This window comes from Durio zibethinus, chromosome 10, assembly GCF_047325235.1.
Source record: "Durio zibethinus cultivar Kanyao isolate XHJ-2024 chromosome 10, ASM4732523v1, whole genome shotgun sequence".
In the NCBI taxonomy this organism is placed as follows: Eukaryota; Viridiplantae; Streptophyta; class Magnoliopsida; order Malvales; family Malvaceae; genus Durio; species Durio zibethinus.
Genome location: NC_143171.1, coordinates 28,070,930 through 28,138,179, shown reverse-complemented (window position 1 = coordinate 28,138,179; position 67,250 = coordinate 28,070,930). Strand labels below are relative to the sequence as shown.

Here is a 67,250-nt window from a genome sequence, read left to right as displayed (position 1 = left end):
TTACTGTTCATGCTTTGTTTATTTAAGCCTGTGTTGTAATAGTTTGATGAGGCTTTTTCTTTCCACTAACTCCTTACTTCTTTTTTATTTCCTCTTTCTCTTACTTACCTTTTTTCTTACTTACCATCCTCCACTATTGTAAATTAAATATCTCTTCTATAAAAAACCTTTACACATAGATCCTTTTCGCACTCCCCTTGTAAATGGTATCAGAGCTCTAGGTTTGTAAAAAAGTTTGTAATATTTAACTTATAGATCTATTATAATCTTATCTTTATAAATAAAGTCTTTATATTTACTCTTATTTTTTATTATTTATTCCTTGTTTTAAAGTTTATATCGTGAATATGTGGTTATTTGCTGGTATTTGTTAGACTTTGTATACTTTTTGTTAATTGGCTTTGAGTAACCCATACAAAATCACATCGATTTTAAGCACCAAAAACATGGAATCAACTCCAAAAAATAATTGTATTTGTGAAGATCAAGTTTATAATCATAGTTTGCATATAGATCGTAAGTCTAAATCTAATAATATATCTATTAGTAGAGCTGTAAATGGTTTGTTTGACATTTCTTCTTCTTTCTTTTCTAAGTTATTTGTAAAAATGGATAATATTGAAGATAAAATAGACTTACTTACAGAAAAGATTGACTAAAGACATGTTCTTTCAGACACATTTACAGACTTTAGACCTCTTTATTATGATAATATTATGATGGCTGATGACAATCCTTCATCTTCCTCAGTAAAAGCGAAATAAAAAAAACTTGATTTTCATTCTTATAAATATTTAATTGAGAATTTTAAGTATAAAATGAAAAAATTTGAAAATCTAAAACAACGGGTTGATTATCTTAATGCTATTGAAACCTTTTATGAAAAATATAAAGAACTTTTTTAAAAATATAATTATCATTATATGCTAAATTATGACACAACCTGTGTCAATTATTTTGAAGCAGATGATGATATTGTAGATGATAATTTTAAAATTTTTGCTACTAATCTAATAGTTAATGATGAACAAGTTTCAACAGATGAAACCACATCAGATGATTCTTCTAGTTCTGATGATCAACCAGATCCAAAACCTAAAAATAATATTCCTCAACCAGATGATAGAGGAAAAAGAAAAGCATCTGAAATATCTAACCCATATATTGATGATACTTTAAAATTCTCAGATCTGTTAAACCCAGATATTATGGATCAACATCTACCCCATCTAAAAGAAAAATACTCACCTAAAAAAAGATGAGATAAAATAAATTTTAGAATATGGCCAAACTAGTCAGATCAAACCAGAAGTCCCTATAATCGATTCGTTAAATAAACGAATGGTTTCACAATGTGACACATATTTAGATCTAACACATGTTCCTATTAAAGAATATAGAAAAACCATTGATGATTGGACACAATCTATGTCTATTGTTGTCACAGGTTACAAAGAGTAATGGAATAAAGAAAGATTTCTCAACTATTTTTGTGGCACTTGACAAGGTGATGTTTTACAATTTCTTAAAAAATGAGAAAAAACCACTCTGGGACATACTCCAAAAAGTACACTTCCTGCAGAAGGTAACATAACTCAATTATTAAAAGATTTAACCCAAATTTAAAAAAATAAGTTTTGTGGGAGTATTGAATCTTTATATCCGAATCAATAAGCTCAATATTTTCTTTCAAAACTAAAATTATGTGATATTCGAAATCTTGACGATTTTTCTAAAAGATATATTTTTTAATATAAAAAATTGGATGAAGAACATTCAAAATTTTGGTTAAAACAATTTTTCTTAAAACTTTCCTCACCATGGGATGAACTTTGTTCTCAAAACTATAATACTTATTTAGAACTTAAAATCAAAATCACTAATGCTGTAAATCCTAGCATAGAACTCTATGATACTCTTGGATGTAGAATACACTACGTACAAAGTCAAATTACCAAGCATTGTCTCAAGCAGAAAGCTGCCAAATAGGTAAAATCTAAACTTAGTTACAAACAATGCACTAAAATTTTAGAAAATAATCTAGAATTTGGTTGTAATAATCAACCTATTCAAGGATGTTTTAAGAAAAAACGTAAATATTTTTGGAAAAAATGGAAACCAAAAAAAATTGGTAAATCTACCAAGCCTAAAAAAGGTAAAGTTGTTGTTAAAAAGAAGAAAAAATCTTCTAAACAAACTTATAAATGTTTTATTTGTGATCAAGAAGGTCATTATGTAGATAGTTACCTTAACAAAGGGAAAAATGCTAGAAAAATGATTAAACAACTTGAAGAAAAATATCTTCAAATTATTTTTACAGATGAAATATCAAATGAAGAAATATATTATGAAGTTCTTTCTGAAACTGATTATAGTTCTTCTGATGATGAATCTAATTAAATTTTTATGATGACTACTGAATCTAACCAAGATAATGTTTCAATTACTTCTTCTACAGATACGACTCAAAGATTTATTTTTGCAGGAGATAATCCATCTCAACAAAATATAGGTGATAATCAATCCTATTATCATTCTATTAATTATGTTCTTAATTCACAAACCTCTTCATCTAGAACTCCTAAACAAGAAGAAATAAAAATGCAACATTTTATAAATAATTTTCGTTTATCTGCGCTTAATACAATTATGTTTTCTAATAAATATAGATATTATACTTTTGTAAAATGTGATTTTAAATTTTCGGATCATAAACCATATAATCTACATATATTGCTTGACACTGGAGCAACAATCTCAAGTTGTCATAATAATGCTTTGCCTACAAACAAATGGCAACCAATGAAACATCATATCATCATAGTAGGTATCGATGGTAAGGAAACTATTGTTGGTTTTAAAGCAAAAAATATTTCTGTTTATCTTAATAGTGTTAGATTCATAATACCAAAAATATTATGTTTTCCTAACATACATTACGATATACTATTAAGTAATAATTTTTTATGTACTTATGTTTCATTCACTGTTTCTAATACTCATGTTACACTTATAATTGATAAAAAAATTAGTTGACATTCCTTTATTACAAAAGCATGAGCATATTTGTGATAAAAACTTTCAACCTAAAAGAATATCACATAACATTAATGCTATCAATGAAAAATATTGGCTTTATAAGATTTTACAAGAAAACTTCAGTGAAGATCCATTGAAGCTTTGGAAAAGAAGTCCAAGATACTAAGAACTTGCTTTTCATTCTCCAAAAGAGATTATTAAAGTAAAACTCATAATTTATACTAAACAAGATATAAATGAATTTAAATATTTTTGAACATCAAAAAGATGATAATACTAAGAGTATAACTAGTAATCAATTTTTTATACTCCTTACAGAAGTTCATTTTTAGGATTCTAAGTACAACTAGTGTAAAAAATCTTCAAAGAACAAACAACATAAGTCATACAGGTACGATTTAAATTTTTATTTTTGTTGGAGATAGTACATCTCAACAAAATAAGGTGATTATCAATCTTATTGTCATTCTGTTAATTCTGTTCGTAATTCATGAACCTCTTCATCTAGAACTCCTAGACAAGAAGAATAAAAATGCAACATTTAATAGATAATTTTTGGTTATCTGTGCCTGATACAATTATGTTTTCTAATAAAGATAGATATTATACTTTTGTAAAAGGTGATATTAAATTTTTGAATTATAAACCATATAGTCTACATATATTGTTTGACACTGGAGCAACAATCTTAAGTTATCGTAATAATGATTTACCCACAAACAAATGACAACCAATGAAGCATCTTATCATCATAGTAGGTATCGATGGTAAGGAAACTATTATTGATTTTAAAGCAAAAAATATTCATGTTTATCTTAATAATATTATACTCATAATACCAAAAATATTATGTTTTCCTAACATGCATGGCAATATACTATTATGTAATAATTTTTTACGTACTTATGTTCTATTCACTGTTTCTAATACTCATGTTACATTTACAATTGATAAAAAATCAGTTGACATTCCCTTACTACAAAAGCATGAGCATATTTGTGATAAAAACTTTCAACATGAAAGAATATCACATAACATTAATGCTATCAATGAAAAGCATTGGCTTTATATGATTTTGCAGGAAAACTTCAGTGAAGATCCATTGAAGCTTTGGAAAAGAAGTCCAAGATACTGTGAACTTACTCTTCATTCTCCAAAAGAGATTATTAGAGTAAAACCCATGATCTACACTAAACAAGATATAAATGAATTCAAAATTCAAATTACAGAATTATTGGATAAAGGTCTTATCGAACCAACGACTAGTCCATATTCAAGTCCAGCATTCATGGTAAGAAACCATTCAGAGATCAAATGAGGTAAACCTCGTATGGTTATCAATTATAAGAAATTAAATCAAAATATTATTTTTGATGGCTATTTTATTCCTCAAAAGGATGTACTAATAAATTTAGCAAAAAATGTTAAATATTTTTCTAAATTTGATTGTAAATCTGGTTTTTGACAAATCATGCTTAAACCTGAATCAAAATTATTAACTACTTTTAGTGCTCCAACAAGCCATTACCAATGAACTATTATGCCTTTTGGTTTATGCAATGCACCACAAATATTTCAATATTGGATGGATACTATTTTCAACAAACATAATCAATTTTGCTGTGTCTATATTGATAATATACTTATTTTTTCCAATAATCTTGATGAACACAGGAAACACCTGAATATTATTACTCGAGAATTTATTTTACATGAAATTATTTTGAGTCCTAAAATGGTTGAACTCAAAAAAACTAAAATTGAATTTCTTTGTCTAAACTTATCTGCTAATGGATTAATATTGCAGGATCACATCATCTCGAAGATCAAAGACTTTCCAGAACAACTAGATAATGTCAAACAGCTACAACAATTTTTAAGTCTACTCAATTATGTTAGGTAATTTTTTAAAAATCTTTCTAAAAAGGAAAGCAATCTTTTGCGTAAATTGTGTAAAGGAAATGATTTTGTTTGGATATCCACTGACTCTGATATTATCAAACAGATCAAATCAGAGCTAACCTATATTCCTAAAGTTTATTTACCTAAACAAGGAGATTTATTGATCTTAAAGATAGATGCTAGTGATGAACATTGGGGATGTATCCTAAAAGTAAAAAATATTCATCAAAATGATGAATTGATTTGTGGTTATAATTCTGATAAATTTAAACCAAATAAAATCAATTATATTATATACGAAAATGAACTGTTAGCCATAAAGAATGATGTACAGCGATTTCATATTTATCTTACCCCTAAAATATTTGTTATAAGAATAGATAACCAAGCAGTCTAAAATTTTCTCAATAACAGAAAACTTTCAGACAATCTCAGACGAATTATGTGGTATAGTTTTTTTTGTCAATATAACTTTCTTGTTGAATTTATCAATTCTGATAAAAATATTCTAGCAGATTTTCTTAGTAGGCTTCATGGATCGAGGAAAAACTCTTCACAAGAGTCCTGGAGAATGGAGAACAATCAAGACAAAACAACCTAAAAAGGGTTCGTCTTCTTTGTTTTCTTCTACCCTTGCTTCTCTTAGATCTTCTTCTTTATTTGTAAATCTTAATCATGGCTTTGGTTTTTATAATGATCCTAACCAATGATTATTTTACTATTAATCCTGTAATTTTAGACCGCCATACATGTCGTCTCCTTTGAGAACTCAATCAGATCTCTCTCTTTTTTTTTAGGATCCAAATAAATGGACTCCTATGAGCTATTCTAAAATAGTTTCTTCTACAGAACACCTGTTAAATGAAACCAAAGTTTTTAGCCTAGAAATAAAAGATTTTTATAATCCTTGACTTGAATCACAAGTCTATGATTTACTAAACAATGTTTGAAAATCCCATATTTCAGCAAACAAATCTAGCTTTCGTAAAGGGATGACCAAGTTAGCTGAATTCTTAGTTAAATAGACTTAAGAATTTCAGAGTTTTAAAGAAACAGCTTTCCAAAGCCTTCTTGACTCTAACCTGTTAAAACAACAGGATATTGATTTCTTTGCTTTGGAAGAAAATAAATACAGTGTTGAAGAAATAAATAATTTTTTAACGCTTTGTGAATATTTTGAATCTAAAAACTCTTCTAAGCTAAACAAGCTCAAGATGATTCTTTTTTTTGAAAAAGCTGCTCAGTTCTTAACTAGAAAACTTTTTCAACAAATAAATTTTTCCATTATCCAAATAACAGAAAAACTATTGATTGAAAAAAATTTTTATTATTATTATTCCCTTTATATTCATACAACTACTACTGGGGATCATATTCCAAAAATTAAACTTAGACTTAATAACAAACCTTTCAATATAACCAGTATTGAACATGGACTAGTTGGTCAAATCACTATCTAAAACCTCTTTTTCGATTTGATCAAAAACTTTCTAGCCTTTATCAAACACCATTTTCATAAAGCTGTAAAACCTAGTAACTATTTTTTCTATATTCATTTTTCCATCACCAGTCTCTTTAGCTACTATCAGCGAGAAAGATTTTTTCAATCATACCAAATTTGAGAAATGAAAAAGATCTTTTCTAGCCTTGATCTAAATCCTACCACTGAAGCCTTTGAAATACCTGAAACTTTAAATACTTTAGTTTCAAAATTTTTAAATCCAGCACAATACCAATTTCAAACATGAATTGATATGATGGAAAAAGCTTCATCTCTATTTTCGGTTAGCTAACAACAATGGCTTGCCAAAAGCTGTTCTTCAAACAGATAGATGTTGAATTTTTGTAATAATTTATTATACATCATTTCAAAAATCTTTTCAGACTCAACCAGAAGCCTTGGATCTTCTTCAAAAGCTTTTTCAAATGAAAGATATTGATAATCCTACAAAAATATTATACCAGTATCAAGAAGGATGGAAAATGTGAAACCACTCTAGATCCGATTCTCCTCAATCTCACCAAACACTAGATGAAGAAAAAGTGAAACTTCAAAACTCGGACAATGCAATGAAATGATAAATCTAAATCAGAATATCCTATTAAAATTTCAACCAGGAATAAGCCAAATTTAAGCCAATCTTAACTGTCGACATAAAAAGACAAAGATGTTTGGAGCCAAAGATCAGTGATACTGTAGTAATTACTATTCACGATAAAATCTCTTATAACAATCATTGTAGAGAAAAAGATAAATACCTACCATCAAAATCACTGTAACATGTCACTGTAATAGTACTGTAGATAAAATTCTACTGTACATAGTTATTGTTTATGCTTTGTTTGTTTAAGCTTGTGTTGTAATTAGCTTGATGAGGCTTTTTCTTTCCACTAACTCCTTACTTCTTTCTTATTTCCTCTCTCTCATACTTACCATTTTTTCTTACTTACCATCCTCCATTATTGTAAATTAAATATCTCTTCTATAAAAAACCTTTATACATAGATAAGTGGAAATTCCCTTTTTCACCAAACAAAAAATAAACCATTTTTTGAAAAAATAGGCTAAAGTTAAATATATTCATATTGGTATGATTTTGATTACTATTAAACCTTTATTCTTATCTACCAAAGATATTCCTATTATAGTTGTCTTAATGGATAATCGTTTTCAAAATCCTACTAATGCTATAATTGAAGGTATCCAATCCAATTTAACTGCTAGTGTTATTTTATTTAAAGTTAAACCAAACTATTTTATTTCTATTTTTGATGAAAATATTGAAAAATATTTATGTCTTCGTGTCAAAATAACAAATTCTAATATTGCATAAAAATCGCATGATCTTTCAATCAACTGGTCTGTAATTTATAAATTTACAAATACTACAAATACTTCTATCAAACTGATAGATTCTAATATTATTAAACTATTTGAACCAAATAGTTTTAATTTTGAAATTAAATCAAAATTAATCAAACTCGAAGATTTATCTGTCCCATAAGGATGGTGTTTCAAAGATATTTCAGATCCTTCTGAAAAACAAAAAGTACCAAGTTTAAAATTTTTCTTGTCAGGAAAAAATCTTTACTTCAAAAATCATCATGCCTTAATCACTTTTAATCCTAACCTGGTTTTGCCTCCAACAAATATTTTTGAACATAAAAAAGATGATGATATTGACAGTATAACTAGTAATCAATCATTTTATACTCCTTGTAAAAGTTCTTTTTCAGGATTTTCAAGTATAACTAGTGCAGAAAATCTTCAAAAAACAAACAGCATAAGCCATATAGGTATGGCTCAAATTCTTATTTTTACAAGAGATAATCCATCTCAACAAAATACAGGTGATAATCAATCTTATTATCATTCTGTTAATTTTGTTATAAATTCACGAATCTTTTCATCTAGAACTCATAGATAAGAAGAAATAAAAATGCAACATTTTATAAATAATTTTCGTTTATCTGATACAATTATGTTTTTTAATAAAGATAGATATTATACTTTTGTAAGATGTGATTTTAAATTTTCGGATCATAGGATTTCTCCATTGTCTCATCTGTGGTAGACAAATGGAATGATCTCTCCACTAAAGTATAATGGGCCAAGGGAGTCAATTAATAAAAATGGCCATCCGAGAATTAATTAAGAATATTACTATACATAATTTTAATACTATCATTTTGGCCGAATTTAAAAGAATCAAAATTGATTGTTTTCTAAATAAGTTGTATGGCGAAAGCAGCCTCTCTTCATGATCAAACCACATGAAAAATCTTTGGTTGATATCAACAAATTTTAAAATTTCAATTTGATAACTACTTTTACCTAATTGTGATGAAATAAAATATTTTATTCAAAATACCAAATGAGATTTTAATTCGACCGTATTGAAGCTCATCATTAAGAAAAAATAAAAATGTTATATAAAATATGATATAAATTTATTAAAAAATATATTTTATTGTATAAGTTTTGTAGGTGAAATTTTTTTATCATATTTTCAAATATATCCTAAATTAAATATTTTAGTACTAATATATTTTAATTCGACTAAATATTTTTATACTTAACCCTTCTTTAGAACTATTTTTTTCATGGAGTGAAAAGATTTATACATGGTTTATTTTTTTAATTAGGGTTAATATAATCTATAGCATTAATCGTGCCGACGACCCATATAGGCATGGACTGAAGGAACATAATAACTAAGAAGAGACCAAATGGAAACCATGCAGCATTGAATTCTGAAGCGATATAGGTGTCCGTACATTCGTCGAAAAAGCTGACACCGGAGATGGTCAATTCGAACTTCGAGATGGCCATTAATTACCTACACATTAATTGTTTCTGACCTCCATCACCGTAATTTTAACTTTTTTTTCCTTTTTTTTTTGGTGTTTTTAAATAAAAAAAAGCTGTAAAAATTTGTTTTTAATAGAACAAGGAAGATGGAATTCCGGATACATGTTTCATTTTTTCCCCATCACGTGTAAGGCCGTCCCCATGCCGACCTGCCATTTTCTTTTTGTTTTGGTTTTTTCTATTCCTCGAGACTCGAGAGGGAAGACGAGTAGGAGTAAATAATATATCATAAATTATTTAGACTTAATTTAAATAAAATTTAAATTTATTTAATTATTATTATATTCAAACAATTTAAATTATTGAGTAAGTAGATTTTAAATTTTTTAATATTTAATTTGGATAATTAATAAATTTAATTAAAACTTTATATTTTAATATATATTTTTTATTATTTAAATAAAAATTATTATTTTATTTTTAAATATATGAATTCAAATTCAAAAAGATAATCGAATTGAAAGTTAAATTTGAAAATCAAAATTATTTTTTATTTGAAAAATAAACCTAATAAAATCAAAATAATTTTACATTTATTTCAAATCAAATTTAAGTTTAAAATTTAAAATTTAATTATATTTAAAATTTAAAACTCAATAAATTTTAAATTAAATTTAAATTTAAAAATTTTACTGTATAAACTAAATTCAACTCGATTACATAAGTAATTGTGAGTGATCCTGATACCTTACATATGCATGAAAAAGAACGCAAGTCGAAGCTACCAAACAAGTAGTAAATCCGGTATATGATAACCATTTGTGATTTGCCACGTGGCAAAATGCTAACCATGCAGTTGCGGGCTGAGATAAGCAGCCTTCCTAGTGGCTAGCTGACTTTGCACAAATCACAAAATCTATGCAGTGTGGTGGGGCCAACCTTGGATCCTGTTCGGTAGTAAGGATTCAGTACATCCAGCTGTTCTCCGATATCACCAACTCTCCTAACACAGTCCTCCAGTAAATCTCAGCCGTTAGGACCCACTTCTACTGCAAATCACACGGTCATGTACAGTAGATTCCCCACCTAATATCTTACACATGTCAAGATCACAATTGATTGGACAGATTTTGGATATTTGTGCATCTGTGATTCAAACCCACATGATCAGATGACTAAAGTTAAAAAAGAAAAAAGCATTGGTCAAAATAAGCAACAAAACAAATCCTTTGTAACAAAACAACAAAGTTCAATGATTCGGCTACTGACCTGACCAGCTTGGGAAGAAATAAGAGCGATGGAGGTGGGTCGGCGGTCCTTCCTCTCCTTCATCAACGGCAAAGCAGCTTTGATGACATTGAAACTACCCATCAAATTCACATCTATCATAAACCTGACCTCATCCAATCCCTGCTTCTCCAGCTCCTGAGGCACAAAGACCCCTTGGATGACCACCAGCACATCGATGGCTCCCATGTCGTTAACCGCCCTGTGAACGGCGTCGTAGTCACGAACGTCAGCGGAAAAGATCGAAACGTCGATCCCGGAAGAAAGGCGAATCGACTCTTTCGCTTCTTCGAGTTTGTTGAGAGATCGAGCTAAGAGGGAGATTCGAGCTCCTTGGGAAGCGACCTGGTGAGCTAAGGCTAGCCCGATGCCGCTTGACCCGCCTGTTATGAACACGTGGCGGTTTTTTATTGGGATGGTGACCGGACGGGGGCGGACGATGAAGAAGAGGAGGAGGAGAAGGACGGGGAGCAGAATTAAAGGGATGAGCAGCATTGACGGCGGTGATGCGGTGACGACGGTTGGACCTGTCGGAGAGTGTTTCGTGGAAGATGGTTTTGAGTTTTGTTTTGGTGTTGCGTTTGACTTTTACGTTTGAACTTTTGTCAAACGGTTAGTTTTGGGCCTTGAGGAAAAACAGTTTTGAAGGTTGTTGACTAAGTTGAATTATAAACCCAAGCCCACCTTTCCTTCCTTGGTTATACGTAAAACCCGAACCCGCTAAACCCAAACCCGAAACATCTCAAACCGAAATTGAATCTGTCTAAAATTCGGATGACCCAAAAATTAATTTTAAGCGATTCAAATTTTAATTCATTAGACTTTGGTAATATTTCAATCTAAATTCTGTGAATTTATTACGATATATAAGTAGAAATTTAAACTCAAATTTATGAATAATTTTTTATAAAATAAAATTATGAATCTTTCAATCAAAATGAATAATATTTTATAAATTAAGTGTAAGTTTTCATAAATGAATTAATGATCGTTCTGATATTATTTGTGAATATTTGCATTCAATATGTGAGTTATTATTTATTTTAATTCGAAAATTTTATGATTTTGTCTTATAAAATACTTTTAACAAATTTTAATTTAAATTTTTACTTATATATTATAATAAATTCATGTAATCTTTCATATGAGATTAAAGTGTTATAATTTTAAAAGTCGACATTTTAAAATTAAAATAATATAAATTTGTTTTAATCTAAAATGATTTTATTGAACATTTTGTCACTCCTTACTAAGGATAAATGGTAATATGGTCAAAATAATTCTTACATTGATATATTGCATTTAAGATTGATAAAAATTTTAAATGCTTCTATTTTAAATAGTTTCTTCTACAGAACACCTGTTAAAAGAAACCAAAGTTTCTAGCCTAGAAATAAAAGATTTTTATAATCTTTGACTTGAACCACAAGTCTATGATTTACTAAATAATGTTTGACAATTCCATATTTCAGCAAACAATTCTAGCTTTTGTAAATGGATAACCAAGTTAGCTGAATTCTTAGTCAAACAGATTCAAGAATTTTAGAGTTTTAAAGAAACAGCTTTTCCAAGCCTTCTTGACTCTAACTTGTTAAAACAATAAGATATTGATTTCTTTACTTTGGAAAAAAATAAATACAGTGTTGAAGAAATAAATAATTTCTTAATGCTTTGTGAATATTTTGAATCTAAAAACTCTTATAAGCTAAACAAGCTCAAGAGGATTCTTCTTTTTGAAAAAGCTGTTCAATTCTTAACCAGAGGACTTTTTTAACAAATAAATTTTTCCATTATCCAAACAACAGAAAAACTATTGATTGAAAATTTTTATTATTATTATTATTCCCTTTATATTCATACAACTACTATTGGGGATCATATTTCAAAAATTAAACTTAGACTTAATCACGAACCTTTTTATATAACCAGTATTGAACATGGACTAGTTGGTCAAATCACTATCCAAAACCTTTTTTTTGATTTGATCAAAGACTTTCCAGCCTTTATCAAACACCATTTTTATAAAGCTGTTAAACACAGCAACTATTTTTTCTATATTCATTTTTCTATCACCAATCTCTTTGGCTGCTATCAACGAGAAAGATTTTTTAAACCATACCAAATCTGGGAAATGAAAAAAGTCCTTTCTAACCTTGATCTAAATCCTACCACTGAAGCCTTTGAAATACCTGAAACTTTAAATATTTTAGTTTCAAAATTTTTAAATCCAACACAATACCAATTTCAAACATGAATTAATATGATGAAAAAAGCTTCATCTCTACTTCGGTTAGCCAACAACAATGGCTTACCAAAAGTTGTTCTTCAAACAGATGGACGCTAAATTTTTGTAATAAGTTATTATGCATCATTTTAATAATCTTTTCATACTCAACCAGAAGCCCTGGATCTTCTTCAAAAATTTTCCCAAATGGAAGATATTGATAATTCTACAGAGATGTTATACCAGTATCAAGAATGATGGAAAATGTAAAACCACTCTAGAGCCGGTTCTCCTCAATCTCACCAAACATTGGATGAAGAATGAGTGGAACTCCAAAACCTGGACAATGCAATGGAAGGATAAATCTAAAATCAGAATATCCTGTTAAAATTTCAACAAGAAATAAGCCAAATTTAAGTTGATCTTAACTGTCGACACAAAAAGATAAAGATGTTCGAAGCCAAAGACCAGTCATATTAAAGCAGTTACTATTTACGACAAAATCTCTTATAGCAGTCACTATAGCAGAAAAAGATAGAAACCTACCACCAAAATCACTATAACAGTAATGTAGACAAAATTTTACTGTACACTGTAGCGAAAACTGTACATAGTTACTGTTCATGCTTTGTTTATTTAAGCTTGTGTTGTAATTAGTTCGAGGAGGGTTTTTCTTTCCATCAACTCCTTACTTCTTTCTTATTTCCTTTCTCTCTTACTTACCCTTTTTTCTTACTTACCATCCTTCATTATTGTAAATTAAATATCTCTTCTATAAAAAAACCTTTATACATAGATCGGTAGAAATACCTATTTTCACCAAACAGAAAATAAACCATGTTTTGAAAAAATACCCTAAAGTTAAATATATTCATATTGGTATGATTGTGATTACTATTAAACATTTATTCTTATTTACCAAAGATATTCCTATTATAGTTATCTTAATGGATAATCGTTTTCAAAATCCTACTAATGCTATAATTGGAGGAATCCAATCCAATTTAGCTACTGATGTTTTTTTATTTAAAGTTAAACCAAATTATTTTATTTTTATTTTTGATGAAAACATTGAAAAATGTTTATGTTTTCGTGTCAAAATAACAAATTCTAATATTACAGAAAAATCACATAATCTTTCAATCAACTGGTCTGCAATTTATGAATTTATAAATACTACAAATACTTTTATCAAACTGATAGACTATAATATTATTGAACTATTTGAACCAAATAGTTTTGATTCTGAAATTAAATCAAAATTAATCAAACTCGAAGATTTATCTGTCCTATAAAGATGGTGTCTCGAAGATATTTCAGATCCTTCTGAAAAACAGAAAGTACAAAGTTTAAAATTTTTCTCGTCAGAAAAAAATATTTACTTCAAAAATCTTCATTCCTTAACCAGTTTTAATCCTAACCTGGTTTTACCTCCAATAAATATTTTTGAATATAAAAAAAATGATGATATTGAGAGATAAGTAGTAATCAATCCTTTTATACTCCTTATAGAAGTTCTTTTTCAGGATTTTCAAGTACAACTAGTGCAGAAAATCTTCAAAGAACAAACAGCATAAGCCATATAGGTACGACTCAAATTTTTATTTTTGCAAGAGATAATCCATCTCAACAAAATATAGGTGATAATCAATCTTATTATCATTTTGTTAATTTTGTTCTAAATTCACGAACCTCTTCATCTAGAACTCATAGATAAGAAGAAATAAAATTACAACATTTTATAAATAATTTTCGTTTATCTACGCCTGATACAATTATGTTTTCTAATAAAAATAGATATTACACTTTTGTAAAATGTGATTTTAAATTTTCAGATCATAGCGGTTTCTCCATTGTCTCATATATGGTAGACAAATAGAATGATCTCTCCAACCAAGTACAATGGGCCAAAGGAGTCAATTAATAAAAATGGCCATCCGAGAATTAATTAAGAATATTACTATAGATAATTTTAATACTATCATTTTGGCCGAATTTAAAAGAATCAAAATTGATTGTTTTCTAAATAAGTTGTATGGCGAAAGCAGCATCTCTTCATGATCAAACCACATGAAAAATCTTTGGTTGATATCAACAAATTTTAAAATTCCAATTTGATAACTAGTTTTACCTAATTGTGATGAAATAAAATATTTTATTCAAAATACCAAATGAGATTTTAATTCGACCGTATTGAAGCTCATCATTAAGAAAAAATAAAAATGTTATATAAAATATGATATAAGTTTATTAAAAAATATATTTTATTGTATAAGTTTTGTAGGTGAAATTTTTTTATCATATTTCCAAATATATCCTAAATTAAATATTTTAGTACTAATATATTTTAATTCGACTAAGTATTTTTATACTTAGCCCTTCTTTAGAACTATTTTTTTCATGGAGTGAAAAGATTTATACATGGTTTATTTTTTTAATTATGGTTAATATAATTTATAGCATTAATCGTGCCGACGACCCATATAGGCATGGACTGAAGGAACATAATAACTAAGAAGAGACCAAATGGAAACCCATGCAGCATTGAATTCTGAAGCGATATAGGTGTCCGTACATTCGTCGAAAAAGCTGACAGCGGAGATGGTCAATTCGAACTTCGAGATGGCCATTAATTACCTACACATTAATTGTTTCTGACCTCCATCACCGTAATTTTAACTTTTTTTTCCTTTTTTTTTTTTTGGTGTTTTTAAATAAAAAAAAGCTGTAAAAATTTGTTTTTAATAGAACGAGGAAGATGGAATTCCGGATACATGTTTCATTTTTTCCCCATCACGTGTAAGGCCGTCCCCATGCCGACCTGCCATTTTCTTCTTGTTTTGGTTTTTTCTATTCCTCGAGACTCGAGAGGGAAGACGAGTAGGAGTAAACAATATATCATAAATTATTTAGACTTAATTTAAGTAAAATTTAAATTTATTTAATTATTATTATATTCAAACAATTTAAATTATTGAGTAAGTAGATTTTAAATTTTTTAATATTTAATTTGGATAATTAATAAATTTAATTAACATTTTATATTTTAATATATATTTTATTATTTAAATAAAAATTATTATTTTATTTTTAAATATATGAATTCAAATTCAAAAAGATAATCGAATTGAAAGTTAAATTTGAAAATCAAAATTATTTTTTATTTGAAAAGTAAACCTAATAAAATCAAAATAATTTTACATTTATTTCAAATCAAATTTAAGTTTAAAATTTAAAATTCAATTATATTTAAAATTTAAAACTCAATAAATTTTAAATAAAATTTAAATTTAAAAATTTTACTATATAAACTAAATTCAACTCGATTACATAAGTAATTATGAGTGATCCTGATACCTTACATACGCATGAAAAAGAACGTAAGTCGAAGCTACCAAACAAGCAGTAAATCCGGTATATGATAACCATTTGTGATTTACCACGTGGCAAAGATTGCTAACCATGCAGTTGCGGCCTGAGATAAGCAGCCTTCCTAGTGGCTAGCTGACTTGCACAAATCACAAAATCCATGCAGTGTGGTGGGGCCAACCTGGGATCCTGTTCGGTAGTAAGGATTCAGTACATCCAGCTGTTCTCCGATATCATCAACTCTCCCAACACAGTCCTCCAGTAAATCTCAGCCGTTAGGACCCACTTCTACTGCAAATCACACGGTAATGTACAGCAGATTCACCACCTAAGATCTTACACATGTCAAGATCACAATTAATTGGACAGATTTTGGATGTTTGTGCATCTGTGATTCAAACCCACATGATCAGATGACTAAAGTTAAAAAAAAAAAAAGCATTGGTCAAAATAAGCAACAAAACAAATCCTTTGTAACTAAACGACAAAGTTCAATGATTCGGCTACTGAACTGACCAGCTTCGGAAGAAATAAGAGGGTCGGCGGTCCTTCCTCTCCTTCATCAACGGCAAAGCAGCTTTGATGACATTGAAACTACCCATCAAATTCACATCTATCATAAACCTGACCTCATCCAATCCCTGCTTCTCCAGCTCCTGAGGCACAAAGACCCCTTGGTTGACCACCAGCACATCGATGGCTCCCGCGTCGTTAACCGCCCTGTGAACGGCGTCGTAGTCACGAACGTCAGCGGAAAAGATCGAAACGTCGACCCCGGAAGAAAGGCGAATCGACTCTTTCGCTTCTTCGAGTTTGTTGAGAGATCGAGCTAAGAGGGAGACTCGGGCTCCTTCGGAAGCGACCTGGTCAGCTAAGGCAAGCCCGATGCCGCTTGACCCGCCTGTTATGAACACGTAGCGGTTTTTGATTGGGATGGTGACCGGACGGGGGCGGACGATGAAGAAGAGGAGGAGCAGAAGGACGGGGAGCAGAATTAAAGGGATGAGCAGAATTGACGGCGGTGATGCGGTGACGACGGTTGGAGCTGTCGGAGAGTGTTTCGTGGAAGATGGTTTTGAGTTTTGTTTTGGTGTTGCGTTTGACTTTTACGTTTGAACTTTTGTCAAACGGTTAGTTTTGGGCCTTGAGGAAAAACAGTTTTGAAGGTTGTTGACTAAGTTGAATTATAAACCCAAGCCCACCTTTCCTTCTTCGGTTATACGTAAAACCCGAACCCGCTAAACCCAAACCCGAAACATCTCAAACCGAAATTGAATCTGTCTAAAATTCGGATGACCCAAAAATTAATTTTAAGCGATTCAAATTTTAATTCATTAGACTTTGGTAATATTTCAATCTAAATTCTGTGAATTTATTACGATATATAAGTAGAAATTTAAATTCAAATTTATGAATAATTTTTTATAAAATAAAATTATGAATCTTTCAATCAAAATGAATAATATTTTATAAATTAAGTGTAAGTTTTCATAAATGAATTAATGATCGTTCTGAAATTATTTGTGAATATTTGCATTCAATATGTGAGTTATTATTTATTTTAATTCGAAAATTTTATGATTTTGTCTTATAAAATACTTTTAACAAATTTTAATTTAAATTTTTACTTATATATTATAATAAATTCATGTAATCTTTCATATGAGATTAAAGTGTTATAATTTTAAAAGTCGACATTTTAAAATTAAAATAATATAAATTTGTTTTAATCTAAAATGATTTTATTGAACATTTTGTCACTCCTTACTAAGGATAAATGGTAATATGGTCAAAATAATTCTTACATTGATATATTGCATTTAAGATTGATAAAAATTATGATTCGATCTTATGTGTATCATAATTTAGTAATTTTTTTATAATAAATGAGAAAATAATAGCTATATATATTTCATTTTCTTCAAAAGTGTTGACAAATTCAATCTTGAATTCTTATTAAATTAATTAATAGATATTATCAATATTGTTACTATCATTAGCAGGCAAATCTGCTTAATCATGAATTCTTTGCACTTTGGTTTGGTTAGCCAGCTTCTATTTGAAGCTTTGTGGGGACAAGAGAGGAGCCTGGTAAAAGATTAAAATAGAAATTATTAACTCAAAGCAATGACACGAAAGGTAGGATAACAAAACCTTGAACTTGCTTTTCAAAACAATGTATGCTTTAAGTTTACCCTAATGATTTCTAATGATCAATAACATTTTATCTTCAATTGCTTAACTTAATGGTCAAAACAAAATTTAAGAAGATAAATTTGGGATTCGACCTTAGTCTCTCTCCCTTTTCTTTATTATAAGACTCTGTCCTCCTGAAACAAAAAAAAAATGATCAAAAACATTTTATATACACAATTAATGAATCCCAACTGCAAAATTTATCAAAAAATTGTGTTTGATACCTTGGGTTTTCCACCAAGGTGCTCTTTGATTATTTTCTTCAATTTGCTTTGGAAAATGAAAAGTTTTGTCATCGTCAATTTTTTTTTTATAACTCAATAGTTTATTAATAAATTAAAATATTATTGATTTTTTTAAATCTCATTTTAAACAAAAAAAAAAAGAATTAATTAACACTTGTAACTAACCACAAATATGTCTAAATTGTAACTTATAAGAGAGCTATTAGGTTGATAATTCAATCTAAATTATTAAATGGTAATCAAAAGGAGAAAATTAATAAAAGGGTTGGCTACCAAAAAGGAGACAAACATGTTCCTAAAGATATAGTATGAGACAAATATCATATTTGCTTAAGTTTTGGAAGTTTAACACACAAGTTTAAGATTGACAACTTTGAGAAGCAAGCAACCTGAAATTAAATTCAACAAGGTTGGTGGAAAAACAATTAGGGTTGGTTGGACAGATCTCTTTAACGGTTAGTTTCATGATGGGTATAAAATCTTGGTATCAAAGCTATTTGAAACTAAAAATAATGATTATGAGTTTGGGTCGGGGTTTCAAAATTTTAAAATCAATAATTTTTTTATCATGAATTTGATTTATAAATATGATAATTTAAAATATGATATAATAATATAATTTAAATATGATATAAAAAATATAAAAATAATATGATTTAAAATTTTAATAATAATTATATATGAATTTAATAAAATAAAAAATACATTTTATATTTTTATGATAATACGAATTATGATATAATTTTTATATAAATTGATTGTTTTTTAAATAAGTTTTATGGCAAGAGCAGTGTCTCTTCATGATCAAACCACATGAAAAATCTTTGGTTGATGTCAACAAATTTTAAAATTCCAATTTGATAACTACTTTTATCTAATTGTGATCTAATAAAATATTTTATTCAAAATACCAAATATTTTTTCAGACCCCAAATGAGATTTTAATACGATGATATTGAAGCTCATTATTAGAAAAATAAAAATATGATATAACTTTATTATAAAAATATTTTATTATATAAGTATTGTAGGCGAAAAGTTTTTATCATATTTTCAAATATATCTTAAATTAAATGTTTTAGTAGTAATATTTTTTAATTTGACTAAGTATATTTTTATACTTAGCCCATTATTTATTTATTTTTTATCATGGAGTGAAAAGATTTATACATGATTTATTTTTTTAATTAGGGTTAATATAATTTATAGCATTAATCGTGCCGACCACCCATAGAGGCATTGACTGAAAGAACATAATAACGAAAAAGAAACCAAATGGAAACCCATTCAGCATTGAATTCTAAAGCGATATAGTGTCCGTACCTTCGTCGAAAAGCTGATACCGGAAAGATGGCCATTAATTACCTGCGCACATTAATTGTTTCTGACCTCCGTCACCATAATTTTAACCTTTTTTTCCTTTTTTTTTTTAATTTAAAAAAAAACTGCTAGAAAATTGTTTTTAATAGAACCAGGAAGATGGAATTCGAGAGAAATGTTTCATTTTTTTCCCCCTCACGTGTAAGGCCGTCCCCATGCCGACCTGCCATTTTCTTCTTGCTTTCGTTTTTTCAATTCCTTGAGATGGAAGACGAGTGGGAAGTAAATAATATATCCAACTTCATAAATTATTTTGATTTAATTTAAATAAAATTTAAATTTGATTCAATAATAATAATTTGATTTATTTAATAATTATTTAGATTTTATTATATTTTCGATGCGATATAATTAAGCTCATTGTATTTTCAATTAAATTAAACATTAACTCTAATGAAATTAAATTAATATAAAATTTTCATTAAAATTTTTTTAATTATAATTATATATTTTTTAATCGTAATTGTAATAAATTTTATTATTATTTTTAATCTCACTACAATTATTTTTACCATCTATCTAAATCAGGCCTTAACGAGTTGAGTTCAAATTTTTTAATATTTGATTTGAATAATTAATGAATTTAATAAAAATTTTATATTTTTATATATATATACTTATTAATTTAATTAAAAATTATTATTTTATTTTTAAATATATGAATTCGAACTTAAATTTTAAAAAAGAATTGAATTTAAAGTGAATATAAAAATCAAAATTACTTTTTATTTGGTAGATAAACTTAATTGAACAAATTAAAATAATTTTATTTTTATTTTGAATTAAGTTTGAATTTAAAATTTATTTAAATTTAAATTTTAAAACTTAACTAAATTTAAAATAAATTTCAAATAATAAATTTAAAATTAAATTTAAACTTAATTTTTTTATAATATAAATTCAATTCTACTCCGTTGCATCTCTGATTGAGTGATCCTGGTACCTTATATATGCATGAAAAAGAACATAAGTCGAAGCTGCCAAACAAATAGTAAATCCGGTAGATGATCACCATTTGTGGTTTGCTACGTGGCAAAGAATGCTGATCATGCAGTTGCGGGCTGAGATAAGCAGCCTTCCTAGTGGCTAGCTGACTTGCACAAATCACAATATCTTATGCAGTGTGGTGGGGCCAACCTGGGATCCTGTTCGGTAGTAAGGATTCAGTACATCCAGCTGTTCTCCGATATCATCAACTCTCCCGAGTCCCAACACAGTCCTCCAGTAAATCTCAGCCGTCAGGACCCACTACTACTGCAAATCACACGGTAATGTACAGCAGATACACCACCGAATATCTTACACATGTCAAGATCACATTGATTGGACAGATTTTGGATATTTGTGCATCTGTGATTCAAACCCACACGATCAGATGACAAAAGTGAAAAAACCAAAAAAATAATTGGTCAAAAGAGATTTGACTGATATCATCTGGAAGACTCACTCAGTCAAGCCATGTCGAGGAGGAATTTATGTCATGTAATTACGTGGATTTTTGGATTGAATTTTTAAAAATTCAATTTCGGTCCAGTTTTATAACAATTTGATAATGTCAAATTTAATTTCAAAATAACGTGGTAATATGATAAATATTTATTTTGATTATGCAAATGAAGCATACCAAATTTCTTATACTTCTTCTGTTCTATTTATTTATTTATTAAATGTTTCAAAATTATATCTTATTTTTTAAAACATCTACAATTTTTATTTTTTATAATTTTTTATTTTTTAACATTAAAAATCATAAAACTTTAATTTTATAAAAAAATTAATTTTACTATTAAATACATTAAATTTTTTTTCTTGAATTTTATAAAATTTAATACAAAATAAACAAATCAAGACAAAAGGAGTAACGAAAATCATTTCAAGGTCATTGCAAATCTCAATAAAGATTTACATTGAATTTATATCTCATTCGTTAAAAAAAAATCCTGATAATAAAAATCGAATAAAAGCATACAAGCATATATAACCGAATTTTATTAATTTAATTAATTCCATTGATAAAAATAAAATTATAATTATAAAAAAAAATGAAAATTAAAAAACCCGACAGCCATGTGTTGAAAGCATGCATCATGGCATGTCTTTGGCATGTAGCTTATTACTGGTGCTTCTTTCATTTCGTTTTTTGTTGGCTTATATCTCCATGTTGATGCTCACCGATGTTTTGGTCGCCAATGATCGAAACAAAAGACAAGGAGCAGTATAATTTTAGTAGAAGAATCCGATGACCAATAAAATTTCTTTTCTCTGTTCTAGTATTCAGCTCCATCACTGCTAAAATTAACCATTACCTATAAATTTATAGGCATGGCTTCACTTGCCACTATAAATTATTAAAATTGCCAATTATTACAACTGTTGACGTTGCTTTTGAGTATTTAGCTAGTGGAAAAGAGGTCTGGACTTAAAGGTCAAAAAATATGGTAAAGGATGTTGGAATTGATTTTTTAGGATGTGTTTTAATGTTTGAGTCAGTAAAAATATTTAAATGTTTGATGAGAAAAAAGGTAAATTAAGGGTACCATGAAGCTTTAAGAAAAATTTTACTTAAATCATATATATTTGAATTTGTTTTTATCTTATATATGAGATGAAAAGCGATAATGTAATTAAAATAATTGATCGTTGACGATGTTTAGAGGTGAAATCAAAAATATAAAAAATGAGGAATAAATAATAATTTTACTATAAAAAATGGGATTAAGTATTATTTTTGGTGGGATAAAATATTTTGCTAATGGTGTAAAAAAATTTGGAGGGCCATGATCTCTGCACACCCTTTTAGTTACTCCTACGATGATGAGTCTACATGGATCTCGAAGAAGGATCACGCGGGTAATTATAAATCGTATTTAATGATTATAGATAAATAAAAATTATATTTAATAATTACAAATAAATTAAAATTACATATATAATTTTAAAGTGATATTTTGACGAGATGTCAATAAAGATGTGGGGCAAACTCTTCCTTAACAAAGGGCAAGCTTGTTCTATGACGAAAAATTTAGATGTCAGATTGATGACAATGTGACATTTAGACTTGAAATGGCTAGGCGGCCAAGGGAGTTAATTTCATTAACTAAGTAATTAGGTATAAAACAACTTTCCAAGTAATGATACCTTTTTTCTTTAAGGATTATAGTGAAATTGATCACTCTATTTATTGGTCAATGTTATTTTTTAACTGCTTTTTTTTTTTTTTTACATAAATTAACATAAATTTATCATTTATATTAACATAATATTACATTAAGTATTTTAATTTCGTCATTTTTATTCAAAAACTAACAAAATTGAAATTACATTGATAAAATTTAATATAATTGAAATTGAATTATACTATAGTAACAAAGTTCAGCCTAATCTTTTTATTAGTGATAATTTCTCATATATTAATTACATCAAATAATGCAAATAGTTAGAAGCTAGAAAAAACAATGATAAAAGCAAAAAAGAAAAAAAAAGTTGAAAACTTTAAAGAAGAAATTCAACTTAAATATTACTACCATTTTTATACATTCCCTTGTCTCAAAATCAATTAGTTAGGCATTCTTAATTTAACAATTATTATTATTATTATTATTGGTTCTCTATAGGTGTTTTCAACAATTATTTGGTACCAACCTTTTATGAACAAATAAAATTAGTATAAAATCTTTTACATCCTTTTTTGTTTTTTCTGCCAAATACAATTTACATTTTTAATTTAGAAAATCATATTTAAAAAACTAATAATTATTCAATTTGATAAGATAAATGAATTGATAGAAATTAAAATACTTTGTTTATAAGAGTTAGATTATATTTTGTTATCAATAATCTTTTTTGACAAGTAAATTATAATAAATTTTTATTGAAGTTTATGGTATGTTGGTACTGATATTGAAATAGTATAATATCTCCTTAATTTTTTTATTAGAGATTTATTAATTATTTAATTAATTAAAATCCTAGAATGTTTCAATGTTTTACATTTTTATGTCCAAAATTTATATATAACAGCAAATCAGGACCGTCTTAATATCTGGACCATCCTGATTTGAGATCTTAAACCGTCTCAAATCGGGAATAATAGAGGGTTTAAGATCTCAAATCATCCATGTTTTTCCACCAATCAGGCCTAAGCTAAACCCAACCGGCCTTATGCAAAGCCCGGCCCCACTCCAGAGCCTCCACTTAAATTTACTATTCAAATTTACCGCGGTAAAAAAGTAAAAAAAAATGCTACTAATAATAAGTAAGCCACCCTCCTTTCTTCAGTCGCCGGCGCTCGCTTATTTCAAGTTTTTGCTTCTTTTTCTTCTTGGGCTTCTCTTATATTCGCATGCCGTCTCTTACCTGCAGTTACATCGACCTCTCGGTGTTACCTTAAAAAACCGCCACGTGTAAAGAGATGACGGTGTTTTCCGGTTGTAGACAGGTGGTTCCTGTCGACTACGAGGCTGAAGTTTCTCAGCGTTTGCTAGAAGCTTCGTTAACCGGCGATCTGAGGTCCGCTCTCGAATGCATTGCCGATCCGTGCGTTGACGTGAACTTCGTTGGCACCGTTTGCTTGAAAACGAAGAAGACCGAAGTCGTTCCGAGGGATGAATCGGCGAGTGAGGTCCGCGTCGAGTATGAAGAGTTCAAAACTGACGTCACCGCTCTTTTCCTCTCTGTTCATGTTGGAAATGTCGCTCTCGTAAAGAAACTACTGGTAATGCAATAGAAAAGTTTCGTTTTTTTTAAACGTTTTGATCCGGTTTGTGGTTCAAACTGTTTCATTCACGTTCCGTTTTACAGTGATTTTTCTTCGTTTTGATGGTTGAAATTTCAGATTTTTCAACAGTCTAATATACGGCGTCGTTTTGCTTCTGATTCTCAAGTGTTCTAAACTTTTCTGTGATCAAAGTTAAATTTTGAGTTGCTTGCACTGATTTTGAAGTGTTTCACTTGCACTCTCTCTCTACTCTGTTTGGCTACTGAGAAAAAAGTTGCAGTGATATAATATTTTCTCACTTTAGAAACGAGTTTTTCAAATTCAAAATTCAAACGAGTAGTTTGGTGATTTCCTAATTTTTCGCAGTTCTAAAAGTATTCAAAAATTTAAAGCTAATTTATTAGTACGCTTTTTCAACTTTTGGTTTTTTCTCAAATTTTGAGGAAGCTAAGGCTAGATCTTACATGTTCCTAGGACATAATCTTTGAAAATTAAAACATATATATTTTTTTGTCTTAAAATCTTTTCATATCTTCAAAGATTCACTGTCTTGCTTGCTTTTTTGCTTTTCCCCTTCTCTGGTCCCTAAAATTTAATTCCTCAAAATATAAAATTAAAATTACAATATTTAATGTAAAATTTACATAAAATAATAAAATAAAATGGCTAAAAGGTCATAAATATTCCATAACTATAATTAAAAAGTTATTTAAATTTTTAATATTTTATTTCAATTCAATTGAATCTTCAATTAAACAAAATTTAATCACATAATAAAATTGAATTAATCAAATTATAACCAATAGAACTCCTGAATTATAGTTAATAGAACCTTTAAAAGGATTTTAAAGAGAGGAGGAAAAATAGAGAAAAAAAAGTATTTTTTTAAAATTTTTACATATATTAATTAAGCTATGTAGTAAATTTTTATTTATTTTATTGATATTACATGAAATTTTATTTTAATTATAAAATTAAATAAAAATTAAATTAAATGTAAATAACTATTAAAAGAGTTGATTGATTACAATTAAAAAAATAAAGGTTTCTATGATTTTTTAATTATAGTTAAAAAAACTTTTTATTCCTTTTAGCTAATAAAAATTTATACAGAGTTGAGTAAACTTCTCTGATTCAGTGTAGTAATTTCTTTTATTTTTCTTTGAATCTCTGCCAAGTCTCCTGTTCTGGGCACTTTAAACTATTCCCTTATATGAATATATGGTTTGTGTCCCCCTCTGAACCACAGAATTTACTGTTTTTCTTACTGTAATGACATATATGTACATGAGTAAATTTATGTGCTTTTAAAAAACATAAGTAAGAGAGAATAGTTTTATTGCTCAACGCATTTATTCAAGAGAAATATGCTCTGCAAGCCCCATACTGAGTTGTCTCTGACCATTGGCTTGAGTCTGAAGTACAAAACAGTAAAAGTACATGATGCATCCCTCATCCCTTATTGATTGAAATCTTCATGCATTTCTTGAATAACGTTCACTGCTTCTCCGTCTATCAATCGGTGTTGTTCCCCCATTTTTGTCTGCTTATGGCCAAAGTATTAGGATGGTTGTAAGGTTAGCTCCAAAAGAAGTCTTAAAATACTTAAATTAAAAATAGAACAAAACCCACCTTATATTATGCACTAAAAGTTTGTACACTTGCACATGGTAGAGTATAGGAGCTGATGTGAATCAGAAACTCTTCAAGGGCTTTGCAACAACAGAAGCAGTGAGGGAGGGTCGTCTTGAGATTCTGGAAATCTTGCTTAAAGCTGGGGCTTCTCAACTTGCTTGTGAGGAAGCTCTTCTGGAGGCAAGCTGCCATGGGCAAGCAAGGCTTGCAGAACTGCTCATGGGCTCTGATTTAATTCGACCACATGTTGCTGTTAATGCTCTCGTCACCGCATGCTGCAGGGGGTTTGTGGAAGTGGTGGACACCCTCATGAAGGTAAAACCATTATACCCTCTAAATTATGTGCACCACTTAGGAGCAATTTAAATGAGTAAAGCTCTAAAACCCACTATAATAGAACACAATGGGACATTTCAATGGTTTTAACCATTATAATGACATGTAATTCTGGCTTTTACCTGCTATTAGCCTGTTGCCTGCATGTCCTGTTGGGCTTCACGGTAAGTTGGGTGATTGGCATTGATGCTCTTATTGCTGATTTTGCCAATGGAATAATAACTTCCACATTATCCAATAACTTATAAAGAGGATAATTGATAAATTAATTTCCTAATGCTGTTATTCAGTTGATCCTCCAGGACCAGGACATTTTATTAGGCTCTAGATATAATTTTGAATATGTTTTCTTTCTATTAGATTTTATATGATAATCTAATGGCTTTCCCGCTCAATAACAGTGTGGTGTTGATGCAAGTGCAAGTCATAGGCAGCTGCTCCGGTCATCTAAACCTTCTTTGCACACAAATGTTGACTGCACTGCACTTGTTGCTGCTGTTGTTAGTAGGCAGGTCTCTGTTGTTCGCTTGCTTCTACAGGTGATCTTCTAATTTTCTAGCGTCCTGTATGATTTAAACAAATTTCCAAAACTTTGAAATAAATGCTTCTAAAATAGCCACTAAATGTTTAAGTTGGTTTATGCCACTAATTGCCTTTCTGATGTACAAGCTTGGAATGAGAAAGCTTTCTATGGCTAGAATCTAAATCACTCGCATATTCAAATAATAGTTGCATTACTTCTGGATCTCGTCAACCTTTTTGCTACTTAATTTGCCTTAAGAAAAGTTGATTTTTTTAGAAGATATTACTTGCCCCTATAAATCAAAAAAGAGAGTTTAAAGAGTTCCATTAAAGAATGAGTAAATGCTTTTAACAATCCATTTCTGTTATTATTATTACTAGAATTTGTTTCTTGCTTTGTAAACTACTTTGGCTCATTATCTTATTTATCCAAAATCATAATACAGGCTGGAACCCCAACTGTTATTAAAGTAAGTCTGGGAGCATGGTCATGGGACCTTAATACTGGTGAAGAGTTTCGAGTGGGTGCAGGACTGGCTGAGGCCTATGCCATCAGTTGGTGTGCTGTAGAATATTTTGAAGATAGTGGTGCCATCTTGCGCATGCTCCTTAGGCACCTCAACCTTGAGACACCTCACTGTGGAAGAACCCTCCTCCACCATGCAATCCTTTGTGGCAATGCAGGAGCTGTCAAAGTGCTCTTGAGCTGTGGTGCAAATGTAGAATGCCCAGTTAAAACCATGAAAACTGAGTTTCGCCCGATACACATAGCTGCTCGTCTTGGCTTGTCAGCAACCCTTCAATCCCTCATTGATTCTGGTTGTGATCTAAACTCCAAGACAGACTCTGGTAACACAGCTTTGATGGTTTGTGTAAAATACAAGCGTGAAGAATGTCTGAGAGTGTTGACTAGGGCTGGTGCTGACTTTGGCTTAGTTAACGACTCTGGTCAGTCTGTTAGTTCAATTTCTGGATCAAACCGGTGGTCCCTTGGTTTTCAGCAAACAGTGCTGGATGTAATCAAGGTTGGAAAGATCCCCAAGTCAAGCAACGTTTCAGTTTTCTCTCCCCTAATGTTTGTTGCTCAAGCCGGTGATGCTGAGGCTCTAAAAGCTGTGATTGGAAGGGGAGACGTTAATCTTGATTATCAAGATGATAATGGTTTCTCAGCAGTCATGGTTGCTGCCTTAAAAGGCCATGTTGAAGCATTCCACTTGCTGGTTTATGCTGGAGCTGATGTTAAGCTGTTAAACAAATCTGGTGAGACTGCAATCACAATGTCTGAACTGAATCATAACCGTGACCTGTTTGAGAAGGTGATGCTTGAATTTGCTCTTGAAAAAGGCAATCACAATGCTGGAGGCTTCTATGCTTTGCATTGTGCAGCACGTCATGGAGACTTGGATGCTGTTACATTGTTGACAAGCCGGGGCTATGATGTAAATGTCCCTGATGGAGATGGCTACACTCCCCTTATGTTAGCAGCTAGGGAAGGACGTGGTCCCATGTGTGAGCTCTTAATCTCACACGGGGCGAATTGTGATTTTAAGAATGCTAAAGGAGAAACTGCACTCTCTCTTGCTAGAAAAACTGGTGTCATGAAAAAAGATGCAGAATGTGTGATTCTAGATGAGCTTGCTCGCAAGTGCGTCCTCAGTGGTGCCCGAGTATTGAAGCATACCAAGGGAGGAAAAGGAAATCCACATGGGAAAGACGTGAAAATGGTAGGGACTACCGGAATGCTGCAATGGGGAAAGTCAAGTCGACGAAATGTGATATGCCAAGAGGCAGAATTGGGGCCGAGTCCAGCCTTTGAGAGGAAGAGGTGCAGCAAGGGTGATGCTAATGAACCTGGAGTATTTCGAGTTGTGACTACCAAGAACAAAGAGGTTCATTTTGCGTGTCAAGGTGGGTTTGAAATGGCTGAGCTATGGGTAAGAGGCATAAAGCTTGTAACAAGGGAGGCCATTTTTGGTAGCCAGAAAGACAGATAGACATGAGTTGGATAGCTGATTTTAAGATGATTGTATAGATGTTTGGAGGAGTACTTCGCCTTGAAGTAGCTTGAACTATCAATATCTCATTGTAAAGGTTTTGATCTCTAGTAGTTTGTAAATGCTTTCTCATCTAAAATATTTCCAACTCTCGATTTCCCATTCCAGTTTATGGTCAGGCACTGGCTGCAAATGAGCAACCCCGTTACTTTCATCATTCAATTATTGGCAGTTTTCTATCAAAATCTACTGCAATGTTGATCAAAGTTCTTCAACAGCAATGAGATTGAGCCACTTCTTTCTCCAATCTCTTTGCCTCGTCCAAGGGAAAACTAGGCCCTGCCTTTCTTTCTTGTATTTGATGCCTGTAAACAACGTAAAACTTTACTTGGACAATAGGCACGGAATTACTTTTCAATGAATTAAAACATGAATAATCACTATTTTTATGACATGTCCGAGATTCTGAAAATTTGTTATAATATATATATGTAAAAGTTTAAATCAAAACTTGTGAACCATCATTTATGAAAGAAAATTGTAAGATTTTTGAATCAAAATAAAAAATATTTTCAAATTAGATGCGAATTTTATAAATGATATTAGAGTGATTATAAGTTGGATGAGAGTTAAATACTACATCATAAAAACATTTAGAATCTTAATGTCTGATTTGATTTTGGTTTTGTGTTTTATGTTTAGTTTGACAGGATGTTAAATGAAAAAAATTTATAATTTTTTGATCTTATATTTAGAGATTCATATCTTTAAGAGAAAGTTTGAAACATCTTAATTTAAGAGATTTTGAAGATTTGTTATGATATATAAATATAGATTTAAATTCAAACTTACAAAATCTTTTTTATAAAATAAAATTATGAGACCTTCATATCATAACAAATAACATCTTACAATTTGAAATTTCGAGATCAAGAACAAGTTAAATTCTCCACAAGTCTCACGCCTTAACGTCAAGAACGGTGAATTTATACCGAGAAGCTGTAGCTCGGTGGCATTGGAGTCGGCTCCAAGAGACCGACTCCAATTGTATATGTATTGGTGGCGATCCCTTTCTAAATTTACGAACGGTTATCTAAACGTTAGCTAAGTTTGCTGTTATAATCGAAGAATACGAGGAAAAGACAATGTTGTAATCATACTTATGGAAAGCTTATCGCAAGGATTTGATGATGAGGTTAACAATATGGAAAGCTTATCGCAAGGATTTGATGATAAGGTTAACAAGACATGCGAAGGTAAGCAATGAATTCTATAATGTCTCGACGGCGTTTTAATTAACAATTTAGCATTGACTATTGTTATAGATAACGAGAAGATAAAACAAGTTATTTTTTCCTCGAGGCCACAGCTTAGGACATAAGAAGAGGATACATGTATTGAGATTTAAATTTTAAATTCATTAGATTTTATATTGTGATTGTATGAACTAATTGAACTAATTTTTGAATTCAAAAAATGTCATTTTCAAAGTAACCAAAAGAGTTAGGATAACCTCAAGGAACGTAAGCTTACGACAGTCGGATGGATGGGAAGAAAGTATTGATTGTTTTGATTAAAATATGAAGAGCAAGTAGTATGATTGATATTCTTTGATTAAAATATAAATGCGTGGTTGCTTGTTAGATAGTTCTTTGACCTAATGAATCATTCTCCACATTCTATGGAGACATTTCTCGTGACTTTTGCAAACTCTGATACTTCTGCAACTGATGGCAAATAGATTTTGACCTATACAAGTTTGAGTTCATCAACTGCTGCAGTACTGGTTAGTTATCTCAATCTAACATGTGTAGTTTTATCATCTTTACTAAGGATTGGGACTCATAATTTACCAATAATTGAAAGAAAGGAATAAAATATTCTTCTGTTTTCTCTTGTCCTAAATGATGGTTTTGGCGATCTTGGCTTATTCTTGAAGAAATGAAATCTTTGTTTGTTTACTTGTGTGATTCTTCGCCTGGTTGTTCTTTGCCAAGAACATGGTTTGATTTTCTGTTCCCTGAATAAACAAGATGTTCCTTTCTTTGTTCTATATTCAATGGAAGCCAATTAAAAAATTTCATTGATTGGTTCTGGTTTCCTGCCTATTTGTTTCAAACTAACTTGATTTCATATGTTCCTGGCACATTCCTGAAACTTTATTTGACATAAATTTGCGGATGTAGTAGGGTTTACAATTTGCAGAAGCTGGAATGGAAATGTTAAGAGCTTTTTGGAACAGTCCCATTGGTCCCAAAACAACTCATTTCTGGGGCCCTCTTTTCAACTGGAGCATCCCTATTGCAGTATGCTCAATACTTAAAACATAATTCACTGCTGTCTTATTGCATTTCTATGAGATTAATCCAGCGTTTTTCTTTTGTAGGCATTAGTAGACACAAAGAAACCCCCAGAAATGATATCTGGCAACATGACAGCAGGTCTCTAAGTACTGTTTGATCTCTGAATTTCACTATCTTGTATTCATAATTTTGTTCTTCATCTGTTGCTAAGCCTCATTGAATTTTGCAGTTATGTGCGGTTACTCTGCATTGTTCATGAGGTTTGCATGGATGGTACAGCCACGCAACCTCCATCTTCTTGTATGTCATGCCTCAAATGAGACTGTGCAGCTGTATCAGCTCTCGCGGTGGATCAAGGCTCAAGAGTAAGCAAACAAACTAAGCAAGCAGGATTTTCCATTTGCTTCTGTTTTTTATTTTTTGGCTTGTGATTTCAACCTGGAATTCATAAAATTAAATTTTCCTCAGAAAGGGTGATTAGTTGATAATCAAATCCCAATTTATAGATTCTTGCAATTGTTTAATGATACTTTTCCAGGAACTGATATAGAAATGTTTCTGATTATGGTTCTTTTCAAAAGGTATTTCCAGAAGAAAGAGGAAGCTAAGGCACAAAACAGCAAAGATTACTAGCATATAATGAACTGATGATCATACAGCTTCATCTACAATAAAACTCTATTGTAAAATTGCTTCTTTCCTCATCTTGTGTTAATGGGGCTGCCATTTCTTGCAGGCTTTGTCCTATTCAAGCTGTATTCAAAGGGAATTAAACATTGTACTTCTGATCCTTTTCCATGAAAATAACTAGATTACAGAATTATAATGCATAGAAAAACTTCAAAATCAGCAAAGAAACTTCAAAAAGAAGAAGAAAAAGCATCAAAGAAACCGGTGAAATTACAACGGTCTGTCAATCAACAGTACTCTTTCACTAATCAAAAGAAACTAAATGAATTCACCAAATTTCTAATCACTTGATCCATCATCATCATGATCTTCATGCTCTGCAACAACTTTCTCTATAAACCTCCTTCGAACACCTTCAAGAACAGCCTTTTGTGACGGATCGCTCCCACTTTGACCATCATTTAGTACGGGATCTGATTGACAGAGAACTAAGGCCACACCTATATTTTGAGAGAGAACAACAACATGGTAAATAAAATGTATAAAATAAATGTCAAATAAAAAAAAGGCACATGTAGGATCCAAAATATCAATATTTCACATCCAAAACACAAGATTGACAAGCATTTTCAGTTACTTCCCTCATACCGCCCCTCGTCAAATTTTCTTGAAAAATGAGAAAAGGAAAAGAAAATACTATAAGAGTGAATTCCTTCATATATAGAATACGTTACCTTCAGGTGTGCATCTCCGGCCAAAAGTATGCAAGCCCACATAATTTGCTTTTACTGCTCCATTTTTATACACCAAGAGAGTGGGAAGATTACGATCTGGGTAGTTAAGAATGCAATCAGTAGATATTATCTTGACAAACTTTGTCGCTGGGTATTTAACAGCCAGTTCTTCCAAACATTGCAAAAGCAGCCCACACTCTGGAAATCTAATAAGAGATACAATAAAGCACATATCAATCAATATAATGATCCTGCAAAAGCTCTTACAATTAACAGTACAGCATCCACACCAATTTTTATATGGAGCATGAGCATTTATAAATTTCATTGTTCTCAAGTCATATAGTTTTTATTCTAATTTCATCAACCACAATTCCTATCAAACTGACATCTATATAATATAGAAGGAAGGAAAGGAAAATCGCATGGTTTGATTAGATTAAGTGTTACGAATAAGAAATATACCATTGTTGAATTAATAATTCACATCAAATATGAAGCTCATTAGCTCCATTTGATTGTGCTTTTGCTTTTTTTTTCTTTCGATAGAAAGTGAAAAATAAAAAGAACTGGAAACAAGAGACAAATAGCAAAAAGCAAAAACACCAACCATACGAAGTCAAATATTGTGGAAAGCAAATAAAGCCCAATCAACAAATTCAAAACCAAAGTGAATAAGAAATACTAGTTGTTACCTCATTATGAGCATAAAGATTACATGATGCAAATGTTACTAAACACATAAAAAGAGACAAATTTGTTACAATTTTGATAACAAATACTTGTATTAAAAAGAGAGCAACTATCTCAAATGTAAATACCCTTCTTTATAGAGAATGACAACAACCCAGACATCCTGAGGAGCTTGTGAAACCTCCTTCACGAAATCGGATCCTGAAATCGGTGTCACTGATCCATACCTTGAAATCTTAGCAGCTTCCCTCATCTCAGCCAGCCTCTTCTTTCTATCAAAACCACACCATTTCTCAAATGCAGAAACATATATCTCAATGGAAACCCAAATATTATAGTCACAAGGCAAAAGTTCAACTTTTGTTCATCATAACTTTGATACAAAATGAAGAACACAAAATAATCAACCTGAATTCCTTTTACAAGTTCTTGAACAGTTGAACCTGAAAACTTTCTTTTCAGCTCATAAATTTAACAAATTTATCCAACTAAACCAAACCCATTTTTTAATTAAATAAAAACATCATCTCCAAACCAAATAATCAAAATCAATAAAATCTTAATCTCCAAAATTAAATCTGAAAAAAAATCAAATTAATTGTAGAAAAATTAAGATTAGACCTGTATTCTTCAAGGAATCGATCATCATTGAGATCATCTTCGAGGTCTTCAAGTTCTTCTTCAGTCTTTTCGTCGACCCAGGACTTATCTTTCGGTGTTGAATCCAGATCAGGTGCGGGTTCAAAAGGATCAGGCTTGAAAGCTGGTGGCTTTGGCGGTAAATTCCCAAGCTTTCTTTGAATATCATCCCATTGAGTCGAAGCTCCTTCTACATCTTTGTAAACGAAATGGTAATCCGCCATTTTTTTTACTGCTTTTAGCGCTTTGCTTCTCGGCTTTTCTCTTCTCCGATTCTTCGTTTCCTCTTAGGCTCTTTGCTTCCCAGGACAAGAAAGACAAAAGTGAAAAGAAGAAATGGGCTGGTCGGTACGGTTTGAACCTGTCTGGTAATAGGCCAAGGCCCAATTAGACCAAAGGTTAAAAGGTTAGGTAATAGACCTAGGAATTAGCCCCAAAATAAAATTTTAATAAATAATAAATCTTTAAAGAGCTAAGCGAACGTGAATCGGAGAGAGTCGGGAATCAAAGTTGGTTTTTCTTTGGTATCTGAGTCGATTCGATCAGTAAACTCAGCTGCGAGATAAGGGATGAGCTCGGTGGAAGGTCTAGTGACTCAAATCCAGGGGCGATCAAGCACCGCCTCTGATGTTTTATTGCTACAAAATTTGCTTAAACAAGCTGATGACTCACTCCATTCCGAGTCGACTCGGTTGTTACCTTTTCTCGACCAACTCGACCCTTCCATGCACTCTCTCGGTTACCTCTATTTCCTGTGAGTTATTTTTTAATTTAGGTCTTCAAAAAAAAAAAAAAAAGAATCGATTTTTCTACTTGGAATTTTGTCAAAGTTGGTTTTTTTTTTTTTTTTTTTTTTTTTTAATTTTGATCTGGGTATTGTTTTGAATTTGATGTTTGGTTGCTGAGAATCAAAGAGAAAGTAGAAGAAAATTGAATCTTGGGGTTTCTTTCTTTTTCTGGTCTAATTAGTTTCTCTATAACTGTTAATCTTTTTATATATGTATATATAAAATCTGGGTTTTTTTATTAACTTATTTAAACTTTGTGATTTCTTACTTTCTTTTTTTTAATTTTTAGAAGGAAAAATAATAACTATGAATTTTATTAATGGTTCAACAGAGAGGCATGCACTGCTGGTCCAGTTACAAAAGAACAAGCTAGTTCATTTGTGTTAATCATTGCCAGATTTATAAGTTCATGTGTTGCTGAGCAAATTCGATTGGCGCCTGACAAATGTTAGTTGTTGATATTGTTGATATCAGTTCATTTGTGTTAATCATTGCTTGGTAGTTGTTGATGTTGTCGATGTTGATTTTAATGTGATTTGCAGTTATGTCTGTTTGTAAGAGATTCAAGGACCAAGTTCTGTTGCTTGAGGAGCCCTTGCGTGGGGTTGCTCCGATGCTGACTGCTATTCGGAAGCTTCAGTCTTCTACGGAACATTTGACTACTTTACATCCGGAGTTTCTTTTGCTTTGTTTGCTGGCAAAGTGCTATAAAACTGGTCTTTCCATTCTAGAGGAAGATATTTTCGATGTTGATCAGCCGAGGGACCTTTTTCTCTATTGCTATTATGGGTCAGTTGCTTTGCAAACTATTTAATTTGCATCTCAGATTTTGCATTTAATCTTTTGTGTATTCAGATGTTTAGTTCTTGGGAGCTCTTATCTTTTCCTTTGACACTAGTAAGCTCTAAGAGAACTAGCTTCCTTCGCTAGGCATATGTATTAACTAACATTTTCCTATCGCATTATGAATCTATATTTCGATTTTTTCAAGAATCAAACAGCAAAATTATATTTCCTACTGAAAGTGAAAAGTTATACCCCTTAAATAGTTGATTTACTTGAATCTTAAATTCTACCTTGTTCTTCTTGATTTGACTGTTTCACTGGTTTAGCATCATTTAGAGGAATCAATGATTGGATTTCTCATTTGACATTGTGACAGGGGAATGATATGCATTGGACAAAAGCATTTTCTGAAAGCATTGGAGCTTCTACATAATGTATGTTGTTTCTTTACAGCTCTTTTCTTCATTATTGGCAGCTACTAAAATTACGAGTCTGACTTCTGATTATCCTATTTTGTTTGCTTTATGGTAATTGTCTAGGTTGTGACTGCTCCAATGTCTACCATAAATGCTATAGCCGTTGAGGCTTACAAAAAATACATATTGGTCTCTCTTATTCACCCTGGACAGGTCTGTTCTGCAAGTGACATTTATTTTACATTGTATTGTGTATTAAGAATGTATGGACAATTCCTTTCAAAAAAAAAAAAGAATATATGGACAAATTGGTTCTCAATTTGGAAGCTGTGGTTTGAAAGGTTAATAGTTTCACCATTTTGACAACATTTTCACTTGCAACTTTTGTCTTTTGCTCATCTTCATCTCTGATGGTGATTTTCCTGTGGTTTTTCATTCTCTTGGTTACAGTTTTCTACCAGTCTCCCTAAGTATGCTTCTTCGGTTGGCCAGAGAAATTTGAAGAACTTATGTCTGGTACATATCAATTCTAGGACTAATGATTTTGTTGGCCTTGTACCAACATAAAAAGAATTAACCATTTCCTTGATTAGGTATATTTTATTGAATTTATTAATTAACTTCTTACTTTTATTCCTTGGATAGCCATATATCGAACTGGCAAATAGTTATGGCAATGGGAAAATTGCAGACTTAGAGACATATGTGCAGGCAAACAAGGAGAAATTTGAAACTGTAAGTGCTGTATCTAATTTAAACCTACTCTTGTGCTTTATTTATTTGACCGTCTGAAAGCGGCTTTGTGCTTTTACCAGGACAACAATCTAGGTTTGGTGAAGCAGGTTGTATCATCCATGTATAAGCGAAATATCCAGAGGTTGACTCAGACCTATTTAACTCTCTCCCTTCAGGACATAGCGAACACAGTGCAACTGAATAGCCCTAAGGAAGCGGAAATGCATGTTCTTCAAATGGTAATTTTGGATCTTCGGTTTCAGTTAATTAAGACTGCAGTTTCATATTATCTGTTACATATTTCCATCGTTGACTTTTTCATGTCAAATCTTAGATTCAAGATGGTGAGATATATGCAACCATCAACCAAAAGGATGGGATGGTTAGATTCCTAGAGGATCCTGAACAATATAAGTCCTGTGAAATGATTGAGCGTATTGACTCATCAATCCAAAGGTAACTCTATAGAATAGACACCACTATCATGTTTTGTTTGAACTTTGAATAGATAATATGACTTGTTTAGACATGCTACTTTTACAATTTTGGCATTACCTTATTATAAATCTTATTAATTGCAATAGTTCTTTAAAAAAGGTTATTATATAGGGTTTTGCTAACGAGTGCCCTTAGGGCTTTCTTTAAGGTTAGTGAATATACTATTTATAGTAACAATTTTGTATTAACTTAATAGTTGACAACTTTATTCATGATTTTCAATGCATTGGATGAAGATAATCCTTTATATAGTAACCTTTAAAAGTGCCCTTAGGACACTCTTTAGCATAATCCTATAATATATAATGATAACAATCATGGGGATGAGTGGCAGAACACTGGTGATTATTTGTCTGGCCCTTTCAAGTATAAACATGGGCTCGGCTTCATCATGAATAAAAGCGATATCAAAATGCTTTTTTTGTTTTCAATTTTTTTGTGTTACATTACAGGTTGATGACCCTCTCAAAGAAGCTGACGATTATGGATGAACTCATGTCATGTGAACCATTGTATCTAGCAAAAGTAAGCCTGCTATTTTGCATTCATCAAAAGATTTTAGCTAATACTATTGTTTATGAACCATTGATCTGTAACTAGACAATACCTTTCTGTGTCCAGGCTGGGCGAGAGCGACAGAGGTTAGACTTTGACGACTTTGACACTGTTCCTCAGAGGTTTAACATATGATTGGTAAATGGCAATGACAAAGATGCTAGACATACAAATTTGTTCTGTTGGCTTCAAGTTGTTAAAGAGGTGGCAAATTTTCTTATGTAGTTTTGCACACCCAAGTTGTGGATGTGTGATTAATTGAACAATAGCTTTTGCACATTACTTAATAGATTCAGTTGATTTCATATAACTTCCTCTTTCCCTTGTTGTCTTTTCTCTTTCTACCCTCAATTAAAGTTTGACTAATTTGGTGGGGCAATGGAGAAGGTCATATAGCAATAACACAGATTGAACAACCAAATTCACCATTAGGCCAAAGCATTTTCATATTAAATATTGAAAATGTTGTTAATAATACAAACATGCACGAAAATGTTGCATGGTGTTTAACAATTGATCTCTGATGATCATGAACAGACAAAGCCGGTACAAGATGTATGAGGGAATGCCCCAAAGAAGAAAAAAATATGGCACTCTAATCAACTTTCAACGCCAACCTAATGCAAATCAAAATCATAATACGGTAGAAAAAAAGATATAGCTCTTTGTTTCAGAACAAAACAAGGAAGAGATAAGGGAAGTTAACTGATCTTGATGCTTCTATCTTTACACAGTATGTGCCATTCCTGCAGCACAGCAGCTTGAAGAGCACGGTGCTCGGCTTCTTCTGCAGTCAGCTTTGAGAGAGTGGAAGGTCCTTTAGGTTTACCATCTTCCTCACCATCTTTCTTTTCATTTTTCTTCTCTTCATCTTCCTCTTCTTTCTCTTCATCATCTTCGTCATCAGATTTTGGAGTCTTCTTTGGCTGCGCCGCCTTTAACAAGGCTATCCGTTCCATAGAAATTCTAAGCCTCTCAGCAGCAGCGACCTTCACTTCATCTTCAGGCATGTACTCCACATCCCCATCAGTCAGATCATCCAACCAGCCTTGTGGATCTGATTCAATCTGTTTAGTAATTGATGCATCAGAAGCTCGGACCACAAATTTGCACATCATGGTTGTTGTTTCATCACCCAAATCCACGTTTCTGCTCACTTCACTGGCTCCAAAAATCATCATGCCCAAGAAGCCTCCATGCCAAGTTTTTGCAGCATAACATAGCTGTCACAGGTGGGGTAAGTAAAAAAGCAATTTTACCAAGCAACAGAAAAGTCTCAAACAGTAACTAAATTAGTTTGGGCAAGCCTTAGCAAACAAATATTTTCTGGAAGAATGCTTGAATAGCTTCAAAAAACAATACACAGAAGGATAGAGAGCCTATAAATGAACAACACAAACTTGTGGAGGTGGATATCAAGACATTGAATCCTACCTGAAACCCAGCTACAGTGCGAATGATGTGCGAACAAACTCTGTGAAAAGGCTTGGAATACAATGATTTCAGTCCACCCAAAAAAGGGGAAGACCCGTACTGCTGCGCAGCAGTAGCCTTGAAGCCACTTCCTTCATAAATGTATGTGCCAGTATATTCAACAATAGCCGGCAAACTAGGCCATAGACGGAAAAACTCAACAGGTGAAATTTTATGCGGCAAGAGAAGCTCAGTCAATGGAATTTTGTAAGGTTGACATCTCAAAATCACAGGTTCTCCAAGTTCTGGCCTTAATCTTGTCTTTTGCCTCATAATTTGTGGATCCTCTTCAGCATAGTCACCTTCATGATCTCCTACAGCACCACTCCCATAGAATGGGTAGTACAAGAGTTGAACCCAAAAGCCACATCTTTCAAAATGAGAAACACCTACTGTCACACTGCAAAGTACGGGATCCTGCAAGATAAGACAAAGATTTTTCTCAAGATGAGGTAATATAGGTGCATTTGAAAGCATAGAATCAGACTAACAGGAAAATTCAAGATTTATTTACAAAGATGAGAAAAGAAACCTGAGAAACAAGATTACGCAACTGCCGTACCGCTTGAGGAGACCCATCCATAAAATACAAAGAACCTGATAATCCAACCCTAATATCAGCACGATTTAGTTCCAGTTCAGTCAAATTAAGAACCTGCAAAATTCACCAATCAACCAAGGGAATATCATCAACAGGCATCATTCATCATAGCCAGTAGAACCACAGCACAAGAAAAGAATAGGCATTAAGTAATGATCCTGCTTTCAGACTTTTGTTCCTGATCAAAAAAATGGTTTGTAGCATGTAACACAATTGATCGATCATACTATTTGCCTGACTGATGCAAACATGAAAAAGATTGAGTCACAACTAAAATATGTCAAGGTTGCCATCAATAGCTTGATGTAAAAGCAAGAAAAACTTTAATGCCTGTAATCAGCAAATAAAGACAATGACGCACTAACCAATCAATAAACAAATGCCTCTTGCATTAGTGTATAACCTTCCAGTAAAACTTTACTACTTAAAAGGGTAGAATCTATTTTACAACTTAGAAAACTCCTCAAGATAAACCTGCAAGGCCTCTGTAAAGTCCAATATCTATGGCACTAGATTTAGATAAATTTCAAAATTTATTTATCAAGTTTCAAGAAATTAAGTAGGCTATATTCAAAATTTGCCTTATCATTTCCCTCACTTCAAGAGGTTCTACAGACTTGTATTACCTCATATCATATAGAGACTAAAAGGAAAAGGTTTAAGAGGCACAGAAGATAAAAATGAGTAAAGAAGAGTTTCAACCTTCAGATGCAGAGTGATCTTTCCATCTCCTGCATCTGCCAGATGATAGGCCTCAATGTAGCAAGGATCACTGCTACCAGTCAAAGTACGAGCAGTTGGAGGAACCTTGAGTGATGTGGAGTCAATTCCCTTTGTTAGCAAAAGTGTTAATTCACTAGGGTCAGGCCTCCAAAGCTCCAAAATAGCCTTGTGAACCAACCCTTCCAATTTTCTATCTTGGGCAGCTGATGCATCATAAAACTGAACAGTCAGTTTATGGTGGCTAAATGGGTAATCTCCTCTGGCATCACTAACCCCTGCCCACCTGAAAAAGAAACATTGTTTATCTGACATGGTTCAAAAAATGCCCATTATGCACATGGATCTATTTTTCCTTTCATTTTAAGGCTGGGGAGACATTTAAGGAAGAAGCTACTTCAGTAGAACTAAGTTTAACAAGATTCTTGCCTACCATGCCAGCAGACTCATATAGCAACAAAAATGGAAATAGCGTCTGCCAATAGGGAAAAACTTTCTGTAGCTCACACTGCTTATCACTAAACATGAATACTTTCACCGAAAATGCAGTCCATCCCAAATTCGGTCCAAAAGATTTAAAAGGGCATGATGTATAAGGGGACATTCAAGCACTTATGCTAAAGAAACATCATCTATACCATGCTTCATTATTGAGCACATCAAAAACCTTCAGTGAATTTAAATCTAGAGCTTCAGTCTCATGCTAATATATAGAGCCATTGACAGCAATCCCACCTGCTTTCAGGGTGGCTAGAAACATATTTAATCCTCTGCAATATCATTCGGCACTGATGCTTGTTGACAGAGTCGGACAAGCCATTGGTTCTGAACTCTTCAAGCTCCTTTGTCAGTAACTGTCCAGCCCTAGCATGACGAGATCCCAACCGTTGAGCACATAGAAGAGCTGCCTGAACATCTTGAGGCCTATTTGTTGTATTTGTAGATGAATCTATGTTGAATAGGACCTTGTGAATATTTGACACGAGAATGTTTAGAGGATCCTCAGGATCATCAGCAAGAAGTGGATCCAGACCTTCTAGGTCTATGTGTTCTGAAATAGCCCAAAGAAGACGTGCACATATTCTCAGGGTATTTACCTACCAATTGGACACCAAGTTAAGATGAAACAACACCAAGAGACCAGAGATATCCATAACTTGACAATAATAGTAATAGTTACGCCCAAACCCTGGCCAAATACCCTTAGCAATTAGAATAATTTTTTAAACTTGTTCTTCACCATGAACATAGCGAATATCATATCACAAAACAAAAGCTATTTGCAGAACAAAATCTTGGAAGATAGATAGCATAGCATTTTAGTTCTCTATAAGATCTCACATACCTCGCGTAGATCTTTTACAAGATCACGTTGCAAGTTCTGCAATCTTGTCTCATTTAAGATTTGATCTTGGGAAGCCCCATCTTTGACTCTTTTCACACCTCCCCGGGTATCATAAATATGGCAGAGCCGAACAAGCAGCTTCAAATAGCAATCAATTGCGTAAGTCCTTCCATCACAATCCCATTTGACACAAGGCCTGCAAACCTCCACCACTTCGAGAGCTGTCTCTGTCCAGTTTAATGCACCATAACCTGTTCCATATGCCAAGGCTCCAATCACTCTACTCTCCATACCTGAGTTCTTTTGTTCAGGTAAAGGTAGTGACAACTGGAAGCAACTTTCTACAAGAGTTGCTACCAATTCCTCTCTGAACAAGCTTTTACTTGTAACATTATGAAGATCATCTTTTACCATAGCATCCTCAAAAAGAGAAGCTATATCAGTTCCTGCAAGAGGTTTCTGACCTCTTCGGACGCTTTCCTTTGCAAAGAGATCAACGCATAAAGCTGTCCGACAAATACAGGCTAAAGCATGCATACGGTCCGATTCTGCTCTCAAGTTTCTCACCATAAGAAGCAGCCTCTTGAACAAAGAAACCTTCAAGCAAAATTTTAGCATATCAGGCCACATTCAAAACAATAAGCCTTGAATACAAACTGAAGCATTCTATGTCATGTTCAAAAATATAAGAGTCTAGGCAATTAGACACCCCTTTTGCATTACTAACAAATGTCAGTTCTTACATGTTTTCGTATAAGCAACAGCAAGCACAAACAAAGTAACGACTCATTTCAGAAGTCACTTCCGAAAATTCACAAAATAGCAGGACCAACTTCCAACAAAATAAAGGCAATGAAGAAACTTCTAAGGACGGGCACACATAAATTCAGCAGAAGGAACAACTACCCTTCTACAACACAGCTTGGTTATTTACTACCTCTGTGACTGTAGCATACAACTCTAACAGATACATTTAATTCTTCTTATACTCAATGGCACAGCTAACCTTGAAACATCCTCACCGGTACCAACTCCCTAAACTCACAATATCAATAATGCACAGCCCTATCTCAAAACACATTGACATTAAAACTACCTCATTTAAATTGTGCAAAAGTTAAAAAAAAAAAAATTAAATAAAAATACATGCACCTGCATATGAAGATCAAGCAAATGAAGATTAGTAACAACAGCGCGAACAATACTCTCTCTAGCAGAAGCAAACTCCTGCCTATCCCAAAGAGTCAAAATCGCAATAATCGACTGTGAAGCCCATTCTGGCTTCCCACCAGGTACATCAGCCAAATACAACATATTGATCCCAACTTCAAAAATCAATGCGGGTTCCAACGAAGATGCCAAAAATGGGGCCAAATGAGTAACCAAATCCGAAACCCCAACTAATTTCTCTGCATTCGAATCCACCACAGTCCCATTCACTTTTGTACCCTTTGAGATCTTCCTTATAACTTCCAATCCCCCCGAAGCCACCGCCTTTACGGCATAAACTAAGGGAAAAACCGTTGCTCTGAAACTCTCAACGGGCAAAATCAACGACCTTGCCATTAAAACACTGCGTTTTTTCCAAACAAAGTCAACCATTGAAGAAACCCAATTTGACCTTATCACTAAAGAATTTTCACTATCTACAAGCTTATCACCAGCTAATCTGCTCATTCGTTTTGAATCAAATTCCTGAAATAATCTTCCAACGGATTCAAATGCCACCTTCGAAACCGTTTCCGACTTGTCCAACATATTAAGCCCAATCCGAGCCCACCAAGCTGAAACCTGGTCGAGGATATTAACGTTGTTTTCACATAGCGTTACGAGATCGTCTCTAGCGAGGACACAGCCTAGAGTTTCGGTAATGGAGAAGCGGAGGTTATCGGAAGGGGAATCGAAGCAAGCAGAGATCTCGGCGTTGGAATCGGAGATGAGTTTAGAGAGGGAATAAGAAGGGATGGCGGCGAGGCTGGAGACTGCGGCGGCGACGACGTCGGGATCGGGGAAGTGGAAGTCGTTACGGATGCCTGCAGAGACAGAATCCCAAAGGTCGGCGGTCAAGCGAGTGGATCGAATAAGGTCGAAGGCGAGTTTTTTGCAGACGGCAGAGGCCGGGGCGGCGACAATTTCTTCTACGGCGGATTTTGCTAATATGGAAATGTCACGACCGGCGGCGGATTGCTGGAGGGCGGAGAGAAGAGCCCCGGATTGACGGAGTGCGTCGTTAGAGCGGAGGTCCGCTTGGATCTGAGCAAAAAGAATATCCATAATAAAATAAAAACGAAAAAAAATTGAATTTGTTTCAGTTGTTTTAATGGGACATTGGGAAGAGATTTGAATAGTAAAGCTTGGAGCTTTGATCTGATTGAAGGAAGAGATTTGAAGAAAATGAAATGAAAAGGTTGGCAGTTGAAGACTTGAGACTGGCTAACTAAACTAGGCAGAGCGCCAGCCAATTAGTTGATTTGGGCTTTTCTTTTAAGGAAACTAAAGCCCCATTTTAGTTGGTTTTCGACATTTTAGTACAATCCGATTTTTTGTCTTAGGCCTTCAGAAATAACCCAAAATTGTGTTTTGCATTATAAAAAAATTTGATAAAAACATAAAGATGAAAATTTTATTAATTTAATAGTTAAATTTTATATTTTTTATTTTAAAATCATTAAATTAATAAATTTATTATTATTATTATTTTCATCCTTTTTATTAAGCAAAGCTTCATTTTGAGCTTTAATTTTTTATACAATAATAAATTTATCGATTACAAAAAGATTTGGGATAAAAAAAATTCAATGTTTTTTTTTTTTTTACAAGTGAGAATCCTTTTCACGTTGCATAAACCCTAAATAAGGAAGAGTTTTTATTTTGAGTTTTGGTTAATATTATAAAATTTTTTAAATTATAATAAAATATTTAATATAAATCTAAAATTTAAAAATTTTTATATAATATTCAAATTATAAATTTATATTAATATAATATTTTATTTATTTGTCATTTATTATTATTTAAAATTAATTTTATTAAAAATAAATATAATTTTAATAAAATATCATCCCTTACATTAACTTTTGGGTTTAATTTCAACTTCTCTTGATCAAATGCTTGTGCCAACTTTATAAACAGGGTCAACATGAAAAAAATCAAGAATTCAAGATCAAAATACCACAAAGTTTGAGCAGCATCTGCTGGTCCACACACAATAAAGCCCCAAAGGTTTTTGTTTCCTTGCAGTCCAATCCCATTATACCCAAGACCCAATTTCTTCACATCGCCCTTTCAAACCTTTTCTTCTCGTATCCCTTCTCTTCCTTTCCCCAACAAATAATTTCTTCAAAACCTTAAAAGCCTCAGCCTTTTTTTTCACTGCTCAAGTGCCTCCAAGCGACTACATAAATGGAGCTCACTTGTTTGCATAACAAATTCAATTTGTCTCCTTTACTTCACCTTTCACTTCCATTCTCCAAGAACCCTAATGCCAGTATAGTTTATAGAAAAAGGAACAATCTTTGTCTGGCTTCAGCTTCTGATACCCTTGTGGCTGGTTCAAAGAAGGAACTTTGCAGCAAGAAAGATGATGAATTTGGGGACTTGAGATCTTGGATGCAAAAAAAGGGTTTGCCTCATTGTAGAGTTGTGCTCAAAGATAGGCCTTCACATGATGAGAAGCATAGGCCTATACATTATGTCGCTGCCAGTGAGGATCTTCAGGTAAATAAAAATGGCTTGAATTTGTGGTTCTCTTTGGCGGTTTCTTTAATGGGATTTCGTTATATTTGTGTTTTCTGTTCAGAAGTTGAGTTAAAGTTGCCTTTTTTTTTTTATTCTTTTTTGTTTCATTATGTGTTATTGGTTTTGCAGGCAGGTGACGTGGCATTTTCGGTGCCGAATTCTTTGGTTGTGACGCTTGAGAGAGTGCTGGGAAATGAGACTGTTGGTAAGGTGCATTTTATGTGTTGAAGAATTTACATAGCAATGAATGTTCTTTTCAACATTGGAAATTTGATTCGTAGGGGGTTTTTGTGTGTAGGTGATATATATTGGTAATTTTTGTCCCAATTTATAGAGGTAATTATGAACTTGGGTGGTAGTTTAGACTTTAGATCGTGTTGCAACTGTTTCCTGTACTTGTTCCTAGTTTCCATGTAGATTTCTCACGTGCAAAACTAGAAAGTATAGAGTTCTGTTAGTCCAGCTACACTTTTTATACCATTGTGGTAAATGGTGAGTGATTAGAGGACAAAAGAAGCAAGTATAGTGGTATTGCATTTCTTTGCAGCATTTCTGGAACATCTATACTTGTATGTTTGTATGTAATGATAGCATTTAAATTGAGTGGAAAGGGGGGAAAAAGAAGGTGCTCTGAGATTTCATTGGTTTAGTTGATTGGTTGTGTAATTTGTGTGAACTTGCCTGGCATTCTATGCAGCGGAACTTTTGACAACAAATAAATTGTCAGAACTGGCATGCCTAGCTTTATACTTAATGTATGAGAAGAAACAAGGAAAGAAATCATTCTGGTATCCATATATCAGAGAGCTTGATCATCAACGAGGAAGAAGCCAACTAGCTGTGGAATCTCCACTTCTATGGTCAGAAGATGAATTGGCTTACCTAACAGGTAGCCCCACTAAGGTAGCACCAATAGTGCAATGTATTTTTATTATTCCCTTTCCCTTTTTCATTGCTGATTTACTGTTTTATACTTCATTGAATTTCATGACTGAATTCTGTTGTTCACAAGTTAGGCTGAAGTTCTTGAAAGGGCTGAAGGAATAAAAAGAGAGTATAATGAACTTGACACCGTCTGGTTTATGGCTGGGTCTCTCTTTCAGGTATTGTCTTTCTTCTCTTTTCATTTTCCTTTCTAAAGCTTAGATTTTATAGTGTGATCATAAATGTTTCTTTATTTCTTTGCGTTGCAGCAATATCCCTATGATATACCTACTGAGGCCTTTCCATTTGAGATTTTCAAACAAGCCTTTGTTGCTGTTCAGTCTTGTGTGGTACATTTACAGGTAACTTTTCTCTTTAGCCAGTGATACTCTTTTTCCTAACTTTCAAAAGTGATTCTCCACCCTTGAGATTGATTACATGAGTGAATTTCTAGATGGCAACATTCTTATTTTTCATGTTCTATAAATTTAGAAGACTTGGTTAAACTTTGTTGATAGCCTTGCATATACCAAAACCCTCTCATTTTATTCTCCTTTCCTGAAATTTTTTAAACATTATGTTTGAATAATAAATTGAAACTTCTTCATACTCAGAAAGTCCCTTTGGCTCGGAGATTTGCATTGGTTCCTCTTGGACCTCCATTGCTAGCTTACAGGAGCAATTGCAAGGCAATGTTAAGCGCTGTTGATGGTGCTGTTGAACTAGTGGTTGATCGCCCATATAAGGCTGGGGAATCTATTGTTGTCTGGTATAAATATAATATATCTTATTCATTTCTGTAATTTTGATATCTCTTTCAATCAGCTTTAGTGTCAAAATCTTTGCCTTCTATTGCTGCACCATTTGTATCTCTCAATACAAAATTTGACATGCGGTGAATTTCTTGTCTTTTTAGGTGTGGACCACAGCCTAATTCGAAACTGCTTATTAACTATGGTTTTGTTGATGATGATAATTCTTATGATCGGCTGGTTGTTGAGGTAAAATCCAGTTTACCAATCTTATATCTGCAATTTCATGGTTTCTTTCTCAACCATGGTAGTAGGTGAATTTATAGAGATCCTTACTTCTTTGGCTTAGATGTCTTATATATGTTGAAAATAATTATTGAAGTGATGGGATTGTTATGATACTTATAAGCTTATGGCATCAATAAGAGTGATAATAGCTTTATTCAATGTATGTTCAGGCAGCTTTGAATACTGAGGATCCTCAATATCAGGACAAGAGAATGGTTGTTCAAAGAAATGGAAAACTATCAGTACAAGTTTTTCATGTATGAACTCAAACCCTGTATTAATTGGTTTATTGTAAGACATTCTCCTTCTGATCTTTATTTTTTACCTGCTGCAGGTTTATGCCGGGAAGGAAAAAGAAGCTGTTATGGATATGCTTCCATATTTGCGATTGAGTTATGTTTCAGATCCTTCGGAGATGCTATCTGTTCTTTCTTCTCAAGGTCCAGTCTGCCCGGTGAGTTCATTTATTGCAAATTGTTAATTGCTAAATTTATTTACTGCATGAAGAAATCCTAATTGCAATGTAAGATTTGTAGAGTTATGCTCAAAACTGAAATCCCAGCTAATTCAGGTAGGAAAAAGTCTTCTGCTCTGGCCCTTTCATCCTTTATAAACTATGATCTAGCTGCACCCTTAATAGGCTATTAAAATTCCAAAATCGTTTTAGTTAAACAGAGGGGAACATTTTCGTCTTTCTGAAATTCTGGTGAAACATACTTGCGATAATAGGTGAGCCCCTGTATGGAACGAGCAGTGCTAGACCAGCTTGCTGATTATTTCAAGAGACGCCTGGCTGGCTACCCTACTACTCTGAATGAAGATGAGTCTTTGGTAATGTTGGCTTCATAGACCAAGTTGACAATTAGACCTGAACTTATTGCAAAGAAAGTTTTAATTGACATACTTTTGTTCCATTAGTTATCAGATCCAAACTTGAATCCCAGGAGACGAGTTGCCACTCAACTTGTTAGGTTGGAAAAGAAAATTCTCTATGCATGTTTGCAGGCAACAATTGATTTGATTGAACAGTTACCTGATCACACTGTGTCTCCATGCCCTGCACCTTATGCCCCTTTATTGAAATGAAAGGTATCTTCTCTCACTCTCTGTCCCCTCTGTGTTAACTCTATATTGTTACTCTTTTTGATATTAGTTTGGATGAACTTTGTTCAGAGTTACCACTCTCCGTTGTAACTTGGCAAAATCGTAAAAGTTCTTTGCAGTACTTGGGTAACGTCCCTGTCTATGGGAGAGTATATACCAGGTCAGTTGAAGTAACCTGCAACTACCATATGACCAATCAGTATTTCTTGATTCTACCAGGCTTTAGAAAACTTTGGTGACTAAGAATTGATTTGTATGTAACCAAAAAAACAAAGTTCATGTAGCAGAGATACTTTGAGAAGCTTTATACTGTCACTTGGAAAGTACTAAAAATGGAACAGAAATCTCTTGATGCTAGACAAACCAGGAAAATCTCTTAAAAATGGCCAAATACTTTTATTATCATTACTCAGGGCTTTTTCACTGACATTTGGACTTCCTGTCCTGAGTTGTTTTTTTGTTCTTTTTCTTGGGTTGTTGTGCAGGAAGATTTATGAAGCGGCCACTCCTTCAGACCGGTATGGAATGTGGGAAGCTTGTTGCTGGATCTATTAAGGCTTTAAGAGAGAGAATCAGAATCATACTTGTTCTTTTCATTGGATGACATGACGTGCCTTTAGCATATTGATTTTTCAACATACATTCACTCTTCCTGTTCTTCATCACATTCTTCTTCCTGGCACTTTTTCTTTAATAACCGTCAAGCTCTAGTGTTACAGGTCCTTGTTGGATCATCATCTAGTAGAGAACAAAAAGAATATCAGAATCTCACCTAACAGATGCATGGATAATTTTGCCATTCCTTGTAAATGCAGACGTGGATGATCGTTTTTCAATTAAACCTCGTTGAATTTCTCAGAGTTCCAACTCTGCATTACAGTCGGGGGTTTGTCTATTTTTAATACACTTTTCAGCTTTTACACCTCTCCCCAATCTCTTTCAGTTTCCAGTATCAATCTGCTTATGCCTCCTACCTGTAAAAGTGGAAAACAAGCATATAGTTTCTGGTTTGGTCCCCTTGGCAGCTTGCCAATAATCAAATAGTAGACTATTATGTACAATTTTGCTGTTTGATCAGCCTAAGTTTTAGGGTAGCAATGTTTAGAGAAGAATACAAATCCAGTTTTCATTACAAATCATAATGTACACATGAAGCTAACAAAATTTCTGATGATGAATCGTCTAATTATCATAAACCACCATCGGGAGAAAAAAGAATTGAATGGAAATACTTGACACAAGATTTGTATTTCAAGGAAAGGGAAAGAGCTATAACAATGTTGAAGAGACAGTTTAAGCTAGGGAAAAAAATTTAATCACAAATTCAATTTGGCTCTCCACATCTCACCAACGACCATCTTTGGCTGTGGATTATCTGGTCCTCTGTCTCGCTGTCCAGATGTAAAATACAAATATCCATCCCAGAAACCAGCTAGGGTAGTCTTGATACGGTAAGGAAGCTTTCCAATCACTGACCAAGTCTGCAATTAGCAATTTTATGTCCTGTTTCAGTTGATTGCATGGCATTTTGCCTCAAAAAATGTAATTGGAATTTTCTCTTATGAGAAAGCACATACCAGTGAATCTAAACGGAACTGGAAAACCTCTCCAACCAGCATCATCCTTTTGTTCACTGGGTGTTTTTCTGTTGTACCACCTGTGATTATGATTGAATTGTTGACAATTACCCAAGAACATTCTATATGAGAGTTTGGTTTTGGCAATGGAGGTAAGACTTCCCATTTCTTCATTTCAGCATCTAGCATGTAAACATCACTATAGACCACCTAAAACAGTGAAGAAGACTATAAGGTCATGAGGAGCAAGAAAATCAAACATGAAAAATAGAAAAAAAAATGTCATCCTGGTATGATAGTTTAAAAGATATGTCTGAATAGAAGTCTGAGTGCAACAATTTATCCATTAACTAGCTATCATATACCTCTTTTCTGCGTGAACATTTGAAGATAGGTGATCCAGGTTTTGCCATGAAATCTCCCTCTTGACCACCAATTACAAACAGTCGGTCATTGACCACAACACAAGCCCTGTTAAAATGTTTATTTGCATAATTAGATCATGTTGAAAAGGGCGGTTGGGAGGGGAGGGGACCAAACAGAATCCTGAAGGAATATCTCTGAAAGAGCAGTAGCAGTGAAACCTATGCGGTCCTCCACGAGGGATTGGGATCTCAGTCCGCCACTCTTTCTCCAATGCTTTGCCATCTTTTACTGCTATACTCCAATGCTCCAATCCAGGCGTGTGGCGGTTTTCTTTGCTGCCCCCCATCACATTGAGTCTGCCTCTCCATAACTGAGTTGCTGGAGCATACCTGAAAATTACAATGTTGACAGTGTTATAGAAAATCATGTAGTGTGGTCTGGTTCATGTAAATACGGATCATAGTCACATGCCTGGGGGCTGGTAAAGGAGGCAGGCTGCTCCATCTCCTTGTCTGAGTATCAAGAACAAAAGTACGAGCAGTAGGGCTCCTACATTGTGGGCCATATTGACCTGAGATCACATATATGTATCTCCCATCACTTGCCACTCCTAGATGTGAATTTGCCATGTCTTTTGGCGCATCAAACCTCCCACACCATGTATTATCAGTGAAATTAAACACATCAACATGAGAGTGCACCTGCAGCACCACCCCAACAGATCAGGCATCAATATGGGAAAATCAAATTACAGCATTTATAGTCTACCATTCAATCTAAGCAACAATTAATCCTCACAAAGGAAATGTTGAGAAGACAATGCTTAAAACTCGAAAGACCAAAAACAAAACAATTTAAAAGATTAAAAAATTTGGAAGCATTAACAGAATCTGCAATGATATATTGGTGCCGCAATGATAATCTTACATAGTCAAGAGTGCCATATCCTGAAAGAACATAGAAAAGATTCTTAATCTGTATTGATGATCCATCAAGACGTGGAACTGGTGCTGATGGCATCTGTTCCCATGGCAAATCAGGTGCTGGTAAATCGGCAAATGTTGCTGATAGGAATCTCTCAGCTACACGTCCCGTCTTTCTTTCCAGGATTCCATCCCCTATCTACAAATAGATATCAAAATCCCATTTTTCCGACACAAAAACCAAATTAAGCAACAAAAAGAGGAAAAGGCAGAACACAAAACCTTGTCAGCAATGTTGGGTTCTTCTTCTTCAGCCCTTGGCACGACAAAGAGACGAGGTTTCTGAGACACCCAATTGTATACAACGTTAAGATATGGAGAGGAAAAAGAAAAAGAAGATGCCCACAAGACATTTACAATGCAAGCCAATCCCACAAGACAGGCAAAAGACACAAAAAATACAAATTTTGTGCAAATGTTATTCTTGCTTTGATGTTGATGATGGTGATGTAGATTTTTTGCCATTTCTTTTGCAGCTTCATAAGAGTGCTGCTGCTGCTGATCCTCAATTTCAATTTATTAGGAAGAAAATTAGAGTTTCAAGTGCTAAAAAAGTTGGGCGCCAATGGTTTTTATTGGCTTTTGAAGTTTCCTTCTACTTTTTACTCGTATGTCGGAAATCCAGGGGCATTCCTAGTTTGCTGTTTTCATGGTCGGCCGGCGTTTGCATCTTGCATGGGCTGTCTCTGGAAAAACTGGTCCTGTCTTGTTTCTTGGGTCATTTTTTTCTTTGGGCTATTTTGGCTGGTTGGACCTCACATCATTGAAAGACCGAACAACAGCCTTGGGAGGAGTTCCAGGCCATCCAAAGCCCAAAAGCTATTGACTTTTAGTGGACACACGACTAAATACAAACAATCACAGGTTTATTTTTTTTTAGAATTCTATTTACATCCAATTTAATATTATACACACCTGAAATTTAAAACTAAATTTTTTATTTATGCTAAATATACTTCATTCCTTACTTTCTATTTTTCATTCCTATTATTTTTCTTTTCTTCTTTTAATTTCCTAAAATCAAACTTTTTAAAAATAAATATTAGAAAGATTTTAAAATTTTTTAAAAATAGGTATCCGAAAAATTTTAAAAATTTTCGCACATTCATTTTTGAAAGGCCTCAAAATTTTTTAAATATTTATTTTCAAAAATTTTTTATCTTATTGATATTTATTTTTGATAAATTTTAATTTTTAAAAAATTTTTAAATTTTTCAAAAATAAATATCCGAAAAAATATGAAGCTTCTCATATCTCTATTTCCAAAAAACCCAAAGTTCTTGGCTTTTAAGGCTCAAGACAAATATGCCAATTGAAACTTTTAATATTTTAGCTACTAAGCAATATCCGTTTAATAATATTTGCAATAATTTTTTTAATTATGATAAATATGGATTTTTAAAAAATTACTAAATGTTAAGAGGTACTAACGCAAATTAATTGTTGCACCATATGCGATAATACGATGAAGCGTAATTACCTTATCGCATATGATGCCTCCACCACAGATGATGCAGTAGACACATGATGCAATAATTAATTTGCACAAATGTTTTTTTATAATTAATAATTTATTTTAAATGTACGCTTATTAAAATTAGATAAATATTATAAAAATTATTTATCAGATAATTCGATTAAAAAATTAGATGTTTTTATTATTAAATTTAAATATTTTATACGTCGAAACACACGATAATATCAACAATAAATTAATAAATTTGATAATATCTAATATTTCAATCACTAATCTTTATTTATTATCAAATTTATCAAATTGTTAATAATATTTTGATCCAAAGATTAAAAATTTCGATTTTTTTGTTATTAGAAATTTATAATTAAATATATATTTTAAATAAAATTTATGTATTATCAAAATTAAATTTTTAAAAAATATTTTTTATTCCCGATAATTTATTTTTAAAAATTACATTGCTTTCTTAAAATTAAAATTTTGAAAATATAATATAACACTTAAAATTTTATTTTAAACAAATAAGAGATAATTTTTTAACATATAAATTATTTAAGGTATTTTTATTATTTTTAAAAATTAAAATTTATATTTGGTATGTGAGTATTTTCCAAAGAAAATTTGGGTATATAGAGAAATTTTGGGTGTACTTAAAACAACCTTCTTTATTTCGCAATTTTCGTTCTATTATTTTTCATTCTGTTGTTCCTTTGGATCTCTGAAGCAGCAGACAGTTCCTTTAACGACAAGCTCTCTCTGAATCTCTGATCAATCTTCAATCCCATTCTCAAGTCAGTTCTCTCTCTCTCTCTCTGTTCCCTTCTTTTTTCAACTTTGGGTTTTGTTTTTTTTTCTTTTTTTTTCCACAGTTCTTGGATCTGCCCCAGATCCCCCATGATAGGGTTTTAGAAGTTTTTGTCTTTTTCATCTTAAACTTCACCTTTTTGGCTTCTTTGTGTTATTTTCAACTTGGGTTTTTCTTTTTTTATTCTAAAAATCCATAATCTGACTTATTTGCGTATTTCACCTTTACGTTTTGATTTTATGAGTACCCAGTTGTTTGAACTCTCTGAAGTTTTTTCCTTTTTGGAGAATTAATGAATAATAGACTTAAAAAAAAGGAACTTTTTTGGAGTTGTTGAATAGATCATATGAATTCTCAATTTAATTTCTTTTGGTCCTTTTTTTGTGTTATTTTATTTGTAAGTACTGCTTTGTTTATTGAGTGTCTGTTAATTTTACAGGAATATTAACTGAAATGGCTGGAGGACTAATCCACCAGGTCTTAAGGAGGAAGCTTCAATCTCAGTCAGCTGTAAGATTCTCTCTTCCTTACCTGTGTTGATATTACAGTTATACTTTGCCTGTGGAGTGAGCATATGAAGACTCTGTAGTTTACATAGTTCTTACTGGATTTTCTTGGATAATCTAGAAATTTTAGCTACATTGATTTTCCTCTGAATAATCATGAAACGTTTATACGAGGGTGCCTGTCTGATTCTATAGGATTCAATTGAGTACACTTTATGGTTTGCAACTAAATGGAATATATAATTTCGCGTAGACTGATATTCTCCTTTTACCAATACTTGTTACATGTTATTGCGCAGGTTCCAGCATTATCGTGGCTTACATCAAGGAAAGCTAATGAGGACGCAGGATTTGCTGGTAAGAGGACAGTTGCACTCCTTGGAGCTAGTATTTCAGGTTTTCTAGGTTTTGCAGCGATAGCATCTGCTGATGAGGCAGAACATGGGTTAGAAGTTCCAAATTATCCTTGGCCTCACAAGGGCATCCTCAGTTCATATGACCATGCTTCGTGAGTTTTGCGCCTCTCCTTTTTTTTATTTGCACAAAACTGAATAAAATTTACTTTAAGAGGGTGTTTGACTCACAGAATTTTGGATTTCGGGTGAAAGTGTGATATGCGGGGGAAAGTGTGATTTTTAGGGCATCCAATTTTTAGATTCCTGTGTTTGGTTGGGGGGAATCTGCATTCGTTAAATCATATATTTTTACCATAATCTCCTTGATAACCTGTAGGCAGCCTTTCATTTTGTTTTAAAAAAAAGAGCCAAACAGCAATGATGCCTTTATCATAAAATGAAATACAAAGATTTTATTTTTTAAAATTAAATATACTCAATTACGGCGTTTAATTACACATTATGCCGTAATTGAGTTTAAATCAAATATAAAAATATACCTTTCAATTACGGCGTTGAATTGCACATTATGCTGTAATTGGCTTAAAAAAAAATCCCTCAATTATGTTATTTTATTGGAAATAAACGCCTTAATTGAGAGAATTTAAGAATTGAAAAAGCTTTTAATTATGGTATTTTTTTTAATATAAATGCCGTAATTGAGTGAATATAAGAAATGGAAAAAAACTGTCAATTAAGGTGTGGGTTAAATATAAATGCCTTAATTGAGTATATATAAGAATTGATAAATACTTTCAGTTAAGCCCTTCTTTTAATATAAACGCCTTAATTGAGTAAATAAGCGAAATTAGAAATTTAATTTATATTAAATATTTATTCTAATATACAATTACAATATATATACATATGCATACATATATATTATCTTTATTAATTGCATGGTTGTTTTTTTGTCCTTGTGAGATTTTGCTAGATTCTGCATTGTCAAGTAGTCAACCTCATGATGCCGTCAACTTGGAACCAATAATTCATGCACAAGATATATTAATATGTTGCAATTAAGGCGTTTGATATAGCCATAATTGTTACTCAATTATGGCATTTCCTTATTGAAACGCCTTAATTGGCACATTTATTACTAACATTAAAATATCTAAATATGGCATATGCATTAGAAAAATGCTGTAATAGGAATTTATAGGATATATTGGAAAACTCCCAATTTGCATCAATTACGGCATTTTGTTAAAAAGACGCCGTAATTGAATTAAAAAAAAAGGGCTAAAATTAAATTCCGGACTTGCTTTTAAAATGGGAACATAGATGTGACAAATTTTTATTCAGGTCAAATTTGGAAATCAAGCAACTTTCCCCCTAGAATCCTAAAATACCATTGGGAAAGGTGGGCTTTTGATTCCTAGACTTTTGGGACTGTTGGAAATTTGAAAATTTCCATTGGAATTGGATAATCCCAAACCAAACATGGGAAACAAATACCCACAATCAAGATTTTGGGGGAAAATTTTTTTATTCCCCTGAATAAACACATTCTAAAAGGTTGATCCTAATATGAACGTTAATGGTAGTATATATAGGTGGGACTAGGCTGTCAGCCTATCCCTTAAGTCCTAGACTATCAAGTCTTCCTATTAGTAATTAGCTCCTATTGCTTGCGTTTCTCTGCACAAAGACCATGTATATCACTCGCACCTTCTATTTGGAGAATAGGATGCATCTATCTAAACATTGGGTTCAACTCTTCCCTAGGAATCTATTTTAAATCGCTACAATTGTAATATTGGGTTAAGCATTGGCAAAATATTTTAATTTTTTGGTACCATATTGTTCATGATGTGAGATTAATTTTGCATGATCAGGGTCCGTCGTGGTCACCAGGTGTACCAGCAAGTGTGTGCATCCTGCCACTCTATGTCTCTTGTATCATACCGTGATTTGGTGGGTGTTGCATACACAGAAGAGGAGACAAAGGCTATGGCAGCTGAGATTGAGGTGGTTGATGGACCTAATGATGAGGGTGAGATGTTTACTCGTCCTGGTAAACTCAGTGACCGTTTTCCTCAGCCATATGCAAATGAACAAGCAGCTAGGTTTGCCAATGGAGGAGCTTATCCTCCAGATCTAAGTCTCATTACCAAAGTAATTACTGCCTTAACTTTTTAGATCACTTCACTGTGCAGGTTTCTGATTATATATCCCTGAGATATCATATTTTTTATTCTTTCAGGCTCGTCATAATGGCCAGAATTATGTGTTTGCCCTTTTAACTGGTTACCGTGATCCTCCTGCTGGTGTTGCGGTAAATTCTTCTTTACACTATCTTGCATGACATGGCATTTTGTACAAACATCCAATATTGGAATTCTATATCTCTGTAGAATGATACCCTAGGCAATGATATTTAGATATTGGCAATTGGGAGGATACAAGGAGAGAGACAGTGTGGGTCTGAAGTTGGGATGAAGTTTTAGAGCTGTTCAAATTGGGTCCATTCCAACTGCTGCTTTTCAATGACACTTTTTAAATGCTATGGTTTTCTGTCGCAGCAATAATTCTGAATTTAAGCATCGATTCCCCGACGTAGCTTTTTCTGTTGAATAACTTTTGATATGCATATGGTACTTGCATTTACACCTTGTTGCTAATAGCAGGCTACACATATCTAGTCTCCACTAGATATTTTTGGTTGAGAGTAATACCTAAAGTCATCATTCCCTAATTTTGTAGATTCGAGAGGGGTTACACTATAACCCTTACTTCCCCGGGGGAGCAATCGCCATGCCTAAAATGCTTATTGATGGTGCTGTGGAGTATGAAGATGGTACCCCTGCAACAGAAGCACAGGTTGGTTTTCATTTTCTGTTTCATTCACATTGCCTATGGGTTCAAGAACCCTCCAGAGTATTTGCATATTTAATGAGGTACATGACTCACTCTTCCATATTTTTATGGTGTAGATGGGGAAAGATGTGGTGTCATTTTTGTCGTGGGCAGCAGAACCAGAAATGGAAGAAAGGAAGCTGGTGTGTATTATTATAACCAATTGTTTCATCTAAACTCTAAAAACCTTGTTTTAACTAATTTATTTCTGATATTTCTATCTTCTAATGCAGATGGGTTTTAAATGGATATTTGTATTGTCATTGGCATTACTTCAAGCTGCTTACTACCGGCGTTTGAAGTGGTCTGTTTTCAAATCTCGCAGGCTAGTTGTTGATGTTGTCAACTAGCCTCCCCCCAGTTTCCTCATACTAATGTGATTTTTGGAGATTTGATTCGGCAATAATTGCTTATTGGGATGATCTAGGTTCTGCCATGACCAGTTGGTTATTTTCTCGAATGGTAATGGAGTGAACTGATGAGTCCTTTTTCCAACTTGAGAAGAAATAAGCTACTAGACAAACATTCATTGATTTTTGCTTCTAGACTTGAATTTTTGTTAAATCACCTTTTCAATGCAATTTCTTATGGTTGGATAATTGATCACTGTTCTCAGTGCTCACTAAAGTTTGTTATTCATATATCTGTGAATGGAATTGGAATCAGATAAAACAAAAATTGTCCATTCTTTTTTCTCTGCTCTTCGTGATGATGGTGTTCTTGAAACAGTTATTTTGGTGAAACAGAGGGTAATTGTTTTGAGTTGTTATGTACTCTTGAAGATTAGGGTATTCGCCTAGAACCATTAGACTTTCCAGATTGCTTAGCTTTGCCTCCAAAACAAACTAATACATGCTTCAGAACATCAACTACCCCTCGTAAACTGAATCAATATAGCTTGATAAGTGAGAAAATACCAAAGGGGTGAACTCATGTCGATGTCTGGTCTCCCATCCTTGGGAGTTGCATGCATACGCTTGTTCAATCTACCAGCCACCAACATATCGTGCCGTGTTAGCCGGTTCCCGAGTAGCAGACTCGATTCAAGTGCTCGCGAAAGCGGTCCAGATGGGGTTGGGAACCACAACATGTCACCCAAGTACAATATTTCACCCTTTAGTTTCACCTTCACCGATTCTTTCCTCTCAGAGTCTAGCTGGTGAATCATAATAGAACATTCAGCAGGACGAAAGTGAGCGACATATAGCTCTTCATGAGAAGCAACTAAAAGCAGATCATTTTCAGAGGTAGAAACACTTTTCGCATGCAGAAAATGTCAGCATACGATATCAGAGTTCAAATTTGAAGTCCTGGTTTCCCCATGACTAGTGAAGAGATAAATCTTACCCTTGATGACAGCAACATCTATATAAACACCTGAGATCCTCACCATATTCAAATACAGTCAACATCTCCAGGCCTACAAAACTGTAAGAGGTGTACGACCTGGTGAAGGCTACAACTAATAATTATACTCAGGCTAGGCCAAAGATGTCAGAATGACATGACAAAACCTTCCAGGTGACCTTGGAATCAATTTGAGTTCATGCCTTGTAAAAGGATTCACATGCAAGCCATGTATTTTTGCTTTCTTTTCGGTTAGTTCCGAGTCTCTTAAGTTAAGAACAAGTAACCACAAGTGAATCCGAAACATTTATTCCCTGGAAGATAAGGCAGTGCTGCTGCATGCCCTGTAAAGTCTTTTGTCAAAGATATTATGGAAATAGCAATACTTCCTAGCATTTCTTGACATGAGAAAAAACAAGTGGGCCTTGAGATGCCACGAATTCTTGCTTGAATGCAACAGAAATTTTTATAGTTTCTTCCTAGTTTACAAGAGAGGTGAAGCTTAGGGGACAGGGAAATTGCGAGAGAGCTGGGATTGAACAATTGTTTTGTGGGAATTCACAAGATGAGCAAACCATTTCAGCTTAAGTTTCAGGTTTCATCACAGGTTTTATTGTAGTAAGTTTTGAGTTCAAATATTAACACTTATAATCATTTTTCCTATCCAAAAACCATTTTCTTTTATGCCAAAAAAATTTACTTATTATGTGTTAGATACTGTATTTTTTTACTGATGAATCTTGTTACACCATATCACAGATTTTGGGAAAATTATCATTTGGCAATATTCGAATATAATTATATATAATTATATAATTATATAATTATATATATATATATATATATATATATATATATATATAAACAATCAAATTCTTTCTTCATGCATCACAAGCTTGATTAAATTTCCATTTTCAATGACGAAAAGACAAGTTCATTTTTTATGCAAATCTTTGGTAGTCAGTCTAACAGCTACTAACCCTTTTTTAGTATCTGATAATAGCCTTTTTTCAAGTATTTTGTTAGGATTTCAACACAAGATTGATCATGGGAATTTGCTGTGAAATTCCTAAAAGCAATAATTTTTGAAGAAATAAATATTTTAGAAAATACTTTTATTAACTTTTAATTTGATTGCAAATATTATGATTTACGACATCTTTTCAAACAAAATATACTCTAAAAAGAATACCTTTAGAACTGATCAAACATAAATTAGTTCAGAAAAAACTAGATTAGATACATATATTGTATATGATGACAAGACCAACTTCCTTATGTTAATTTTTTTTACGTGGTAAAAGGTTATTAAATTTTGTTTGATATGTTTTTTTAAAATATTTTCAAATAAATTTATTTTCATAAAATTTAATAAATTTATAAAAAATTATCTTCGAACAACCTTCCATCAAAATTAAACTTAGAAAATCTCAAAAAAATACATTCTTTATCATTTGAACCAATATTGGTTCCCTTGTGTTAATTTTAGGACGTTGAAAAATATTCTTTTAACTTGATCCACCCAATAATGCTTGGATTTTATGACATGCCAGGTGAATCCTGGCTAGGAGTCCATAACAAACACGATGAGATGAAATCTTTCGAGATTAAGTATTGGATATTGTCTGATATGTTTAGATTTGGTAGCATCTAAGGAAAGACCCATGATAGTGACTTTACCCAGAAACTGGGTTATTCTTTAGCTAATATTCTTCTAATTTAATAATCTTAAAAGTACCAACAAAATTTTAGTAACATAATTCAAATCTTGATAATTTCAATTATAAAATCCGTAACAGCAGTGTTTGAATTCCCTTCCTGAAATCAAAGAAAAAAAACTCTTATAAGTCGCATACCAGCTTTGATTTATACATATTAATTGCTACAATATTTTTCTACATAGAATTAATTCAATCCATGTTCATCTTGAGCAGATCATCTACTTTAAACTTGTTTAACAGATACAAATTAGGCCCTACATCTTCAATCCTTCACCCAAATTAATTTGTTTTGGTGAAGTGCTTGATTCATGTTTCGACCAAAAATCTGGGCTACCTAGCTTCAAGCTTTGATCCATGGGATAGCTTGCCATAGCAATGAAATTATTCAACATTATCTTTATAATTCTCTGAGTTCAACACTTACCATGCATATATACAATTCCAGGAGTAAACTGTTCAGGTTCAGTTCTTTTTTTTTTTATCCTTCGACGTCGACGGTCATCAATCAGAAAACCATGCCAAATTAAGGAAATTTTGTTAGAAAATAGCAAGTGATTCATCCAACAGGAAAAATATTATAACATTAACGAAGATATAAGCATACACATATATATATATATATATTCAAGGAATTAAAGGAAGAGGGAATGAAATTAAGTTAGATCCCAAATTTTAACCAAATTAGAGTAGTGATAACATACTAATTAAGATATAACTTGAATGAATTGCCATCAAAGATAATGTTAGTTTTTTTTTTTTTAATTTTTTGAGTTACTATTAAAGTTTGAATTCAAACTCTCGATTCTGGAGTCAGACTCCAACATTACTGAACTAACGTACCATTGGCAATATTAGTTTACTTTAAAGAGGAATATTATTAATTAAATCAACTCACTCATTTCGATTCAATCTCTCAATTCACCTAATTCTAGACTTTTAGCTATCCATCTTACCTAAATTCCACTATACATAACACTATTGTATGCATGGGCAATGGATAAGTTCAATTATTCTTATCCAAAAGAGGTCATGAATGTTGCATTTAAGCAGTCTGATAAGCATTTATCATAATCATATATTTAGTTTCCTATATATATATGTATATATAAATTCATTAATGCCAATCGTTAGTGGTCCAATCCAACCTATTTAATTCATGTATCCCTCACCTTGTAGGCTAAATATAGCTTAATGATCAAACACATGCATCGATCATCATTTCTTATAGCTTCTGCCAAAAAAAATAAACCTGCCCTAGATGATCTTGCTACTTAAACTTCCTTTCCATCAATGCACTAATTTTTTTAAATGCAAAAACAATCCTAGTACTAATTAACACTAAAATTGTTTTATGAAAAAAATGTTTAGGTGAGAGGAAGTTACTTTATTCTACGATGAGGTTCTGCAGATCTTAACGAAAATTTATGTTAAACTTACAAATCGTCTTCTAAAAAGATTACTAACAATATCAATCCAACCTAAATATTATAAATGAAATATTTAATCTTTGCCAACTTAATCAATCTCGGTTGGCAATTAACACTAAAACTGTTTTCTAAAAATAATGAACTCAAATAAGTACTACATCGGAAACACCCCAATATTGTTCTAGTTCTATTATCTATAAGCATATATACGAGGATGACTACCATCCTTTGTTTCCATGAAGCATTTCACTTGAACCCCCCCCCCCCCCCCCAATTTATATATTTTCTTCAATATTTTCATCCATGAACTTTAAGTCTTTTGGATTTAGTGTGACAAACGTATAAAAGATTCAAGAATAACTCTATGATAAAACACTTATCTATGAGCCATTACTAGTAGCAGTTAGGTTTGAGGAGAGAGAGAGAGAGCTATAGCCTAGCTGGTGCCTAGAATGAGAATTTTCAATACTTCCTGAACTTGTTTTGCTTTAACCCAATGTGAGTGTGTTTTCAACCCTTCTTGCATAATTTGCCTTGAAATGTTTGCAACAGACACACCTCAGCTCCATTATTGTACTTTGGGAAAAACTATTAATTTTTGTTCATAAGTTTGTATTATTGTGGTCTTGGCTGTTTTAGTGCTTTGATTCTTAACCTTGCTTAGTTATCTGGGAAGTGGAATCCTAGGTCTAAAGTTGAGGGCTGAACAGGAGCTTTCAAACGCCATTTGTCCCTAGAGAAAAAGAACAGACGTCAGGCACAAGAGTAAAAGTTGTTTCAGGCAACAACCCAATTTCAAGCAGCCAATCCTCGCATTACAACCAAAACTGAAGAATTCAATTAGTAGACTCCCCTTCTACCTACCTAGCAAAAAGGACAAACAGCACAAAAAGCAAACAGCTCATTGTCATCATCCGCTGAAGTGATAATGGTCCAGATTCAAATTCTATTTAATTTTTTTAATATTATATAATATTATAAAATTTTAAATTTTGATTTAAATTTTAAATTTGAATCAAATTTTTATTCGAGTGGGATCAAATTAGATTAAATTTTATGAATTTGATTTTATTTATTAATTTTAAAATTTTTAAATTTTTAAATATTATTTTAATATAAATTATAATATATTTAAATAAATTTTAATATAAAATTATTATTTTATTTTATAAAAATTTAAAAAATATATAAAATTTAATTTAATTCAATTTTTTTAATTTTTTAATTTTAATTTTAATTTAATATACATATTTAATATTTAAATTTGATCCGAATATAAATAAATCAAATAAATCAGTTCGGACCGGACCAGCATATCAGTAAATTATGTTAAATTGAATTACCTTAGCTATGGCTAGTTAGTTTTGTCGTGTCACTAAATTTTTTGAAAAAAAAATTTCTACTATGTTGCTGGTGGTTTTCATTCTACCCAGCAGAGCATCATCCACCTGTCCCATTTTTGTCCCTATAAAAAACTCCTGGCAAATAAAAAAACTAATATTGGCAGTGGCACATGCAGCCAGAAAATTTTGTTTTATTAATTCAATAAAATTAAATTTGATAAAATTAAAAATAATAATAAAAATAAAATTAATTATTATAATAATAAAATTAAAATTAATAATATATATATTTATATGCAAATGTAATTATAATAACGAAATAAAATATAATAAAAAATATATTAAAAATGTTAAGTTAAAAATTATATATAATAAAATTTTAAATTATTTAATATATACAAAATTAATAAATTATTAAAAATTATCAAATTATTTTTATATCAAATAATAATTAAAAATTAAAAATATATTAAATAGTATTTTTATTATATTAAATTAGCAAAATTATTTTAAAAATTTTAAATAAAAAAATAAAAATAAAGAAAAGAAAAGATTAAAATGTAAGGATTTTTTTATAATATAATTGAAAGGATAAAGATATATTAAAAAAAGGAGAATATTGTGTTTCTTGACAGCACCTAAAAGCTCCAATGAAAAATAAAAAAAGCTATTATTCGTGTCTGACGATGAAATCCAAATAGCATATTTGCAAAATTTATACAGTTTTCAATAAGTAATCTTACTGAGAATGCGTTTGTATTCAAACTAATCTTTAAATAATAGATCACGATTCAAAAATAAGCAAAAATATATTATAAATGTTAAAATTTAAACTTTTAATTTATTAAATGTTTGGATCCACTGAACTAAATTTCAATAAATCATATGGTAAACTAAAAAAAATGCAGATATAAAAAAGCAAAATCCCAGAGCTTAGGATTCCTAAGAATATGAGATTTGATTGGTTAATACCTAGAACACGATACCAGTTCCTTCTTTTACATAATTTTTAGTCTTCATTGTTATAATTTTATTTAACTAGCTAGGAGTACATTCTTTTAAGTAAAAAAAAAGTCTAAATTACCTGATTTTTCTACTGATTTGCTTCATTTTTCTCTTTATTTACTCCTTAGATATGTGATTTTCCTTAACGGCCAAGACTGAGAGCAGCCTCGACGTCCAGCCGCCATGCAAAACCACCACCACCATCCAGTTTCCAGGCATCACACGGCAACGTTCTCGAGCACTTGTCCTTCTTCAACGTGTACTGCAACCTTACCTTGCATGAAAATGCACTGCAAAGCCTAGGCAACTCTTGTTTAATCACAAGCCAAACCATTATCTCCGGCGGTGATGATAGCCCCTGATTCCCTTCCCCAACCCTCAACATCCTCTTGTAAGCTTCGTTAACCCACCGAACCCTGTTCAAACCATCTGATATAAAGCCTGGACACGTGTCAGCTTCCAGATTCTTCATCCTTTCCATGTCCGTACTCCCTAGCTCTCTTCCTTCCATGCAACTGTCTGTCACGCACTCCACCGTCACCCACGACTCCACCACCGTCCGATCAGGTTCTTCAACAACTCCGATATGATCAACCCAACGGCTGTTGAAGTTCAAGTTAAACAAAAAAGGTGGATCTTGATTTTGCTCCAAAACTGCACCGTTTTGCTTGTTAATCAATCCATTTGGTTCGGATTTCTCTGGTAATAACTGCAAAGTAACAATCTTTTCAGGATTCTTTGAAGCTTCTTCATTATGAAGATGATCTGATGATGATCGTTTCTTTGTCTTGATATTATTCTTTCGAACCCTAACGTACTTTCTTTTAGTTCGGGGCTTACAAAGCAACAAGCTTTTGTTATCAAACTGAACCCCACCAGAACCTGACTCTCCGGAGGCCGGTTTTGGAGCTATCGGTCGGAATCTTAGCATTATCGGATTGATCACTGTCTTGTCTTGTGAACCCCCTGTGTAGCTAGCCATGCTCCATTTCTCACCGTCGTTCATCTCTCCGCCGCCGCCAGCTAAATCAGAGCTCTCTTCCCTTCTCCCTTGAAAATCTCTACCTTTTCCATTAAATTTCAGAGCTTTTTTTTTTTTTTTGGGAAAGGTTTTGTTTATGAGAAGTGATAATGATAGCGGCAAATCAACAGAGAAGTGACACGTGGCTAGGGTAACAAGGAACAGTGGGGGGATTTGATTGGTTGAAAGTTATGTGTGGGGCCCAAGAGAATGTGAAGGTAGCGAATCTCGTGTGATTGAGCGTTGGAGATGGGCCCACGATGAGGACCAATGACAAGAAGGCTTGTGTCCAGCACTGCAGAAAGAGCGGGACACGTGGGCATTGTCTCGAGACCAGAGTTTTTGTACTCTAAAATGAAGTGGAAAGCGCAAATAAGGCTTTTTGACGGGGGAAGGTTCAGGAAAGTGTACACGTGGTCTTTGCTTGTTAGCTTTCGACCTTTAAATTCGGTTTCTATACTTTCATGTCTTACTTTCTTCCACTCGCCCTCTTCCCTCGTGTACATCACCTTACAACTAATTACATTAATAAATTTTTTAGAAGTATGATTAAAAAAATAAAATTTTAAAATTCTATCAACGAGATTAAAAAATTATCATATTTTTTATGTATTTTAAAAATAAAAATTCAATAGAATAAAAAATATTTATAATAAACTATAATATTATTTGTAAAATTTAAAAATTTTATTGATAATATATAATAAACAAACTCATTGTAAAATATATTTAATTACCGGATACAAAATAAATTTTGTATATAATTATATATCGTTAATGATTTTAAGTTGAAAGTTAAATTTTTTAATTTAATTATTTAACATTTTAAATTCTTTAAAAAATCATAAACTCAAATTTAAATATAATCATGACTGATAAATTAAATTCAGTTCCTTTTTTATATGTTTTAAAGGTTTATATGATAAAAAACTTATGTTAAATCAACTGATTTGTCTAAACATCACTCCAAAACTTAGAAAACTAAAAAATAAATAATTACCTAAACTCGGGAGTGATGCACACGTACCAAGTTAGAGCGTGGAAAAGGTGATTTGATGAAACGAAGCATGACAGCATGAAGAGGGACGCGTGGCGGATTCGATAAAGATGTGGATCTAACTCAAAGTAACGTATTTATACTGTGATACTAGTTCTAATGTTTGTTCACTAAAATTAATACAACTATTCACTAGACATATGCCACCACAAAGTTAGTAGTATGTCAAAATAAAAATAAAATAATTAATAATTTACGATCTGTTAATAAATCTTTTAAATTTTAAATTTTTTAATTTCTATTGATAAAGATTTATAATTTCAAGTAAAAAAATTAATTATTAATTATAATTATTTGAATTTTAAATTTTTTTTTGTAAAACTTTAATGTACGAGTATGCTTTAAATACTTGATACTCATCACAATCATCAATCACTATTTTGTTGAAAATTTTAAAAATTTTTAATCTATCATTTACTTTTCGACTCCTATTTATTTAATTTATCTAAAAAAATAACATGTATAATTTATATCAAATTTG

General features: G+C 32.2%; 12 protein-coding genes across 21 annotated transcripts in view; 5 read left to right on the top strand and 7 right to left on the bottom strand.

Moving 5' to 3' along the window:
• Positions 1–9,934: 9,934 nt before the first annotated feature.
• LOC149516642 (3-dehydrosphinganine reductase TSC10B-like) lies at positions 9,935–11,409 on the bottom strand. Its single transcript, XM_089767347.1, has 2 exons — positions 10,523–11,409; positions 9,935–10,399 (listed from the first exon to the last, which is right to left on the bottom strand). Exons 1-2 carry the CDS (start codon positions 11,033–11,035, stop codon positions 10,340–10,342), a joined length of 573 nt encoding a protein of 190 aa, XP_089623473.1. The 5' UTR covers positions 11,036–11,409; the 3' UTR covers positions 9,935–10,339.
• A 4,679-nt stretch (positions 11,410–16,088) lies between these two features.
• LOC149516641 (uncharacterized) lies at positions 16,089–19,932 on the bottom strand. The gene is made up of 9 exons (XM_089766312.1): positions 19,847–19,932; positions 18,864–18,869; positions 18,740–18,794; positions 18,455–18,463; positions 18,329–18,339; positions 18,125–18,221; positions 17,336–17,371; positions 16,650–17,236; positions 16,089–16,521 (listed from the first exon to the last, which is right to left on the bottom strand). Coding segments are annotated over exons 1-9 (888 nt in total). The 3' UTR covers positions 16,089–16,520.
• A 4,298-nt stretch (positions 19,933–24,230) lies between these two features.
• On the top strand, positions 24,231–29,399 carry LOC111292313 (uncharacterized). Its single transcript, XM_022884620.2, has 4 exons — positions 24,231–24,668; positions 26,346–26,621; positions 27,044–27,181; positions 27,611–29,399. The coding sequence occupies exons 1-4, from the start codon at positions 24,366–24,368 to the stop codon at positions 29,156–29,158; spliced, it is 2,265 nt and encodes a 754-aa protein (XP_022740355.2). The 5' UTR covers positions 24,231–24,365; the 3' UTR covers positions 29,159–29,399.
• Positions 29,400–30,294: 895 nt separating this feature from the next.
• Positions 30,295–32,281, top strand: LOC111292380 (mitochondrial pyruvate carrier 1-like). 3 transcript variants are annotated; one of them, XM_089767119.1, is made up of 5 exons: positions 30,295–30,414; positions 31,348–31,464; positions 31,545–31,599; positions 31,691–31,826; positions 32,053–32,281. In XM_089767119.1, the coding sequence occupies exons 1-5, from the start codon at positions 30,346–30,348 to the stop codon at positions 32,099–32,101; spliced, it is 426 nt and encodes a 141-aa protein (XP_089623245.1). In that variant the 5' UTR covers positions 30,295–30,345; the 3' UTR covers positions 32,102–32,281. The 3 variants fall into 3 exon arrangements, with proteins under 3 accessions (XP_089623245.1, XP_022740477.1, XP_022740478.1); XM_022884742.2 differs by lacking the exon at positions 30,295–30,414 and adding an exon at positions 30,565–30,944 and having other exon boundaries at positions 32,043–32,281; XM_022884743.2 differs by lacking the exon at positions 30,295–30,414 and adding an exon at positions 30,805–30,944 and having other exon boundaries at positions 31,345–31,464; positions 32,043–32,281.
• LOC111292379 (uncharacterized) lies at positions 32,168–34,479 on the bottom strand. Of its 2 annotated transcripts, XM_022884735.2 has the most exons (4): positions 34,140–34,477; positions 33,647–33,790; positions 32,826–33,031; positions 32,168–32,591 (listed from the first exon to the last, which is right to left on the bottom strand). In XM_022884735.2, the coding sequence occupies exons 1-4, from the start codon at positions 34,379–34,381 to the stop codon at positions 32,431–32,433; spliced, it is 753 nt and encodes a 250-aa protein (XP_022740470.2). In that variant the 5' UTR covers positions 34,382–34,477; the 3' UTR covers positions 32,168–32,430. The 2 variants fall into 2 exon arrangements, with proteins under 2 accessions (XP_022740470.2, XP_022740471.2); XM_022884736.2 differs by lacking the exon at positions 33,647–33,790 and having other exon boundaries at positions 34,140–34,479.
• Positions 34,480–34,651: 172 nt separating this feature from the next.
• On the top strand, positions 34,652–38,245 carry LOC111292377 (COP9 signalosome complex subunit 3-like). Its single transcript, XM_022884733.2, has 11 exons — positions 34,652–34,911; positions 35,277–35,392; positions 35,488–35,734; positions 36,108–36,165; positions 36,271–36,360; positions 36,598–36,663; positions 36,793–36,882; positions 36,963–37,121; positions 37,217–37,338; positions 37,833–37,905; positions 38,002–38,245. The coding sequence occupies exons 1-11, from the start codon at positions 34,727–34,729 to the stop codon at positions 38,068–38,070; spliced, it is 1,275 nt and encodes a 424-aa protein (XP_022740468.1). The 5' UTR covers positions 34,652–34,726; the 3' UTR covers positions 38,071–38,245.
• Positions 38,246–38,343: 98 nt separating this feature from the next.
• On the bottom strand, positions 38,344–44,487 carry LOC111292376 (protein TPLATE-like). The gene is made up of 7 exons (XM_022884732.2): positions 43,227–44,487; positions 42,075–42,671; positions 41,465–41,826; positions 40,712–41,015; positions 39,941–40,063; positions 39,370–39,825; positions 38,344–39,158 (listed from the first exon to the last, which is right to left on the bottom strand). Exons 1-7 carry the CDS (start codon positions 44,346–44,348, stop codon positions 38,637–38,639), a joined length of 3,486 nt encoding a protein of 1,161 aa, XP_022740467.2. The 5' UTR covers positions 44,349–44,487; the 3' UTR covers positions 38,344–38,636.
• Positions 44,488–45,161: 674 nt separating this feature from the next.
• On the top strand, positions 45,162–49,804 carry LOC111291994 (uncharacterized). Of its 4 annotated transcripts, XR_016345929.1 has the most exons (14): positions 45,169–45,791; positions 45,942–46,017; positions 46,510–46,715; positions 46,829–46,915; positions 47,006–47,098; positions 47,351–47,505; positions 47,653–47,737; positions 47,947–48,033; positions 48,111–48,230; positions 48,313–48,347; positions 48,506–48,607; positions 48,695–48,865; positions 48,950–49,040; positions 49,366–49,804. XR_016345929.1 is itself a non-coding variant. In XM_022884169.2 (12 exons), exons 1-11 carry the CDS (start codon positions 45,477–45,479, stop codon positions 48,860–48,862), a joined length of 1,494 nt encoding a protein of 497 aa, XP_022739904.2. In that variant the 5' UTR covers positions 45,172–45,476; the 3' UTR covers positions 48,863–48,865; positions 49,366–49,804. The 4 variants fall into 4 exon arrangements, 1 of the variants encoding a protein (XP_022739904.2); XR_002690462.2 differs by lacking the exon at positions 48,313–48,347 and having other exon boundaries at positions 45,162–45,791; XR_016345930.1 differs by lacking the exons at positions 48,950–49,040; positions 49,366–49,804 and having other exon boundaries at positions 48,444–48,607; positions 48,695–48,741.
• LOC111291995 (kelch repeat-containing protein At3g27220-like) lies at positions 49,720–52,436 on the bottom strand. Of its 2 annotated transcripts, XM_089767118.1 has the most exons (8): positions 52,029–52,436; positions 51,751–51,945; positions 51,295–51,524; positions 51,042–51,212; positions 50,823–50,928; positions 50,458–50,667; positions 50,229–50,361; positions 49,720–49,854 (listed from the first exon to the last, which is right to left on the bottom strand). In XM_089767118.1, exons 1-8 carry the CDS (start codon positions 52,269–52,271, stop codon positions 49,820–49,822), a joined length of 1,323 nt encoding a protein of 440 aa, XP_089623244.1. In that variant the 5' UTR covers positions 52,272–52,436; the 3' UTR covers positions 49,720–49,819. The 2 variants fall into 2 exon arrangements, with proteins under 2 accessions (XP_089623244.1, XP_022739906.2); XM_022884171.2 differs by lacking the exon at positions 49,720–49,854 and having other exon boundaries at positions 50,137–50,361; positions 52,029–52,431.
• A 1,489-nt stretch (positions 52,437–53,925) lies between these two features.
• On the top strand, positions 53,926–58,541 carry LOC111292578 (cytochrome c1-2, heme protein, mitochondrial). Its single transcript, XM_022885023.2, has 8 exons — positions 53,926–54,074; positions 54,528–54,598; positions 54,894–55,102; positions 56,828–57,107; positions 57,196–57,267; positions 57,696–57,812; positions 57,926–57,991; positions 58,082–58,541. The coding sequence occupies exons 2-8, from the start codon at positions 54,542–54,544 to the stop codon at positions 58,196–58,198; spliced, it is 918 nt and encodes a 305-aa protein (XP_022740758.1). The 5' UTR covers positions 53,926–54,074; positions 54,528–54,541; the 3' UTR covers positions 58,199–58,541.
• Positions 58,542–60,866: 2,325 nt separating this feature from the next.
• The window catches only part of LOC111292758 (uncharacterized), an 11,863-nt gene continuing 5,479 nt past the window's right edge, over positions 60,867–67,250 (bottom strand). The window contains exons 2-4 of one of the 3 annotated variants that reach the window (XR_016345927.1): positions 64,771–66,228; positions 61,341–61,399; positions 60,867–61,013 (exon numbers count right to left, since the gene is read on the bottom strand). The gene's annotated coding sequence lies outside the window, so the exon portion shown is untranslated. Of the gene's footprint in view, positions 61,014–61,340; positions 61,400–64,769; positions 66,229–67,250 lie in introns of those variants that run through there. The other 2 variants (XR_016345928.1, XM_022885305.2) reach the window with 2 other exon arrangements.
• LOC111292759 (uncharacterized) lies at positions 64,770–65,697 on the bottom strand. Its single transcript, XM_022885306.2, has one exon. The coding sequence runs from the start codon at positions 65,695–65,697 to the stop codon at positions 64,834–64,836; it is 864 nt and encodes a 287-aa protein (XP_022741041.2). The 3' UTR covers positions 64,770–64,833.

Excerpts from the sequence above, each read along its gene's own strand:
- LOC111291995 (XM_089767118.1), bottom strand. The coding sequence starts at position 52,271 with ATGGCAAAAAATCTACATCACCATCATCAACATCAAAGCAAGAATAAC. Across the intron at positions 51,946-52,028 it reads AACCCAACATTGCTGACAAG|ATAGGGGATGGAATCCTGGA; the intron begins GTTTTGTGTTCT and ends ATCTATTTGTAG. Across the intron at positions 51,525-51,750 it reads GATATGGCACTCTTGACTAT|GTGCACTCTCATGTTGATGT; the intron begins GTAAGATTATCA and ends GTGGTGCTGCAG.
- LOC111292380 (XM_089767119.1), top strand. The coding sequence starts at position 30,346 with ATGATGAGGTTAACAATATGGAAAGCTTATCGCAAGGATTTGATGATA. Across the intron at positions 30,415-31,347 it reads GGTTAACAAGACATGCGAAG|GGTTTACAATTTGCAGAAGC; the intron begins GTAAGCAATGAA and ends CGGATGTAGTAG. Across the intron at positions 31,827-32,052 it reads CGGTGGATCAAGGCTCAAGA|AAGAAAGAGGAAGCTAAGGC; the intron begins GTAAGCAAACAA and ends AGGTATTTCCAG.
- LOC149516642 (XM_089767347.1), bottom strand. The coding sequence starts at position 11,035 with ATGCTGCTCATCCCTTTAATTCTGCTCCCCGTCCTTCTCCTCCTCCTC. Across the intron at positions 10,400-10,522 it reads TTTCTTCCCAAGCTGGTCAG|ATGCACAAATATCCAAAATC; the intron begins GTCAGTAGCCGA and ends TTTGAATCACAG.
- LOC111292759 (XM_022885306.2), bottom strand. The coding sequence starts at position 65,697 with ATGAACGACGGTGAGAAATGGAGCATGGCTAGCTACACAGGGGGTTCA.
- LOC111291994 (XM_022884169.2), top strand. The coding sequence starts at position 45,477 with ATGGAGCTCACTTGTTTGCATAACAAATTCAATTTGTCTCCTTTACTT. Across the intron at positions 46,018-46,509 it reads GCTGGGAAATGAGACTGTTG|CGGAACTTTTGACAACAAAT; the intron begins GTAAGGTGCATT and ends CATTCTATGCAG. Across the intron at positions 48,608-48,694 it reads TGAATGAAGATGAGTCTTTG|TTATCAGATCCAAACTTGAA; the intron begins GTAATGTTGGCT and ends TTGTTCCATTAG.
- LOC111292313 (XM_022884620.2), top strand. The coding sequence starts at position 24,366 with ATGACGGTGTTTTCCGGTTGTAGACAGGTGGTTCCTGTCGACTACGAG. Across the intron at positions 24,669-26,345 it reads CTCTCGTAAAGAAACTACTG|AGTATAGGAGCTGATGTGAA; the intron begins GTAATGCAATAG and ends TGCACATGGTAG. Across the intron at positions 27,182-27,610 it reads TTGTTCGCTTGCTTCTACAG|GCTGGAACCCCAACTGTTAT; the intron begins GTGATCTTCTAA and ends ATCATAATACAG.
- LOC111292578 (XM_022885023.2), top strand. The coding sequence starts at position 54,542 with ATGGCTGGAGGACTAATCCACCAGGTCTTAAGGAGGAAGCTTCAATCT. Across the intron at positions 54,599-54,893 it reads AGCTTCAATCTCAGTCAGCT|GTTCCAGCATTATCGTGGCT; the intron begins GTAAGATTCTCT and ends GTTATTGCGCAG. Across the intron at positions 57,992-58,081 it reads AAATGGAAGAAAGGAAGCTG|ATGGGTTTTAAATGGATATT; the intron begins GTGTGTATTATT and ends CTTCTAATGCAG.
- LOC111292377 (XM_022884733.2), top strand. The coding sequence starts at position 34,727 with ATGAGCTCGGTGGAAGGTCTAGTGACTCAAATCCAGGGGCGATCAAGC. Across the intron at positions 36,361-36,597 it reads CTCTTATTCACCCTGGACAG|TTTTCTACCAGTCTCCCTAA; the intron begins GTCTGTTCTGCA and ends TCTTGGTTACAG. Across the intron at positions 37,339-37,832 it reads ATTGACTCATCAATCCAAAG|GTTGATGACCCTCTCAAAGA; the intron begins GTAACTCTATAG and ends GTTACATTACAG.
- LOC149516641 (XM_089766312.1), bottom strand. The coding sequence starts at position 19,932 with ATGGCCATCTTTCCGGTATCAGCTTTTCGACGAAGGTACGGACACTAT. Across the intron at positions 17,372-18,124 it reads AGATTTGCCTGCTAATGATA|CGGGTTCGGGTTTTACGTAT; the intron begins GTAACAATATTG and ends GTTTGGGTTTAG. Across the intron at positions 17,237-17,335 it reads GTATAACCGAAGAAGGAAAG|TCAAACGCAACACCAAAACA; the intron begins GTGGGCTTGGGT and ends CAAACGTAAAAG.
- LOC111292379 (XM_022884735.2), bottom strand. The coding sequence starts at position 34,381 with ATGGCGGATTACCATTTCGTTTACAAAGATGTAGAAGGAGCTTCGACT. Across the intron at positions 33,032-33,646 it reads GTCATTCTCTATAAAGAAGG|ATTTCCAGAGTGTGGGCTGC; the intron begins GTATTTACATTT and ends ATCTCTTATTAG. Across the intron at positions 32,592-32,825 it reads CCGGAGATGCACACCTGAAG|GTGTGGCCTTAGTTCTCTGT; the intron begins GTAACGTATTCT and ends CTCAAAATATAG.
- LOC111292376 (XM_022884732.2), bottom strand. The coding sequence starts at position 44,348 with ATGGATATTCTTTTTGCTCAGATCCAAGCGGACCTCCGCTCTAACGAC. Across the intron at positions 41,827-42,074 it reads TTGTAAAAGATCTACGCGAG|GTAAATACCCTGAGAATATG; the intron begins GTATGTGAGATC and ends TCCAATTGGTAG. Across the intron at positions 39,826-39,940 it reads TGCGTAATCTTGTTTCTCAG|GATCCCGTACTTTGCAGTGT; the intron begins GTTTCTTTTCTC and ends CTTATCTTGCAG.